The sequence below is a fragment of the Poeciliopsis prolifica genome, unplaced genomic scaffold (assembly GCF_027474105.1).
Source record: "Poeciliopsis prolifica strain line A6 unplaced genomic scaffold, Auburn_PproV2 SCAFFOLD110, whole genome shotgun sequence".
NCBI classification, from domain to species: Eukaryota; Metazoa; Chordata; class Actinopteri; order Cyprinodontiformes; family Poeciliidae; genus Poeciliopsis; species Poeciliopsis prolifica.
In genome coordinates, this window is record NW_026562485.1 from 664,251 (window position 1) to 736,339 (window position 72,089).

Here is a 72,089-nt window from a genome sequence, read left to right on the forward strand (position 1 = left end):
GGGTATTTACATGCAGCAAAACAAAGAGCTGGGAGACGATGCTGTGGACAGGCGGCTCATCGTTTTCTATCCGGACCTTGGTTGGTTCTGATCTGAACCGGATCGTTGAACCCAGTCTGAACAGCATTGATTTGCAATCTGGTTTTTGGGGGCGGGGCTTATTGCAACAAGAAATCCCAGGGTCCAATAGGAAGTGAGAAGAAAGGGTTGAGATTATATATCTGTTCATAAGTGATATCTATACAACACAAACATACATTCTGTCCACAGATACAGACCCGAACATGAAGATCAACCAGAACCTCTAGGTTCTACTCAGCACTGCTTGGTCTAGTTGTGGGTTTCTCATTTAGATTCTGTTTTCATCATTTACACACTGATTCACAGCAGTGAACATTTATCCCAACCCGCCCAGTAATGTTGCAGGCAGGCTGGAGTGTTGCATTGTGGGTAGGTTGCAGGCGACCCACTGCTGGTTCACTCCGGCACTTCCTGTGAAAGAAACACCAACATCAGATGATGACGTCCGGTGAACATCCAGCCTTCACCCAGAAGCCTGGACTCACCTGCTTCCTGTTGCCTCACATCTGATTGGAGAAGGAGGTGGGCGCCCTGCTGGCCGTAGCCTTGACCGTACTCAGCTCCTGGTGGCAGAAACAGAGATCCAGCTCAACATCACACATGCGTCTAGTGGACATCGCGATGGAACCAGGACGATCGATGGCCGATGAGGATATGGAAGCTTTGAGTTGCAGATGAAGATGAACCATCAGACTTTTCATCAACTCATTACCAAACCAACAGGATGGTGGAGCACCAGCAGGTCCAACTGTGGTCCTTTGCATCCTGAAGGCCAGCGTGGCGCCAGGTTTCCTGGTGGGATGCTGCAGCTGCATGACATCATTTCCCTTGGTGCCATGAACCTGCAGCCATGACTCTCACACTTAGCTGTACTTCACAGCTTAGGCAGAGTCATTGCAGATAGCCGCCAGACACACCCATGCAAAGGTCAGTCTGGTGTTGCACCTTGAAGTGTTTTCTATACAATAAGGATGAGATTTGGCTAAATCAGTCACAAAGACGCACAGCAGGTAGTCTGCCAGTCTGGGTGTGTGGTGGCTGCCCTGGTGGAGACGAAACGGGCGAGCTGAACTTACTGCCATCTTTTGGATTGTGCAAAATGAAGGAATTTATTATGAGAAATGTAGGCAATCGGTACCATTGACCCTACATTCCCTGAGGAACAGTCCTGGTCCAGGTTCTAGGGAACGTTACACTGGGTGAGAATGGACAACCAGTTATTTTAGAAACTTCTCTACCTTCATCCTATTGGTCTCATAATAATCTGATGAAAAGTCTGATGGAGGTTAATCTTCATCTGCAAACAGGAACGAGCGCTATAACCGGTGAACAGTAGAAACCATAGAAATTTGTCCTGCGATAAAGATCTGTAGTCCACAGGCTAACCGCGCTAATGCTTGTTGATAGCCGGCGTGGTCGGGAGCGAGGGAAGAGCTCATTAAAAGGCAGGAGGAAAACATAAACTATCAGGTTATCCTCCAGTGGCCTCAGCGCGCGGCAGACAGCATGGGGGAAAGCTCGCTGGGTCCAATGGACCCCTTTCCTCGCCCTCCTGCTGTGTTAGCACGACGCTCAGGGGGACTTCAGCAGATGTCACGGTTAGGTCAGCGTCATGGTCTTTCCTCAAACTCAGAAAGAAAACCTCATGAAAGCTCACATGGGTCAGTGTGACCCCGTCGGACCGTGACCCGTCGACCGTGACCTCGGACCGTGATCCCGTCGGCCCATGACCCCGTCGGACCGTGACCCCGTCGGACCGTGACCCCGTCGGACCATGCACATGTAACAAGTTCATTATATTACTTGTTAAGCTTTGAATTTCACCAAAGAGTTACTATTTATTGGTTATTTCTTTGTATTAGTGTTTATTTGAAGCAAGCAGTTTTTCCTATTGCACTTGAACGCCCCTCAGGCAGCGTAGCCGTAGCCTGATGCATGAGGAGGTTAAATGCTGCGCTGTTGGTCCACATGTTGAACTTTGCCCTGGTTAATTCACATCCGTAATGTATGCTGGTGACTGAAAGGAAGTTATATTTGCTTGAGCCAAAGTCAGATTTTAAATGTTCAGCTTGTTAACATGAGTTGACTTTTTCTCTGTTTGACTCATTTTTCTTTATTTTGGACGTCATTTCTTGGGGTTTGGACCAGGCTGTGCAGATCTGCTTCCATCTGACACTGATGGAAACAACGCAGAGCGAAGCCCGGGTTGGTCACACAGAGTCAAAGCTGTGGGGTTTAAAAGACCCGATCGGACCGGGAGAAGAACCTGTTTATGTCTTACTGGGAATCCAATCGATTCCTGTCTGTGGGGCAGAGATGCTGCTCATGGTTTCCCTGGACAGCGTCTCTCTGGTGAATCTATCTGCAGTTCGACTCCCTGGTTCTGGTTCTGGCTCGGAACCAGAACCAGGTATTGATGGTTACCTGCTGTGGCTCACCTGGTTGTATCCTTGCTGGTTGAACTCGGCTGGTAGCCTCCCTGGTTGCTGGCGTACGGGTCCTGTTCGTACGCCCCCGGGCGTAGGCGTCGGGCGCAGGTTTGCCCTCAGGAGGCGGAGCTCGCATGAACGGGGCGATGATGCCCGTCTCCTTGAAGACGAACCAGAGGTTTCCGGCCCACAGGACCAGATTGATGAAACCAAACGCCTGCAGAGGAACACTGCAGGTTACCTCCATCTGCTGGGAGAACAAGCAAAGGGAGGGGACGACCGCTCTGCTCTGATTGGTCGGCTCCAGTGGCCTGACCAGGCATCGACTCCTTTCATTGGACTGGACCACATAATCAATACAGTCTGAAATGACAACTTTTCTAAAGGAGACCACCATGCAACCATTGTCATCTTCATCTCATTGCTGGAAGCTCATTTTCACTTAATGTTCCTGAATGCATCATTCAGTGCAGATTATTCCAGAACATGCAGGTCGTTCACAGGTGACCCTGACCCTGACGCTGACCCTGACCTGACCCTGACCTGACTGACCCTGACGCTGACCCTGACCCTGACCCTGACCCTGACCCTGACGCTGACGCTGACCCTGACCCTGACCCTGACGCTGACGCTGACCCTGACCCTGACCCTGACGCTGACGCTGACCCTGATCCTGACACTGACGCTGACCCATTTTGGACCAAACCCAAAATGATTTGCATGAGGATCTGATTAATCAGGTTTCCAATGAGCCTGAAATAATCACCAGTCAGAAAACTAAACGTACGACACGAAGCCGTGAGGTCGAAGTGTCCCGCTCTGACAGGAGGAAGTCGGTCAGCGCGGCGCCGCCATGCGGCCACAACGAGCAGCAACATGGAGGCTAAAAGCAGGTCAGAGGTCAGGGAGGATGTTATCCTGGCAGATGGCCTCGGGTCACATTATTTATTATCTATATTCTGAAAAGTAAAAACGTGATCAGTGACCCGAGGAAACAGTGAACTCCAGGAAGTGGACTCTTCACTGCATCATCTGGTTGCTTTGCACCTCAATGTCCTCATAAAACTAGAAAGATGGATTATTGATCAGTTTGTGTTTATCAATCTTCTAAATGTCTATTTCAGTAAAACCTTTCATCAGTTTTCCTCTGGGAAGCGGACTCTCGGTCCGGAGCGGACTCTCGGCCCCGGAGCGGACTCTCGGACCGGAGCGGACTCTCGGTCCGGAGCGGACTCTCGGCCCGGAGCGGACTCTCGGCCCGGAGCGGACTCTCGGTCCGGAGCGGACTCTCGGTCCGGAGCGGACTCTCGGCCCGGAGCGGACTCTTACCACGGAGGTGTTGAGTCCAGACATGACCCGGGTCGTGGACTTCTCGGCAGGAGTTCTCCGTCTTCTCACAGGCGTCGATCAGAGTGATGACCTCATCCGGATCAGTCGCCGTCTTCACGTCGGACAGACCTTTGGCCCACGCCGCCGAACTCACCAGCCACATGAAGGCAAACACCGCCGTCACGCCCAGGTCCTGGAACGCGGCCACAATCAGAACTTGGTGTCCCACGAGGCGCCTGGCGTCACGAGACGTACTTACGATCAGCGGGCCTTTGTTGTTCTCCTTGTACTTGTCATAGAAGAAGACGTAGATGCTGAGAGCCGCGGTGGAGTAGAGGAAGGCGAAGACGCCGATGGTGACGAAGAACTCGGCGGAGGAAGAGTAGTCTCCAACCAGGAAGATCCGGTCCGTGGCCCGGTCCTTACAGGACGGGGCGTCGAAGTACACCTGGTGGAGTCTGACAGAAGAAGAGCGCGTGAGCGACGGCTCGTTCTACCCGGCCCGTTCGGTTCTGCGGTTCCGGCGGGGAAGGAATGTCCGGACCTGAACGGATACTCGAACTCCACCTCTATGGCCAGGTTGCTCTCCGTCCGGTTCCTGCACTCCACCGCCATCTTGAACATCCCGGAGTAACTGCCACAGGTGGAGAAGGCGAAGATGGCGAAGAACTGGGGGCAGAGGAGGAGACACAGAACCGGATCAGAACCGGACCGGATCAGTACTGGTCAGAACCGGGTCAGGACCAGTGTGGGTTCTGGAGACTCACCCACTGCAGGACCTTGATGAAGCCCAGAGGAACCTTCAGGATCCGGAACTGACCCTGGGCCACGAGCTGCAGGAGCAAACGGACACACGGGTCAGAACCAGAACCACCCAACCCACCGGGTCAGCGCCATTCCAGCCAACAGGACGTGGGCGGAGCTAAAGTCAGCTGACCTCAGACAGCTGAACCCGGCCAGAGGAGCAGAACTGGACCGGAGCTTCAGGCCAGCAGGTCCAGCTCTGGTTCTGACCAGTTTGGGTCGGAACATGTGACCAAATCAGAACTTGACTGACCCGGCATGAACAGAACCAGAACGGGTTACAGACCAACTTTGTCTAGCATCACCAGAACTCCTTGGATAAGAACCGGACCGGACCACCTGCATCAGAACCTTCTCACATGCAGGCCTGATGGGTTGAACAGAACCATCAGGTCCAATTCATGCAGAACCCTGCAGACTTGGACGGGACTGAATCAGAACCGAACAGTAGAGTCCAGTTTCCTCTGAGCCGGTTCTGATGGGAACATATGGAGGTCCAAACACAACCGGGTCGACCACTGCATGGATCCAGTTTTTCCTTTTTATCACTTTTTATGATTCTTGTTCGGTTCGGCTGAGTCCAAACACACCCGATCCGGTTCTGACCCGGTTCGTTACGTCAGAACCAGACTCGGTTCTGGAGGAAGCTGAGCTCAACCCAGTCTCCATCCCAGCTGGTGAGGAACCGAACCGAACCGACACCAGCATCAGCAGCATCCTCTTCCTCCCAGCTGCCATTTCACAGCCGCACGCGCAGAAAAATTCCCCTTCCGAGGATTTTGCTGCCGAGATCCAACAGAACCAGAACCAGGCCCACACAGAACCACTCAAACTCTGGGCCGGACCCCGCCGATCAGAACCGCATCGCCTAGACACAAACAGAACCGAAGCCGAACCGACAAACCGAACCTAAATTACAGCGGGATGCTGAGAGTCGGTACCTGATTTACGACGTCCATCCTGCAGCCTGGAGAGGAAGAGGAGGAGGAGGAAGAGGAGGGGGCGGGATTTACCATCATCATCATCATCATCATTGTTATTATCACACAGGAAGTAAACAACAACAACAACAACAAGCAGGAACAGAGCAGAAATACAAATTCAGATTTTAATTTTAATTCGGATTATAAGAGTTTCAAAGGGGGAGGGGCTCATCCCCTCCGCCCCCCATAGTAGGAGGTGATGACGACGTAAATGATGACAATGATGGGGACGCATCATGTGACCCGGAAAGTGACGTAAACAAAAGCAAAGGCTACAGTAAAGAAGGGAGTAATTTATTATTATTATTATTATTGTATAATAAATCCACCTCCTGCTGTGATTCTCACTGATTTACTGTCTGATCTGAAGCAGAACTCAATACTTTAGTTTAAAACATCAAGAATTATAATATTAAATGTCCCAAATACTACATATAAGTATTCAAATAAATGTTTCATAAGTCTCAAAAATGCAATCATAATATTTTGATACATTTTCCCTGTAAGCAATAAACAGCATTGATCTGGTTCCTGTACAGAAACAACAGTTTCATTTCCGCCAAGTTATTCTGACAGTAATAAATGTTTTAAACTGAAAACATTTATTACTGGGTACTCGTTTGGTTCTGGTTCTGGTTCTGGTCTGCATCAGAACCAGAACCAAACGAGGAGAAGCAGCTTTCAGCTTCTATGCACCACAGATCTGGAACAAACGTCCAGAAACTGTTAAAACAGCCGAAACCCTGAGATCCTTAAAGTCCAGACTGAAAGCAGCTGGTTGGTTTTATTGGAAACATAATCAATAATCAATTTATTGATGACCTGATGGATTGTTGATTCTATGACTTTGTGATTGTGATGTAAAGCTCTGGAGACGCCTTGCTGCTGAAATGTGCTATACAGATAACACTGATTGATTGATTGATTGATTGGTTGATTGATTGGTTGATTGATTGATTGATGATGATTTGATTGATTGATGATTGATTGATTGGTTGGGTGGTTGGTTGGTTGATTGATTGATTGGGTGGTTGGTTGGTTGATGATTGATTGATTGATTGACTGATTGATTGATTGATTGATTGGGTGGTTGATTGATTGATTGATTGATTGATTGATTGATTGATTGATTGATATATAATGATGGAAAATATTTCATAACTTTATTTCTGTTTATTTTGGTGATCATGATTTTTCCATCAGCTGTTGACCAGAACCACCCGAAATCGAACTGAATGTAGGAACTAAACCGCCACAGGGGGCGCTGTCCTCTCAGCTGCGCCTCCTGCCGGGTCTGAGCCTGTGGGACAGGAAGTAATCTTACCGCGAGTTCCGGTCCCCAGGCCGGGCTCTGCTGTTCGGAACCGGACCCAGCCGTCAGCAGCTGCAGGTAAGAACCACGGACAGGTCCTGGCCCAGCTCCGCGTTTCCATGGTTACCGTCCCTACTGATAAGAGAAAAAGCGGGTCATGTGATTGACCGATCAGGTGATTGACCAATCAGGTGGTTGACCGATCAGGTGATTGACCAATCAGGTGGTTGACCAATCAGGTGATTGACCAATCAGGTGGTTGACCAATCAGGTGGTTGACCAATCAGGTGATTGACCAATCAGGTGGTTGACCAATCAGGTGGTTGACCAATCAGGTGGTTAACCAATCAGGTGTTAACCAATCAGGTGGTTGACCAATCAGGTGGTTGACCAATCAGGTGGTTAACCAATCAGGTGGTTGACCAATCAGGTGGTCACTCTCCGCTCTGACTCGTTTCTCCCAGCAAGCATCGCGGTTGGTCTCACGCAGCTCTTCTTCCGTTTCCATGGCGCACTATGACGTAACATGGCCCTAATGCAGATGAAAGGCACGTGACGTCATAGGCTCGTGACGTCACGTTACGTCTCAGCCATTTGTCCTGTCAGATTCCGGACCTGGAAGGAACGTCCTGGTGTTGAAGAGACTTGCTAAAAATGTCCATCTTTGGTTCCAAGCCAGAATTTAACCTCCAGAAAAACACAGTCCTGCTCAGCAAAAGCAGCGAGTTCGTGGTGGAAGAGCTGGTGGCGCGCGGCGGATACGGCTGTGTGGTGAAGTGCAGGAAGGCGCAGACGGAGGACAGGGTGGCCATCAAGCTGGTGAAGAGGTCGCAGTACGAATCCGGCGAGAATGAGATGAAAATTTTTAAGACACTCAGACAATTTAAGGGCGGCAACACAAACATAGTGAAATTTCTGGAACATTTGAGCACAACAACCATTACTGCCTTGTTTTTGAGATGTTGGACATTAATCTATACGAATACATCAGATGTAGGTATTTTTTTCCTTTGGACGTCAACGAAATCCGAGTTTTGGCGCAGCAGCTGCTTGTAGCTCTGAAAGTCCTGAAAGAGTTACGTGTAACACACAGAGATATAAAATGTGACAACATCATGCTGGTGGATCGTGTGTCGCAGCCGCTGCGGGTGAAGCTGATAGACTTTGGTCTCTCTGCCAGAACCTACAGCCTGAGCAGTTGCATGTTCAAGCAGCCGCTTTCTTACAGATCCCCGGACGTCATCCTGGACTTTCCTTTAGACGAAGCTATAGACATGTGGGGTCTGGGGTGTGTTTTAGCGTTTTTGTACCTCGGCCGCCACCTGTTCCCCTCGCGGGCCGAGTACGAAACCTTAAGTGTGATGATCAAGCTTCTAGGTAAGCCTCACGATACTCTGCTGACCTTCGGACTCAGCACAGGCCGGTTCTTTAAGTGCGTCACAGGGCAATTTACGTACACTTGGTTACTGAAAACAACAGAGGAATATTACAATGACTCGCGTGAATTGGTCGTGCTTCGTCCTGGAGTTCATTCGGACCTGAGCTGTTTGGATGACCTGCAGAAAAAGCGACCAGAGCCCAAGGATCCTTTGGAGAAGAAGGATTTACTGTCTTTCATTGACCTCCTCAAAAAGATGCTGGACATGAATCCTTCAAGACGGATCGCCCCCCTGAAGGCGTTGAATCATGACTTTATCACAATGGCTCACCTGCCTGCTGGCTCCAGCAGCCGTTATGTGATCGCGTCCCAGATGAAGATGGTAAAGGTGGAAGAGGAAGAGTCTGAAGTGGAGAACTCCACCTCTGCAGGACCCAGTCTGCCACAGGAGAACGTAGACTCAACTCCTCATGTAGACGCCAATAAGGACTCGGCCAAGAAAGCGGCCGAGCAGAAACAAGCAGCACCGGGCCTGGGGCCTACCGTGATCAAAGGTCTGGTGAAACCGGGCTGGAGAGCGGCAGGCATGAACCCAAACGACCATAAAACAGGACCGTCGGCGAGTTCAAGCAGGCACACCACGGTTCCTCCAGCCACCGTCAGGAAGAACAGAAACAAGAGTAACAATTGCAAACCTGGGAAACCAGGTCCTGAGCGCTTCCATCATTTCTCTTGTACCAAATCCTCATCTTCTGCAGAGATCTCAGCCAGTCAAACTGGAGACGACCCAACTGCTGCTGAAGTCGATTCAGAGGCAATGCTCCAAAAGATCTTTGAGGGTTTCAGACTTAAAAAAGAAGCCACCTCAAAGTCTCCTCTTCCGACTGATTCCTGTGATCCCCAAACAGAAAGCTCCTCCGATCCGAGCAAGAAGCCCAACAACGCTGCAAAAACGGCCCGCAGTAAAGATGAAAGTAACAAAAATACTGGTCAAATTTCAAACTCTGGACGATTCAACACAATGTCTTCATGCTCAGAAGGTTTGGGCCATGAAACACAAGAAGAACCGACTGGTTGTGCCAACAGTGACGGCAAAATCAGAAATACCAGAATTACATCACAGGTTGTCAAAGTGAATCCCATCGTCACGGAGAAACTGCAGCTGACCCGGTCCGACAGCACCAGGCAGCCGGACCGCTCTGCCAGAACGACGCTCACAACCCCCACTGCTTCCGTCCAGGACCGGTCCGGCTGCGGACCCGTCCGAACCCAGGACCGGTCCAGCCAAACCAACAACTGCACTCAGTTCATTGAGGTCAAAACGAGGAATACGTGTCTCAGGAGGATGAAGAACTTTGCCACGCGGGTCTTCAGATGTTTAGAGTAACTGACTCTTCTAAGGTTTGGAGTCTGGGTTTCCAGAGCCGGTTTCTGGAGCGGGGGTCGGGGAACCAGCTGAAGGTCCGCCCTGCCGGTGGAGGTGTCCTCCGGGAGCGCCGGTCTTCCGACCGATCTCAGCAGATTCTGAGATTCCCCTGATTTCATTAGAAATCCTGCTGGAATAACCTTCCAACGATCCAAGCAGCTGGTTTGGGATTTGCTGACTTTGGGTTTTATTCCTTAGAGTCAAATTTCAGACATGTTGGGGCCGGAGTCCTGCAGCTGCTGGTCCAACACAGCAGAATGCAAACACCGGACTGGCTGGTTGCAGGCGAGGAGCATCTAGATTCTAGAAGCTGCAGGTCTGGAGTTTGACTCCTGCTCTATTCCTTCTTCATCCTTCAGTTAACCAGAATATAATCTTCTTGAGCTCAAAGATCTGCGGCAGCAGCATAGTTCGCTACCGGTAGACACACTGTCTCATCATCATTAAAACATGAAACCGAGATCCTATAATCAGACGACAGACATTGACACACTGACTGCGGTTCTCTTTTAAAAAAAACATGGCAGCAATGAGTGAGACGTTTCAACCCGGGGATGAATCTCAGCAGCATGAAGCCAGCGGGACGCAGAACGCATGTCCAATATCTCATAACCCAACTCTGAACATTATCTCACGTTTTCTTCAACAGATAAAAGGACTTCATTCGAATAAAATGAAGACCTGTCTTTGATTGTGACGTTTATGTCCAGATGTTTGCAATGTCCAGGTGTCTGTAATGTCCAGGTGTCTGTAATGTCCAGATGTTTGCATTGTCTAGGTGTCTGTAATGTCCAGGTGTCTGTAATGTCCAGATGTTTGCAATGTCCCGCTCCTCCAAAGGAGCTAAAGCTGTTAACTCGTTACTTCAGCAGAGAAACGTCTCCTGCTTGTCCAACACACTCCGACTGCAACCAATGCAACTCAAACCAAAGTCAAGTAAAAACACTTCATAAGTGCTGGATTTAAATCAAACCAGAAGCTGCCTTTAGCTTCACGATACGACCTGACCTGACCTTCAGTCAGTTCTTGGATTTTATTGGTCCTGTAGTCTGGATTATAATCTGCTGTTTCTGTTGTCTGCTGATTATTAAATCTGTCCAGGAAACATCAGAAAATCCTCTAATTATGAGAGCCGCCATGTCCCGCCCACAACCCATAGTCCCGCCCACAACCCATAGTCCCGCCCACAACCCATAGTCCCGCCCACAACCCATAGTCCCGCCCACAACCCATAGTCCCGCCCACAGCCGCCGCGTTAATTTTCAGTTAATGAAAGCCTAAAGAGAAAGTGGACTTTTTAATATTTACTAAACTTGAACATTTTCCATTATGAGTTTGAACTGCTGCTCCTTTGAAGTATTTAAAATTTGTACTTTGTTTTTTCCAGGTGGTTTATACTTTTACTTTAAGTTTACGTAATTTCTATAGAACATTTTAACATCAAACAATGATACTTTTACTAAAACTATACAGATATCATTTATGAAAAAGGCAACAAACATATTACATTTGGTTAAATCCCATCAACAAAATAATCAAATACACTAATTCTTTCACAGAAATTCTTTTAATAAATTTATTCTTTTCCTTTTTCCATAATTTAACTCCTGATGTTTAGTCATTTTTAAAGTTTTTCTGATGCCATGGAATGTAAATTCAGCTTCCCTCTTAATTTTTTTTCAATTTTGATGAATTTCAATTTTAATGTTCATCTTTTCTGGATTTTCTGGGTCTCTGATATGATTATTACATTAAATGGACCTTCAAACTGCCTAAATATCATTTTTTTGTTTAAAAGTTTACATTTGAACTTCTACAATGATGTTGTGCTGTAAAATCTCCTGAAGTGGAAATGCTGACGTCTGCTCCATGTTGGTCTGTCTGATGACATCATTGTAAAATGTTAAGTGAAAGTGGATGATGGAGTCGCCGCTCCGGCCGAAGCCTCTGATCTCCATCATTTGCTCAGGTTCTGCTGTTTGGACTGTTGCTGCGTTTCTGCCCTCAGCCAGCAGGGGGCCTGTGACCTTCTGCCTGTGACCTGCTGCCTGTGACCTGCTGCCTGTGACCTTCTGCCTGTGACCTTCTGCCTGTGACCTGCTGCCTGTGACCTGCTGCCTGTGACCTTCTGCCTGTGACCTTCTGCCTGTGACCTGCTGCCTGTGACCTTCTGCCTGTGACCTTCTGCCTGTGACCTGCTGCCTGTGACCTGCTGCCTGTGACCTTCTGCCTGTGACCTTCTGCCTGTGACCTGCTGGTTGTGACCTTCTGCCTGTGACCTTCTGCCTGTGACCTGCTGGTTGTGACCTTCTGCCTGTGACCTTCTGCCTGTGACCTTCTGCCTGTGACCTGCTGCCTGTGACCTTCTGCCTGTGACCTTCTGCCTGTGACCTGCTGCCTGTGACCTTCTGCCTGTGACCTTCTGCCTGTGACCTGCTGCCTGTGACCTGCTGCCTGTGACCTTCTGCCTGTGACCTTCTGCCTGTGACCTGCTGGTTGTGACCTTCTGCCTGTGACCTTCTGCCTGTGACCTGCTGGTTGTGACCTTCTGCCTGTGACCTTCTGCCTGTGACCTTCTGCCTGTGACCTGCTGCCTGTGACCTTCTGCCTGTGACCTTCTGCCTGTGACCTGCTGCCTGTGACCTTCTGCCTGTGACCTGCTGCCTGTGACCTTCTGCCTGTGACCTGCTGCCTGTGACCTTCTGCCTGTGACCTTCTGCCTGTGACCTGCTGCCTGTGACCTTCTGCCTGTGACCTTCTGCCTGTGACCTGCTGCCTGTGACCTTCTGCCTGTGACCTTCTGCCTGTGACCTGCTGGTTGTGACCTGCTGCCTGTGACCTTCTGCCTGTGACCTTCTGCCTGTGACCTGCTGCCTGTGACCTTCTGCCTGTGACCTTCTGCCTGTGACCTTCTGCCTGTGACCTTCTGCCTGTGACCTGCTGCCTGTGACCTTCTGCCTGTGACCTGCTGCCTGTGACCTTCTGCCTGTGACCTTCTGCCTGTGACCTTCTGCCTGTGACCTTCTGCCTGTGACCTGCTGCCTGTGACCTTCTGCCTGTGACCTTCTGCCTGTGACCTGCTGGTTGTGACCTTCTGCCTGTGACCTGCTGCCTGCAGCTGCGTTCAGCTCTCAGGTCTGGGTTTGGACCCTGGTTTCCTGCTGCCGGACCTGGATGGTTCTGCCCGTTTGGTGTCATTACATTCTTCCACATATCTGTTAGAAACGACACGGAGTCGTAGCGTGACCCGGATCTTTATTGGCAGGAAACAGATTCAGGCAGAGCAGAACGTCTGAGCAGGAATAAAAGCCCTTAAAGAGTTCTGGGAAAGTCCAACGGGTCGGAAGAGACGGCAGGAACAACAGCGTACAAAACACCACGAGTAGAAAACCGAGCCGGACCCGCGCTGAGACCGAATGATCTCAGTTCATCATCTTCATCAGCTCACAGATGCTCTGTCCTCATCGCCTGATGATGTCATAGCTCTGGATGGCGCCCGATGGAGGAAAACGACTTTCAAACGAATCACCAAATAAAATCCAGATTTGGTCGGATAAATTGGAAAATGTTTTGTCTTTTTATGAGCTGTCAAGTCAGCTCAGATTCAGGTCAAAATCACTTTCATATTTTTTACTTCCTGTAAAACAAACAGTGACTCAGATTTCTTACCCAACTTGAATAAAAGAATAAATCAGGACAGAAATAAATCCACCTGCTCATTTTTTCACATTAAAAAATGTGAAAAAGGTTTTTAGTGTCAATCTGCCCTCCTGCCTCAGGCCCAGAAAGCCGATCCGACCAGAACCAGAACACATTACAGCTGAATAGATCCAGAGATTATCGGTGCAAACTCAAGTTAAATTCTGGTTTATTTACATCTAGAAACGTCTCCATGGTAACGGGCCAGACGAGGTCGGGACCTCTGACCCCGTCCCGGTTTGGATGGTGGCGTCTCTCCTGTCACTGTTGATAACTTTAGTGTCAGCAGTGATTAGAGCCGGTCCTGTTTGGACCGTCATATCCATCAGAACCTCCATCAGAACCGAGTCACAGGAAGCTGAACCGACCAGGTAATGGTTCTGACCCATTTACTTTTTTCCACAATCACATTTTAACTTCCTGCAGGTTTCTGTCCTGCAGCGCGAACCGCTCCTATTGGCCAGCCGTCCTGGGCCCCCTTCTCCTCTGGTTGGTGGATCCTCAGAATGAGGTCACGCAGGCCATCTCGTCAGCCAGCTCCTCCTCCTCGCGGCTCGTCCTGATTGGCTCCTCGTCGCTGTAGAGCGCCGCCGGGTCGTCGCCGATGGTGTTCAGGAAGTCGTGGCTCCCGGAGCTCAGCAGGTCGCTGGCCGCCGACTCCATCTCGTCCACCGTCATGTGACACGCGTCTGCGATCTCTCGCTTGGCGAACGCGACGAACTTGGGGTCTCGGGCGTAAAGGCCGAGTCCCTCCGAGATCAGAACCTGGAGACAGAACAGAGCGGAACCAATCGCCTCCACGGAAACGCTCAGGAACAGGAAGTGAACAGTGACCAGTGGCGCTCGCTCACCGCCTCCACAAGACTGTCGGCCGATCCCCGTTTCTCAGCGAACGGAGCGCCGAGCTGCGAGGGAACCCTGAGGGTGGTGTAGGCCCGGTACGGGGGCGGAGCTACAAGACAGTCACATGACCTGATCAGAGTCACGTGACCCGATCAGCTGATGATCAATGTGAGGAAGACCCATGTCCGTTTCTTCGTCTCACCTGAGCTCCAGTTGATCCACTGAACCAGGATGGTCCATCTGCTGCTCCTGTCACAGGAAGCAGCATTAGGCAGACCCTTCACATTAAAAGCCATCGACTAGGCTTTTATTTTGAAGCTCTGCCTCCTCACCTCTTGCTGCCCCTCCATTCTTGCCCTCGTCCCCCCAGGGCGGGCTGCCCTCCTCCTCCACCAGGATGAGCGGCGTAGAGGAGCCGCCCGCGGCGGGGACACGGCTTGGCCCAGGACGCCGAGGACACGGCGGCGGAGCGGGCGGAGGAACGGCGGGAGTCATAGCCGCTGACAGCCTGGCGAGGAGAGGGGCGGTTACCTGGGGAACAGGTGGGTGTGTGTCTGGGGCAGCTGTCTGGGGTCACCTGAGGTCGTGCACGTCGCGGTGGTGATGTGGGGTGGTACGTCCCGGGAATCGGCAGGTCGTCGCTGCTGCCCTGGCGCCTCAGACACTGGATGTTGAAGGACGGTTTCCGGCCTGGGAAGCAAAACAAACGCGCAGCGCTCGGCCGGCTGTGATGTCACACCCATCATGTCAGCTGGGAGTCATTCTATCACCTGTGGGTGTGGCAGGAAGTAGGCGTCTGCGAGTCGTCCTCCTGCCCTCGCTGTAACCATCGCCATAGCTACCATTGCTGTAGGGGGCGTGGCCATCGTGGCGGTCTCTGTACAGCGACGAGTCGTCTGGATAATGTCTGAGAACACAATCAGAGGATAAATAATCCAGCCCATCAGCTGCCAGCGTTGCCCTGCAGGGTGGAGGCGGGACATGGACCGGTCCTGGTCAAGCTCCGCCCACACACCTGATGACAGCAGTTGCGCTCCTCCACTAATCTGCTAATGCGCTAGAAGCAGAGCTAATTCTTTGCTTGTTATGTTTTGCTAATGTTGAACACCTTTAGCATGTTTAGCTTACTCTAAAATAATTTTCCAAAGTGCTAATTTAGTTAGCTGTAAACCTTTAGTTGAATAAAGCTGTCAACATGGCTGAAGTTAGCATGTTAGCATTGCACATGCATATGCTGCTGCTAAATGCCACGTTGTCATAAATATTATGTTTATATTTCTGTGCTGACTCCATCATTCTGTTCTCTGATGGCAAATTATCAGTGAAACTGTGGAGCCTTACTGCCCCCTACTGGACATTATTCATGTATTTAGTCTGGAAGTCAATAGACTCGTCCGGCTGGACGATGGTGTGATAGACTGTCCTTCACACAGACCTGTCCCTTGAACAATATTTGTCTGCACTTCCTGCCTGTTGCTAAGCGACTGGAATCACTTCCTGCACGTTGCTTACCTGTCTCGGGAGGTGATGCTCTCGTTGTCCTCCTCTCGGCTGCAGTAACCCTGCTCTCCGTAGTCATCCAGGTCTCCGTTCCTCCAGGATCTGTCCCTGGAGTCTCTGTCCTGGAGTCTCTGTCCCTGGAGTCTCTGTCCCTGGAGTCTCTCCTGCAGACGAACAGATGGAAAACAGATTTCAGATCCTGAAAAGCTAAATGTTTTAAGTTTTACTTTTACGAGATATAAAGAGGAGCAGCGACAGCAAAGGAGGCATCTGATGATATCATCATCAGCTGAGACCATATTATTGTGGAAGATGGTCTATGCTGCCTGAGCGCTAAGCAGTTAGCATGTTAGCATAGCACCGTCCAGTAGGACGCCTCTTTGGGGCAAAAGAAATGACACACCGTCCATATTTGTAGTATGACGGTCTCGTGTGGGCGGAGTCTGTCAGGCTGTTCTTCACGGAACCCGGCGAAGATGACTCACTGATGACCTCACGCTGTCTCCACGAAGAAGATGCTTGTCATGTTCGTTTCCATTTGCCATCTTGCTGAGCGACCCGACTCGGTGGATGAGTCCGCCGTTTGAGACGCCGCCATCGCCTGCAAGAGAAGCCCCGCCCACTGTCAGCGGCATCACAGTTTGAGAAGTTCTGGTTGAAACATGCTCGGGTTGCTCTACTGCCCCCTGCTGTTCATGCTCAGATTGAAGCTGATGGTAAGTATTTGATCATTTCCCTTTTTCAGGTTAAAGGTCATTGAGGGTCTGATTTTAAGAATCTGATATTCTATAAGTGAGGATGATGATGGAAGGAGCAAAGGAAGGTTCAGATGCATTTTACCAGTAGGTGTCAGTATGGAGCCTCGACGAGTCTCTGGTCCAAATCCGTTTTCGGCCTGCAGACATAGAACAGAAAGTCTGAGGAGGCTGGATAGAGGCCCGGGCGGGGCCCTGGACCCGCCCCGGGCGGGCCCTGGACCCGCCCGGGCGGGGCCCTGGACCCCCGGGGCGGGGCCCTGGACCCGCCCGGGCGGGGCCCTGGACCCGCCCGGGGCGGGGCCCTGGACCCGCCCCGGGCGGGGCCCTGGACCCGCCCGGGGCGGGGCCCTGGACCCGCCCCGGGCGGGGCCCTGGACCCGCCCCGGGCGGGGCCCTGGACCCGCCCCGGGCGGGGCCCTGGACCCGCCCCGGGCGGGGCCCTGGACCCGCCCCGGGCGGGGCCCTGGACCCGCCCCGGGCGGGGCCCTGGACCCGCCCCGGGCGGGGCCCTGGACCCGCCCCGGGCGGGGCCCTGGACCCGCCCCGGGCGGGGCCCTGGACCCGCCCCGGGCGGGGCCCTGGACCCGCCCCGGGCGGGGCCCTGGACCCGCCCCGGGGGGGGCCCTGGACCCGCCCCGGGCGGGGCCCTGGACCCGCCCCGGGCGGGGCCCTGGACCCGCCCCGGGCGGGGCCCTGGACCCGCCCCGGGCGGGGCCCTGGACCCGCCCCGGGCGGGGCCTGGACCCGCCCCGGGCGGGGCCCTGGACCCGCCCGGGCGGGGCCCTGGACCCGCCCGGGCCTACGGGGGTTGGCACCTTGTAGGCAGCGTTGTTCTCCAGATCTTCGCCGTCCATCAGCGCCTCCTCCTCGTCCTGCAGGTCTTCGTTGAGAGCCAGACGCATCTCTGGACCCAGATCCTGCAGCGTCTTCAGACCCGCCTTACACAGCTGCAGCAAACACAGAGAAATTACTTTCTGCCTCAGGAGGTGAAACTGGGAACCGAAGAACGTAATGATGATTCACACAAAATGTTTCAGCTTTTTTCCACAGATGCTGTTATGGCCCCATGCATCAAACACTCAGTTTTCACACTAAAACTTGGACTAGGACAAATTTAGAAAAGTGCGGCGCACAAACGAGTCCAGATGTATAAAGCCTGCGGTCCCGGCGCCTTTCCTTTCTAAATCCTAATTTACAGGAAGCAGAGCAGCTGCTGCTCCGCCCGTCGCCTCCATAAATACATATTAATGTAAATTAGTATAAATACCAGGAAGTCTGCCGCCACGTGAAGCCATGGCAACGTCTTGTCGCAGTACACGTCTTTAGCATAATAACGATTCTATATTTGATTTCCAAGTTGCTCTCGGGGCGCATAAGGTCACAGAAATCCAAATAATAAATTGTAAAGACGAAACTCCACATAAATGATGAGACCTGCAGCCAGACGGAGCAGCAGAACCTGCAGCCGCTTTAAACCTGAACACAGGAAGCAGAGCAGAAGCTACAGGGTAGAGATGTTTCTGTCCACAAGGCGGGCCAGCCGGACCGGAACCGGGACCGGGACCGGACCGGGACCGGAGCCAGGACCGGAACCGGGACCGGGACCAGAACCGGGACCAGACCGGGACCGGGACCGGAACCAGAACCGGGACCGGAACCAGAACCGGGACCAGAACCGGAACCGGGACCGGAACCAGAACCGGGACCAGAACTGGGACCGGGACCGAGACCAGAACCAGAACCGGGACCAGAACCGGGACCGGGACCGAGACCAGAACCGGAACCGGGACCGGAACCAGAACCGGGACCAGAACCGGGACCGGGACCAGAACCAGGACCAGAACCTGCTTCAAGTTCTGCTCAGAGTCCCAGGATGATCAGTCTGGATCAATCTAAACGCCAATAAACCAGCAGATCAATATGATCTCTGATCAATGGCTCCATGTTCTCCATCAGAGCCACAGGAGCAGCTATATCTGAGATTATTGATCACCTGCAGTAATCAAACCTATTGATCACCTGCAGTAATCAAACCTATTGATCACCTGCAGTAATCAAACCTATCGATCACCTGCAGTAATCAAACCTATTGATCACCTCCAGTAATCAAACCTATCGATCAGCTGCAGTAATCAAACCTATTGATCACCTCCAGTAATCAAACCTATCGATCAGCTGCACTAATCAAACCTATCGATCACCTGCAGTAATCAAACCTATTGATCACCTCCAGTAATCAAACCTATTGATCAGCCCTGGTTTCTCTTGAATAAATCAGTCATTGATTCATTCAGACGAATCGTTTTGTCTTTATGAGACAAACTGAATAAATGTATTATTTTACATGTTGTGATGTTTTCACATCTTTATTTTCTTTTCTTTATTTTGTGCTGGCTTATTGTCTGAGGATAAATCGGTTCAGTTTCATCATCTAAACAAAAATATGAAAATCATAAAATCATTGGTTTGATGCTTCCTGCTCTAAATAACTGAATCATATTTCAGTGGATTTTGATGAGTTTTTGTCTCTCTACTTTATTCTTGTCCACAGAAAAGGTTTGTGTTTCTGCCACATATTTTCACACCAGGGAAAAAATGTTCATGTATTTATGTAAACTTTGACGCAAAGTTCATTTTTATACATGCCGACTTATGCGTAAAATATGGCGCCGCACATTTAGTGTGTATTAGACACGAGGCCCTGGACATTTCTCTGCAGAAAGTTTGACCACTAGGTGGCAGCAAAACGTTTAAAAAGCTTTTGAAAAGCTCAGAGTTTGTGAGACAACATGGCTTAACCTGGACAGCAGACGGATTGGTAGAGTCAGACTCTCCTGTCACGTTTCCTTTCTCCTTCCTCTTCCTGAACTTCCTGAAATAATCCTGAATGAGGAAAGTTGCATAAAACTTCCCGACGGTGACTTCCTCCTCTGCAGATGGAGAGAGACAGGTTGAGTCTGCAGACCGGCGGACGGAGACCCGGCTTGTCCCTGCAGGCTGGTCGCTTTACCTTCGTGTGGCGGGATGACCTCATCTAGCAGCTTCGGCTTCATCCGCTTCCAGATTTTCTTGATGATGCCCTCAGCTCCTCGTTCTCCTGCTCAGGGTTACCTGTCGCAGCACCCAGGGGGCGGAGCCAAAGACAGGTTAGAAGTTCATACCTGAACCATCTGAGTGTTGGTGGGATGATGTTAAACAGATTAAAGACAAGAGCAGCTGAAAAGTCACTTTATATGCGGATGATACTGCGATTTATGTTCCATGTCTGGCTAATTCAGCAGAGCTAACATGTCTTTATCTTTTAATACATCATGAAAAGAAATCTGAACTGAGTCATCCTCCAGCTGAAGGTCGTCACGTACCTTCGGTCTTGATCTTGAGCGCGGTGCGAACCAGAGCGAACAGCGTGGCGTTGAAGGTCACCATGCCGTCGGCGTTCAGAGGCATGTTCATGGCCACCAGGCGCTGCGGTGCACAGGGAAAGGACGACTCAGGTTCTGTTCAGGGGGTAACGGACAGAACCAGAACACTCCTGCAGGAACTCTGACTGCTTTACGCCTGAAGGACAAACCAACCCTCACACTCCGCCACTAACTGCTGACTAGCTGGAGCTGTGGAGTTTGGTTTCAGAGAAACATTGGAACTTCTGCCAAGCATCAGTAGGAACCCAGAACCAGAACCAGAACCAGCCCTGAACAGACCCGGCAGAGAACAGTCGAGACAGACAGACCGGGGTTGTGTTAAGGCGGAACGGGGTTGTGTTAAGGCGGAACGGGGTTGTGTTAAGGCGGACCGGGTCGTGTTAAGGCGGAACGGGGTTGTGTTAAGGCGGAACGGGGTTGTGTTAAGGCGGAACGGGGTTGTGTTAAGGCGGACCAGGGTTGTGTTAAGGCGGAACGGGGTTGTGTTAAGGCGGAACGGGGTTGTGTTAAGGCGGACCGGGGTCGTGTTAAGGCGGAACGGGGTTGTGTTAAGGCGGAACGGGGTTGTGTTAAGGCGGACCGGGGTTGTGTTAAGGCGGACCGGGGTTGGGTTAAGGCGGACCGGGGTTGTGTTAAGGCGGACCGGGGTTGTGTTAAGGCGGACCGGGGTTGGGTTAAGGCGGACCAGGGTTGTGTTAAGGCGGACCGGGGTTGTGTTAAGGCGGACCGGGGTTGTGTTAAGGCGGACCGGGGTTGTGTTAAGGCGGACCGGGGTCGGGTTAAGGCGGACCGGGGTTGTGTTAAGGTGGACCGGGGTTGTATTAAGGTGGACCGGGGTTGGGTTAAGGCGGACCGGGGTTGTGTTAAGGTGGACCGGGGTTGTGTTAAGGCGGACCGGGGTTGTGTTAAGGCGGACCGGACCAGGGTTGTGTTAAGGCGGACCGGGGTTGTGTTAAGGCGGACCGGGGTCGGGTTAAGGGGGACCGGGGTTGTGTTAAGGTGGACCAGGGTTGTGTTAAGGCGGACCGGGGTTGTGTTAAGGCGGACCGGGGTTGTGTTAAGGCGGACCGGGGTTGGGTTAAGGCGGACCGGGGTTGTGTTAAGGCGGACGGGTTGTGTTAAGGCGGACCGGGGTTGTGTTAAGGCGGACCGGGGTCGGGTTAAGGGGGACCGGGGTTGTGTTAAGGTGGACCAGGGTTGTGTTAAGGCGGACCGGGGTTGTGTTAAGGCGGACCGGGGTTGTGTTAAGGCGGACCGGGGTTGTGTTAAGGCGGACCGGGGTCGGGTTAAGGCGGACCGGGGTTGTGTTAAGGTGGACCGGGGTTGTATTAAGGTGGACCGGGGTTGGGTTAAGGCGGACCGGGGTTGTGTTAAGGTGGACCGGGGTTGTGTTAAGGCGGACCGGGGTTGTGTTAAGGCGGACCGGACCAGGGTTGTGTTAAGGCGGACCGGGGTTGTGTTAAGGCGGACCGGGGTCGGGTTAAGGGGGACCGGGGTTGTGTTAAGGTGGACCAGGGTTGTGTTAAGGCGGACCGGGGTTGTGTTAAGGCGGACCGGGGTTGTGTTAAGGCGGACCGGGGTTGGGTTAAGGCGGACCGGGGTTGTGTTAAGGCGGACCGGGGTTGTGTTAAGGCGGACCGGGGTTGTGTTAAGGCGGACCGGGGTTGTGTTAAGGCGGACCGGGGTCGGGTTAAGGCGGACCGGGGTTGTGTTAAGGTGGACCGGGGTTGTATTAAGGTGGACCGGGGTTGGGTTAAGGCGGACCGGGGTTGTGTTAAGGTGGACCGGGGTTGTGTTAAGGCGGACCGGGGTTGTGTTAAGGCGGACCGGACCAGGGTTGTGTTAAGGCGGACCGGGGTTGTGTTAAGGCGGACCGGGGTTGTGTTAAGGCGGACCGGGGTCGGGTTAAGGGGGACCGGGGTTGTGTTAAGGTGGACCAGGGTTGTGTTAAGGCGGACCGGGGTTGTGTTAAGGTGGACCGGGGTTGTATTAAGGTGGACCGGGGTTGGGTTAAGGCGGACCGGGGTTGTGTTAAGGCGGACCGGACCAGGGTTGTGTTAAGGCGGACCGGGGTTGTGTTAAGGCGGACCGGGGTTGTGTTAAGGCGGACCGGGGTTGTGTTAAGGCGGACCGGGGTTGGGTTAAGGCGGACCGGGGTTGTGTTAAGGCGGACCGGGGTTGTGTTAAGGCGGACCGGGGTTGGGTTAAGGCGGACCGGGGTTGGGTTAAGGCGGACCGGGGATGGGTTAAGGTGGACCGGGGTTGGGTTAAGGCGGACCGGGGTTGTGTTAAGGCGGACCGGGGTTGTGTTAAGGCGGACCGGGGTTGTGTTAAGGCGGACCGGGGTTGTGTTAAGGCGGACCGGGGTTGTGTTAAGGCGGACCGGGGTTGGGTTAAGGCGGACCGGGGTTGTGTTAAGGCGGACCGGGGTTGGGTTAAGGCGGACCGGGGATGGGTTAAGGTGGACCGGGGTTGGGTTAAGGCGGACCGGGGTTGTGTTAAGGCGGACCGGGGTTGTGTTAAGGCGGACCGGGGTTGTGTTAAGGCGGACCGGGGTTGTGTTAAGGCGGACCGGGGTCGTGTTAAGGCGGACCGGGGTTGTGTTAAGGCGGACCGGGGTCGTGTTAAGGCGGACCGGGGTTGTGTTAAGGCGGACCGGGGTTGTGTTAAGGCGGACCGGGGTTGTGTTAAGGTGGACCGGGGTCGGGTCAGTCCTGCTCACCTTGCAGGCCACTCTGTGCGGACAGAGCTTGCCGAACCCCAGAGGAGGCTGGATCCTCCGGAGCAGCGCCACCACATCCAGATGTTTGATCCGACCTCTGAGGAAACAAAACGTTCCACAGATCGGTGACTCCAGTTTCTGCTCCAAATGGCAGCAGCAGAACTCAGGAACATCTCAGATCTACGTAATCGGAAGAAGCTGATCATAAACTGAGCTCACAGAAGAACTGAACCACTGACAGGAAGCAGACCCTCTTCAGAACCTACTTGGCCTCTGGATCGTACTCCGACCAGATCCTTTTGAATTCATCCAGGTGATGTGGCCCCAGGATGGACCAATCCCGCGTCAGATAGTCGAAGTTGTCCATGATGACGGCAACAAACAGGTTGATGATCTAAGTGAGAGAAAGAGAAATGTGCTCAGGTTCTGGTCCAAACAGAGAAATGTTCTGGGAACGTTATGGGAACATTCTAGGAATGTTCAGATTCCCACCAGGAAAGCACACAGCATGAAGAAGCTGATGAAGTAAACAATGGCGAAGTTGCTTCCGCAGCTGAACTCCTCTCCTGGTTCGTAGTCCGACTCCGGATCGCAGCGTTTCCCTGGAAGGCTGGCCAGCATGATCCTGCCATGCTTCACCTGTGGCACACCTGTTCACACACACTCAGGTAAACCAGCAGAGACCGGGCGCTGAGCATCAGAAGGAGAGGAGAAGCCTCTGACCTGAAGAGGAGCAGCACGGCCTGAGGAAACGTCTGGAAGTTGTTGTTTCTGTTGATCTGAGTGTAGTCCTGCATCGCGATCTTCCCAAACGTCTGCCAGACGCAGCAGAGGGAACAGTTAACCCGGAGTCAGTCAGAACCAATGTTCCCTCTAATTTTTCATGTGTCTGGGCGTACACACAAGCTTCCTGGGCCACTGAGGACCACTGTGAGCATCATCAGTGTACACGGCGTGGCCACGCACAAGTATCATAAATCTGGGAGCATAGAAAGTTGCATGGCTTATTAAAAAAATTAAATTACATCAGCAATTTTCATTCGTTTGCTTTTAAGTGATTTGCTCAATTAAAATAAAAAGAAAAGAAAACATTGCTGTTCATGAGATGCATGCTATAAGTAAGAGTCCTGCTTCAGCCATGGTGAGAAATGAGACATTACACCTTTCAGACATAAATGTTTGTTCATATTAAAACATTCACATTTTGCACAATGAAATTTTCTGTAGCTTGTGATACGGTATAAATCTTGTAAAATATTTAATTACAGTTTTTTTCACGTCTGCCCTTCTCACTTCTCCAGTGGTTGTTCACTAACACTATTCTCACCTGCACGGCCATATGACCAAGGTACGTAACCCACGTAGCGAAAGTGAACCGTATCGTATCATTGGCTGGATTCCTGTCACTCACTGAGTTCGATCACAAAGTAGTACGGAAAAAAAAAATTTTATTGGTCCATAGTCAAAACTGATGTCTGAGCTCAATGTCTACTTTACGTTGGACTTTATTTTATGCGCTACATAGATTTTCTTGTGCGCTGAGAATATGTGAGCAGTGCGCGATTGCGCAGGCGCAGCTTAGAGGGAACATTGGTCAGAACCTAGTCCTACTGCGCTCAGGTTCTGGGGCAGAACCTCGGCTCTGGTGTCTGGACTCCAAACAGTGCCCCCTGCAGGCTTACCTGTGTGAACTCACCTGCATGCCGATGACAGCGTAGATGAAGAAGATCATGGCAATGAGCAGAGCGACATACGGCAGAGCCTGCAGGGAGAGGAAGGGGAGAGTCGAAGTCTGACCCGGCGCCCCAAAGCCAGGCAGCGGGGCTTGAACCCGACAACCCGACTGATGGCTCACCAGCAACCTGAAGGTTTGTTTGTTTATGATTTTTGATCCCAGTGATTTTCTGGAGTCTTTCCACCTTCTGATTCACTTAATCCACAATTTTCAGGCATTTAAGACATTTTGCCAACTTTCTTTGTTTACTACCTGCTCTCTGGTTAACCCCGCCCCGCTAACCCCGCCTCGCTAACCCTTCCTCGCTAACCCCGCCCCGCTAACCCCGCCCCGCTAACCCCGCCTCGCTAACCCGCCCGCTAACCCCGCCTCGCTAACCCCGCCCCGCTAACCCCGCCCTCGCTAACCCCTCCTCGCTAACCCCGCCCCGCTAACCCCGCCCCGCTAACCCCGCCCCGCTAACCCCGCCTCGCTAACCTTCCTCGCTAACCCCGCCCCGCTAACCCCGCCTCGCTAACCCCGCCCCGCTAACCCCGCCCCGCTAACCCCGCCCCGCTAACCCTTCCTCGCTAACCCCGCCCCGCTAACCGCCTCGCTAACCCCGCCCGCTAACCCCGCCCCGCTAACCCCGCCTCGCTAACCCCGCCCCGCTAACCCCGCCCCGCTAACCCCGCCTCGCTAACCTGCAGCGATTTGATGAATGTCCACAGCAACGTGCGAATGCCCTCCCCTTTATTCAGGAGCTTGACCAGTCGCATCACTCGGAACAGGCGGAAGAAGGTGATGGAGACCCTGGAGCTGTCCTCGCCGCTCTGAAAACAGAAACATTCATTAAGCCCTGCATGAAAGTCGATTTTTATACTTGAGACGTGATTTTTTCACTGTGATCTGCTGCTCACGCTGAACTCCGTCACCACAATGTCCACCACACGCCGACCACGATTAGAGCGTCGAAGGAGTTCCAGGCGTCCACAAAGTAGTGCTGCAAGGACAAGGAAGACATGAGACGCTGTGCAGGATGCGGGCCGATCGATTTCCGTCCTCATTCGGTTCTGCACCCGGAGCGCAGGGCCAGCAGCTTCAGCAGCATCTCTATGGTGAAGAGTCCGGTGAAGACCATGTTGAGGATGTCCATGACATAGCTGAAGGTCTTGGACTGCTCGTAGTGCTGCAGCACAGAAAACACTCAGCTCGCTTTGGCCCGACTGGATCGGCTTTGACGAACAGGACCAGTACCGACCTGCACAGCCAGAGTGACGGTGTTGAGCAGAATCAGGACGAACATGACGTACTCGAACCCCGTGGAGTTGATGATGGACCAGAACTTGTACTGAACTGGGTTCTTTGGGATGTAGAGTTTCAGAGGCTGAGCCTTCAAGGCGTACTCCACGCACTGACGCTGAGACAGAGGCAGGAGACATGGGACAGACCTGAGGCAGAGCGTCCTGCAGCCCAACGATTGGACCGAGGACAGAAACTGATCCAACAGTTATTATTCCAGACATTTCACGGAAGCTGACAGAACTGAACTGTTTGGGTCTGAATCGGACCAGACAATGTTCTGAGTGGACTTTACAAGACCAACAGATCCAGACCCAAATCAAGCCCATCATATAGAACTGGGTCCAACATGGTGGACAGTCCTGGCGTTTCAGACTGCAGCAACAATCAGGACACTCATTCTGTCGTTTTAGTCCTGAAGCAGAAACAGAACTTTTGCTACGTGTGGATCCACACAGAGAGACAGACGTCCACTGAACGCCCGGTTTGGGAGTCTTCGCTCATCCAGCAGGTCAAATGATGCTTAACGATGATCTTTTGCTAAAATGTGATTCTTTTCTGCGTTTAGAAACCATCAAAGAAACATGGAGGAACATCTGAGGCCTGACTGAGGAAGAGGAGGGTCCTGCTCTGGGTGGACCTGCACCCCGCTGAGACAGAACAGGGACAAAGACAAGCCGGTTCTGTTGGACCCTTGGAGTTCTAAAGGAGCCTGATGTCCTCCTTTAGTCAGAGTGATTGTGTTTCTGGAGGTTTGTATGGACAATGTCTCATGAAGACATTGTGTCCTCAAACTGATTTGGACTTTTGCCAAGGTTCTGGTCCAATAGGTCTGGGTTACCTGGTTCTTGTCCAGCTCACAGTTCTTGTACTCCTGCTCCCTTGCTCTCTGAAGGTGATGATGACAAAACCCACAAAGATGTTCATCATGAAGAAGGCGATGATGATGATGTAAACGATGAAGAAGATGGAGATCTCCACCCTGTAGTTGTAGATCGGACCCGAGTTCTCTCCGTTGGCGTCGATGGCTTTGTAGAGGAGTCTGGAGAACCGAGACACAAAACGTTCAGAGCCAGCTGAGGGAGAAAGAAAAGATGAAGGTGATACGACGCGGGCCAGCCCTCGAAGGTGGACACGGTGAAGAGCGCCATCATCCCCATCAGGACGTTGTCGAAGTTGAAGTCACTGTTCAGCCAAATGCGCTCCCTGACCATGGGGTGGCTCACGTCTCCGTCCTTGTAGACAACAAAGGTTCCTCTGCAGACACACACCTGGTTCAGCCTGAGCGGAACCAGAGCCGGACCAGAACTGGACCAGAACTGCCTCTCTGACTCACTTGCACTGTTCCGGAGTGCTCTTGGCCTCGTCGGTGCAGCGGTAGAACTTCCCCTGCAAGCAGAAGCAGAGTGAGCCGGTGCCAGAGCCGGTGCCAGAGCCGGTGCCAGAGCCGGGCCTGAGTCGGGTCAGGGCCGGGTCTGGGCCGGGTGAACGGCGGAGAGGAACCTTGAAGAGCTGGACGCCGATGCAGGCGAACATGAACTGCAGCAGCGTGGTGACGATCATGATGTTCCCGATGGTCCGGATCGCCACAAACACACACTGGACCACATGCTGCAACACACACCAGAGAGACTTAACACCTGGATGACCAGAACCAGGCCAGAACCTCTGAGACCCGACCCAGCCCCAACCCTCACATCCTCACCATCAGGGGTCAGTTACCTTCAGTCCTTTGGCCCTGTTGATGGCTCTGAGAGGTCGCAGCACCCGGAGGACTCGAAGGATCTTCACCACAGAGATGGCGCTGGAGCTGCAGACACACAGAGGAACCAGAAAACTTCTGATGGGACCAGACAGGAGAAGGTCCTGGAGCCCTGGGGGCTCTTACTGTCTGAATTTATTTACACTTCTAGAAAAACCACATGCTTCTGCTTGAAACGGATTCTGAAGAAACTCGATTTTCTAAAGCTAACTGGGGCATAACTCTGACCACTAGGAGGCAGCAAAGTTCAGCCAATGTGATTCCTGCCACCCAGGGAGAATTAAATAGGCAGGACTGGAGTATCAACATGTGTTGGTGGTCAGCATGGCCCCCGTTCACAGCAGGAGGCCATGGAGGCACGAAAGCATCTAGAAAACTGTTTCTGGAGGTCAAGCTAGAGTCTGGCTGCATGGGCCCTTGGTAAATAAATACTGACTGCAAGAAGAAGGAGACGAGCGAGACGCGACGACCAGGAGGTCCAGGAGGTTGAACCAGTTCCTGCAGAAGGATCCCTGGTGGAGGAACGCGCCGTGGACCGTCATCTGAGAGGAACAGACAGGAAGTCACAAGGGAAGCTCAGGTCCGAGACTTCCTGCCGACAGATTGCTACCTTCAGCAGAATCTCCACGGTGAAGATGGAGGTGAAGGCGTAGTCAGCGTAACCCAGAATCTAGAGACACACAGGAAGTTCAGACTCAGACAGGAAGTACAATCATTTCCAGGAACACATTCCTGTCCAAAGCTGCTGCAGGTGAGCAGCAGGTTTGGACCAGCAGTCAAGCTGTACCTCAGGCGTCTGTCCTGGGATTCTCATGAAATAATTATTTCTTCACTCAGCTGGTCTCGGTGCTAACTTCATGTTCTTCCACTACTGATTAAACCCGACAGATTTCTGTGTGAACGGTTTAGGGTTAGGAAAAATGGCCGCCTTCGAGATGGACTTTAGTAAAGATGGCTGCCGCCTGGATGGATTGTAAAGTTGCTGAGAGCGTCGCCTCGGTCACAGACGGTCAGCACAAAGAAAGAAAACTGACTGCAGCGTCCGACCCGGTTCTGACGGTTCTGTTTGGAGTTGGACCAGGACTGACTCAGACTGCCTTTCATTACTATCATTTTCAAACCATGTTTGGATTCACCGTCTGGATTCTTCTCTTATGACGTAAAAGTCTCATAAAGTGCAACATTCAGACTGCAGACGGTTTGAAAAACCATCACATTTATTTCCACCTATGGAGGAAGAACAGATCAGATTGATTGGAGTGAAATTTGGACCGAGGGAAACGGTCACAATCATAAAACAGAACCTCAAGAAATCTGAGTTCAGAGACGAGTGTGTGTGTGTGTGTGAGTGTGTGTGTGAGTGTGTGTGTGTGTGTGTGTGTGTGAGTGTGTGTGTGAGTGTGTGTGTGTGTGTGTGGGTGTGTGTGGGGTGTGTGTGTGAGTGTGTGTGTGTGTGTGGTGTTTGTGTGTGTGAGTGTGTGTGTGAGTGTGTGTGTGGTGTGGGTGTGTGTGTGAGTGTGTGTGTGAGTGTGTGTGGGGTGTGTGTGTGAGTGTGTGTGTGGTGTATGTGTGAGTGTTTGTGTGTGTGTATGTGTGAGTGTGTGTGGGTGTGAGGTGTGTGGAGTGTGTGTGTATGTGTGAGTGTGTGTGAGTGTGTGTGTGTATGTGTGAGTGTGTGTGAGTGTGTGTGTGTATGTGTGAGTGGTGTGTGAGTGTTTGTGTGTGTGTATGTGTGAGTGTGTGTGGGTGTGAGTGTGTGTGTGAGTGTGTGTGTGTATGTGTGAGTGTGTGTGTGTGTGTGTGTGTATGTGTGAGTGTGTGTGTGAGTGTGTGTGTGTATGTGTGAGTGTGTGTGAGTGTGTGTGTGTGTGTGTGTGTGTGTGTGTATGTGTGAGTGTGTGTGAGTGTGTGTGTGTATGTGAGTGTGTGTGAGTGTGTGTGTGAGTGTGTATGTGAGTGTGTGTGAGTGTGTGTGTGTATGTGTGAGTGTGTGTGTGTGAGTGTGTGTGGTGTATGTGTGAGTGTGTGTGAGTGTGTGTGTGTATGTGTGAGTGTGTGTGTGTGAGTGTGTGTGTGTGTGTGTGAGTGTGTGTGAGTGTGTGTGTGTGTGTGTGTGTGTGTGTGAGTGTGTGTGTGTGAGTGTGTTGTAATTTTTCTCTCTTTTCTCTTATTTCTGCCTCGTTGACCCGGTTACTCACTGACCCAGACCTACCCAGACACCTTCTGAAGCCCCGCCCCTCCCAATGCCAACCCAGAGGCGTACTGATGACATCACCTGTGACATCACAGAGCTGGGTGTTAGTGAGGGAGACTCACTTGTTTCCTGAAGGAGTGCGCTCTGATTGGATCCTCAGCAGCCAATGAGCAGCTGCTGAGGATGATGAAGACGAGGATGAGGTGGTGAAGATGTGGTGATGGATGAGCGTGTGGCAGGCGACACGGATCCTGCAAACAGAAAGACAGACCAAAGAGTCAGGTCTTCACATGGAACCAGAACCAGCTGGATTCTGGATGGATCAGATCCAGAGTCAACAAACCTTTACTAACTATTATTTACTGCAACTTTATCTTTCAGAAACTCAAATACTTGAGTTAAAAACAGATGAAAATCCATCCAATTTTCAGCATTTCTTAGGCTTTGAGAATAGAAGTTATTTGACACAATGAAGGTTGCTCAGGCACGAGCAGAGGGGGTCTATGGGGCTTGAGCCCGCCCTTTTACTCTTTATGCCCTTTTAAGTTTTTTTTTTTTCAAACATTTTTCTATTTTTATTTTTTTTTTAGTCTGTATATCTGGAGGCCTGCTTACCCCTCAGCAATAATATTTAGCTCAATATAATAATTTATCAAAATAAATGATTTGGCCTTCAGTCTAATAAAGACTCTGAGTTTCTGCCTCCATGTTGTTCAGATCCATGATGATGAGGATCTGAGCCTCTAACTGTCACATTATGGGCAAGAATATTTTTATACTCTGTAATAAAAACGTTGGTCTGATTGTTCTGCAATAGCGGTAAAAAACCCGCCTCGACCCGAAACACAGAAAAGCTCAGCTGCAGAGAAACTTGACTTTAACTTCATCATTCTGCTAAAAGCTGGTTCTACCGGCAGACTGGGTCGGAACCACTGACAGATACAAATAATGTCTGATTATATTAGACATCCTGATATGAGGCATGAGTCGTATACGTCTCGATACCACCTATACCCCTCGATGTCACCCGGTACCCTGATAGCACCCTATACCCCGATACCACCCATACCCCTCGATACCACCTGTACCCTCGATTCCACCATATACCCCTTCGATGTCACCCTATACCCTCGATACCACCCTGTACCCTCGATCCACCCTATACCCCTCGATGTAACCCTATACCTCGTACCACCTATACCCTCGATACCACCCTGTACCCCTCGATACCACCCGGTACCACCACCCTCAATACCACCCTATACCTCAAACCACCGGGACCCCTCAATACCACCCGGTACCCTCGATACCACCCGGTACCTAGATACCACCCATACCACCCTATACCCCTCGATACCACCGGGACCCTCAATACCACCCGGTACCCCTCAATACCACCCGGTATCCCTCAATACCACCGGTACCCCTCGATACCACCCGGTACCCCTCGATACCACCGGTACCCTCGATACCACCCGGTGCCCTCGATACCACCGGTACCCCTCGATACCACCCGGTATCACCCTATACCCCTCAATACCACCCTATACCCCTCAATACCACCCGGTACCCCTCAATACCACCCGGTATCCCTCAATACCACCCTATACCCCTCGATACCACCCGGTACCCCTTGATACCACCCGGTACCACCCTATACCCCTCGATACCACCCGGTACCCCTTGATACCACCCGGTACTACCTGGTACCACCCACTTGCCACCCGGTACTTAGGGCTTAATTAGTAAAATGGCAGCAAATGTTTTTATTCATAACTCTGGTCTGTTTAACAGCTTCATTCTCAGATCAGATTGGCCTCCATCTGTCAGCAGAAACAGAAACTTTATTCCTGCTGGGGAAAATATAGACATTTGCTTTGCATTGTCCCTGCATGATGGCAATAATATTGTAGGATCCAATTAGATTCTTGATTAATGTGGGTTGTTGCTGTACGGTGTTTTTGTTCAATGTCCCTTCACAGGCCTCTGCACGGCCCTGAGCTTGCTGAAATGTTTTTTAGTGTGTGTAAAGGGCAGTGAATGCTGAGCTGCTCACTCACGGGTTTGTTTTGCTGAGGCAGAAGAAGGCGCTGCCCTCTGGGATGGGAAGAACTTTCTCTTTAGGAGGAGCAAGGTCGGCCATCTTCAGCTGGACGCCTCCGTCTTAGGAGAAGAGAGGGGAAACATCTGTTTGGACGCAGAGCTCATCCTACTGACCTGCAGCTACAAGATGATAATAGGCCTGATCCCTAGGGGTTCTGGTCTGCTGTTAGAACTGGGCTGGACTGATGGTTCAACCATCTGACCCTGAACCTCCAGAACTCCTGATCTTGGAACCACTCACTAGTTCCCAGAATCCCTTTCTGGAGCGTTCTGAAATATTTGTCCATTTGAACAAACCAATTGTATTTCCAGAACCTGCAGGACCAGAGGATTCTGGTTCTGGTTCATTTAACAGATCCTCACTGTCTTCATGAGAACAGTTTTGGGATTTAATTTGGAAAAATCGACTTGACTAAAGACTGAAGCAGAGATTCTGCTCTGGAGAGTCAGACGTTGTCCTAACATGCTGCAGAGAGGAGTTCTGGTTCCTGGTCGGTTCAATGGGTCCAGATCATTTGGTGAGAACGGACCGTCTTCTCCTTCAGGAAGCTCCTCTTCCTCCTCATACTGTATCTTCATCGATGTCGACCTGAAGAGACAAACAAAGGTTAGAATAAAACTGAGGACACGTCAGAGACGTGTGACCTTGGTGATCTGCTGACCTTCACTTCTCCTTCGGCCTCCTCCTCTCCCTCACCCTCAGACTTCTTTCTGCAGAAGAGAAAACAGGAGAGCATCAGGCAGGATAAAAGCCAGGTTTTCCATCTGCTTCTCCATCTCTCACTTTTTCTCTTGTCGTCCCCGTCGCCTCCGGCCAGATTGTCCACGGCGATGGCCAGGAAGACGTTCAGCAGGATGTCTGATGGTCGGTAAGGAGAAGATGTTTGGGGAGTTCTGATGGAGAGTCAGATGAGCAGAGCTCTCCGATAATAAACCGTTTGATCGACCATGTGTTGGTTAGTTGCCATGGATACAGTTGCCACAGATGAAGAGGATGACAAAATAAACGCAGACGATCATCCCTGGGAACACCGGGCCGCCGTACCATGATGCCGTCGTACATGACCACATTCCAGTCCTCACCTGTCAGGATCTGACACACAGTCATCATCAGGGACACGCCCCTTCAGCTGGTGACATCACCTGCTGTTGCCGTGATACCTGGAAACAGGTGAGCAGCGCCTGCGGGAAGGCATCAAAAGTGCTCCGCTTGGTCTGCGTCTCATCGAAGTTAAACTTTCCTCCGAACAGCTGCATGCCGAGCAGAGCGAAAATGATGAGAAAGAGGAAGAGGAGCAGCAGCAGGGAGGCAATGGACTTCATGGAGTTCAGCAGGGAGGCCACCAGGTTGGACAGAGCCGTCCAATGGCTGGGGAGACACAGGGACACCATCAGAGACCAGGAGTTTGGGTCCCACCTGGAGGCCAAGCTATGACCTCTTGACCTCTCACCGTGTGACCTTGAAGATGCGCAGCAGGCGGACGCAGCAGCGCAGCACGGCGATCCCCAATGGAGGCATGATCTCCAGCTCCACCAGAATGGTCTCGATGATCCCACCACACACCACAAAGCAGTCAAAGCGGTTGAAGAAGGCCACGAAGTAATGCGCCAGACCCAAGCTGTACATCTTCAGCAGCATCTCCACCGTGAACAGAGACAGCAGGACCTTGTTGGCAATGTCTGCAAAAACGGAAAAATTACCTCACCAAGGCCGCCCAGCGTTCGTCAGAGAGACCGCCGCGCAGCAGCGCTGAACGGCTGCTTACCCTGGACTTGAGTCAGCCAGTCAGGCTGGTTGTAGTGTTCGGAGGCACTGAGTGAGGTGTTCAGAAAGACCAGCAGGAGAACCAGCCAATAGAATGTCACCGATTTGACAGCAGTGCGACAGTTCCTGCGACAGACTCGGTTCCAGCGACGCAACGTCCGGCTGAGACAGAAAGAACCCTTCAGCAACTGGAATGTCTGAAAATATGACTTTCTCCTACAGAAACTCACCAGCAGCTGATCTTCATCACAGAAGCACTGGACACAACAAACTGAGGTCAATCTACTGCCTGAAGGTGGCGCTGGATGATGAGGTCCTCAGCGCTTGAAGGCCACATGACATCATCATCATCATGGAATGATGATGATGTCATGTCTTTATAAGCTTCTGGTAAGTGGTGGTTACTGCTAACTAACTGGCTCGCTCTGCTAACTCTAATTCACTAATTATGAACATCAGTTCCACAAATGCTAAAGCGTTCCACTGATATGGCCTTTTGCAGAAGCTAATGTTAATAAAGTCTTGATTAAATTGAAAATGGGTTAGAGTTAGGAAATGGAAGAAGGTTACCAGCAGGCCTGGCAGCAGTTGGTGTGTTCTTCATCGATGTTCTCGGTGTTCTCTGAAGCCGTCTCACTCGCTGGAAGACTCGCTAACAGACAGAGACAGACAGGAAGACAGACAGAGACAGAAAGCATTAAGGTTTTGACATTAGCATTATTGTCCTCCATCAGTGTGTCTGTCCACCATTTACTGTGGCTCATTGTCTTGTCAGTGTCCTGTTCTGTGTTTCTACGTCTTCGTCGGGTCCTTGTCAATGTTGTCTCAGTCCATTCGTGTTCCCTGTTTGCTGCCGGTGTTGAGCCCTGGTTTCCACTCAGCAGTGCTGCCTGGGTTTTGGACATTTTGGATTATATTGTGCCGTACTTCACCATTAAAGCTCATCTTCTCAGTTCAACATGGTTCTACCGCGTCTGCCTCACCACCACTCTCCTTCAACTCATGAAAGTCAGAGACATTTTGGACCATTTTATCTGAGACTGACTCACCATGAGTGTCGTTAGAATGACTGAACCAGCCAAACTTCCTCTTCTTGTCGGACAGATCCCCCAGGGACGGCCCTGAGACACACAGGAAGACACGGCGTCATTACAGACCACCCTGCAGAGGCGGGAACAGTTTTAATTGTCAGATTGACTCCTCCAGGTTCTGCTCCTCCTGATCCTTGGCAGGATGTGATGGCGTGGTCATGGAGATGATGGGGAACCTCTGGAGTATGGAGCAGTAGGTGGACAGATGCATCACAGCCCCATCAGCAGTAATGAAGATGTTGGAGTCTGGTGGTGAAGAAAGTATTGAGCCTGGAAGCAAAGCTTTCCATTCATGATCCAGAAGGAATGACAAGCAGCTGAAATAAGTTTCTTGACTCCAGGCCTCGAGAACCAGAATCCTGCAACTTTTAGATACATCTTTGCTTCAACACACAAGTCAAATAATGACATTGTTAGGGGGGCTCTGGAGAACTGGACCAAACAGTAAGGAGGCGATTCAGCCATTTGGGTCAGGTGTGTTGGACCAGACAGATCTAACGGGTACAGAACACCAGGCCTGAAGGTCTGCACTTGAAGATTCCTGATCCACAGGGAAGCTGGGCTCTGCCTTACTGGTCAGGGTAACAGGTCCATCCATCCTGGACCTGTTACCCTCATGGAAGAGAATGATCCAACCAGAACCTTCTCGCCAACCATTAATGAGAGCTACATGTTTCTGAAGGTTCCAGAGACAAGATGTGTAGAAGTCTAGATGTTTTAGTTGTGAGCATGTTGCTCATCAGAACCACAATAACAACCTGTGTGCTGAAGGTTGAGGGCATCAACAAGCCCTCAGAGTCTGATCCTGTCACAAAGCAGCAGGTTTGGGTGTGGACCTTGAAGGAGACTTTCAGTGTTTGAGTTTCTTGACTGTCCAGTCTGACCCATTCTCCTCTCTGGAAAGATCATTGATAATCTACTGAGGTCAAAGTGGACCTGAGGATGGCGGTAAAGTTGTGTGGACATCATATTGACACCAGACTCCAGAAGGTACATCTGACCTTTTCAGCTGTGTTCTTGATGTTCTGATTGATCTGGATCTTTTCGTGACCCGGTTGATGCTCAGCTCAGTCATGTGACCGATGGTAAGCCATGTCACATGACCTGATTCTGCAGCTTTCTCCTTTGATCCAGAGAAAATCCTTAATCTGATCCAGTATGGAGTGCTGTGCTGAGTCTGGATTATTTCTGTCTCTGAACATCAAACTGCTGAACTGATGGATGAAAACACAGACTCACACAGTCTGACGTGGGTTTTCCGTCCTCGTCCAGTTCGTCCCATGTCCTCCGCCTGAGTGATCCAGTCCATGTATCCACACAGATCCTCCTCCATCTGCTTCTCCCCTTCTGGAAGTCTCCCCTTTGGCCTTCTCCCTTTCCTTACTGAACTCTCTGAAACATTCAAATGGCATTCATTTAGAGGTGAGTTCTGGTCCACGCCTACCATCAGAACCTTCTGAGAGCTCAACTGACCCACTGAGGACTCCCAAAACCAGATTCAGAACAAAGAAGGATCCAAAAATAACCAGACTGACAAAATATACCCAGGGCAGCTCAAAGCCAATGGCGTCGTTCATCTGCAAAGAGAGACCAGGAGAAGGATGAGGAGACGTGGACACAACTCTGAGTATGGGAGGACAACTGGAGGTGCGTCCTCACCCAGTACAAACACATCGGTCCCTCCATGGTGATGCACTGAAACACCGTCAACATGGCAAAGAAAAAGTTATCAAAGTTGGTGATTCCACCATTGGGACCGTCCCATCGGCCCCGACACTCAGAGCCGTTCACAGTGCATTGGCGGCCATGTCCGGCGAACGCACATGGCACCGGTTCGTCCTCCACGTAGTTATCTGGAGACGAGGATAATCGGTAGAAGTAAACTCACCGAGGAGACAAGATGATGAGGCGACACCGAAAACAGAGGTGACAGCCTGGGCGAGACAACACTATGAAGAAACATTTTCTTTGACAGTAAATTGGTAAATATCAGTGTTTGATGATTGAATGGTTGTTCACTGAAAATAAACTGCAGATAAGGTCTTTCATAAGAGCGAAGACTCAGCCAAAAGTCAGCAGTGTTAATGGTGATGGGATGTGTGGAGGATGTTTTGGGGTTTTGTGGTTCAGTGGTTCCTTCAGCCCCCTGAAGCTTCCTGAATCAGGGGGCTTGTAGAATCAACATGGGAGTCTCGATCTGTAGGGTCTGCTGACCGTGCAGCTGACGCTACAGCTCAGGTTGGGTAGGTTTGAGAGCTGAGCAGGCAGTGAGCAGGCACTTCATCCGGGATGAAGGGATCTTAAAATAAACCTGTTTGGTGTTTTATTTCTTTGTTTTGGGCTCAACTGGACAAACCGAATCTGCTAAAGGCCTCAAAGAGAGATGAACCAGAAAGGAGCCACTCTTCATCCTTTCAGCAGCTGAACATTTAGGAAAGATCACCCAAACCGAGTAAAAGTATCTTCATGATTCTCTTTGGACCTCGTGGGGCGAGTGATTACAGGTGTGACCAGTCCATTTGTGTGCAGCACCTGTCCCGATGTAATAGCAGGTCCTGTGCATACGTCCGATGAAGAGTTCCAAGCCAATGATGGCGTATGATGATGACGAAGAGAACCAATAGAGCGATGTGCAGCAGAGGAACCATTGCCTTCATGATGGAGTTCAGGACAATCTGCAGACCTGAAGAACACACAGAACTGAAGACATGTTGGACACACATTGTCCAGTCAGGTCACTGTCCAGGAAACTCACTGGGGACTCCAGAGACCAGCCTGAGGGGTCGCAGCACCCTGAAGGCTCTCAGAGCTTTGACATCCAGACCTCCCGGCTTCCCTGGCATGTGGTGAGTGGTTGCCTGCTCACCGCTTGACTTATGAGTCATTGTCTCCAGGACGACGCTGAATAACCTGCACAGAAAAAGAAAAGTGAAACATCAGTTATCAGTTGTACTTCTGAAGGTGTGGCTTCTAGGAAGGAAGAGTCAGCATCCCCAGAAGTTTCCTTCTGAAATTTCTGTTCATGTTTGCATCCAGTTAATACCTTGGTTTCTGGTGAATGTCCGATCCCAGAGGACTGAGGGAAGTGAAACTACCCACCCATGTGACTGCTGACTTGGTAGAAACCAGCCCCTTTCTCTACAAGTTGCTCTGTCCAGAAGGTCTGGATGAATATTGAGAAATGTTTTCTGGAGGTCTAAACTCTGTTAAAGTTCAAAAAGATTGAGTGATTTCATTCAGTCGCTAATATCTGGCCATGACACATGTCATGCTAACCCTGTGGGGAATAAGCAATAAAATGCTTCAATCATTCCTCTTTCATTGCCAGATGAGATGAGAGTCGAGTGTAATTGTGTAGAAAGGTGATGGAAAGGCTTGGAGGTCACAGGTCCAGACGGGAAACCCAGACGTTCTCTCTCCAGCTCACCCTGCAGGATCCTGTTTTCCTGAATTACAAGGATAACCAGTCCCCCACGGAGTTTTGGATTCTCACCCATTGGGAAGAACCAGGAAAACCTCTAGCTGGAGGTGTCCAGATGAAGCTGGAACCCTGTAGAGCAGCAGCAGCTCTACTCTAAACCCACAGAGGAGACTCCTTTCAGCTGCTTGTGTTCCGGTTCTGGTTTCAGTCCTGGTAGCACCATAGAAAAGGCCTGAACCATCGATGAAGCAGAAAATGTTTTTAGCTCGCCACCATAGATCAGGGGTCCACTGAGACCTTCTCCTCATCCAGGCGCAGGAGTTTATGTCCAGTCAGTCTCCTGCAGAGAAGCATGAAGCAAAGTCCAGAGGGTCCATTGCTGTCTCTGATGCAGTGAAATGGAGCAAAGCATCCCCAGGCAGAGTTACCATGACACAGGCTTTATCATCACCAGCATCATCACTGATCTGAAGACGTCCAGTCATGTCTCTTGTGCTGCAGTGAGGACAGAGAATGAAGCTCCAGGTCTGCTGGCTGAGAGCCAAACGATCCATCACTTCACTGTCTCAAGACTGAAACATCTCAGCTCAGTCAGGATGGATGGATGATGGATGATGGATGGATGGATGATGGATGGATGATGGATGGATGATGGATGGATGGATGATGGATGGATGATGGATGGATGGATGGATGGATGGATGGATGATGGATGGATGGATGATGGATGGATGATGGATGGATGATGGATGGATGGATGATGGATGATGATGGATGGATGATGGATGGATGGATGATGGATGGATGATGGATGGATGGATGATGATGGATGGATGATGATGGATGGATGATGGATGGATGGATGATGGATGGATGGATGGATGATGGATGGATGGATGATGGATGGATGATGGATGGATGATGATGGATGGATGATGGATGATGATGGATGGATGATGGATGGATGGATGATGGATGGATGGATGATGGATGGATGATGGATGGATGGATGATGGATGGATGATGGATGGATGATGGATGGATGGATGATGGATGGATGATGGATGGATGGATGGATGATGGATGATGGATGGATGATGGATGGATGATGGATGATGAATTGATGGATGGATGAATGGATGATGGATGATGGATGGATGAATGGATGATGAATGGATGATGGATGGATGATGGATGATGAATTGATGGATGGATGAATGGATGATGGATGATGGATGGATGAATGGATGGATGGATGAATGGATGGATGGATGGATGATGGATGGATGGATGATGATGGATGGATGGATGGATGAATGGATGGATGGATGAATGGATGGATGGATGGATGGATGGATAGATGGATGATGATGGATGGATGGATGGATGGATGGATGGATGGATGGATGGATGGATGATGGATGGATGGATGGATGGATGGATGGATGGATGGATGGATGGATGGATGGATGGATGGATGGATGATGGATGGATGGATGATGGATGGATGATGGATGATGGATGGGATGATGAATGGATGATGGATGGATGGATGAATGGATGGATGGATGGACGATGGATGGATGATGTTTGCGTTAAATAGACATTTCGTTCTTCCCGGTCGTCGACGAAAAAGTTTGGCCCAATGATTATTAATTCACTAAACAAGAATCTCTTAGCTCTGCTAATGCTAAACTGCTATACCTAAAACAATTAGCAGAAGCTAACAGTAAGCATTCAGTTGATACCAGTTGATGACTGTAGTGAGACTCGTGAACAGCAAAGTTTCCTGTTTATGATTCTGCTGCATTTTATTACTTGATGATCAAAGTGGAAAACATGATTTGATATAAAGTTAATCCAAGTCATGAAAATGAGTTCTCCAGCAGTCCTTAAAGGGGTCGCAGTGACCTCATAAGCACTCTTACGAGATTTTCATTTTTTGTGGTTCTGGGAACTGACGGTCTGACAGGACAGCCCATCTTGTCTAAGTGTGACATCTGGCTCAGTCTTCCTGAGCATCAAGCTGCGGCGACGGCAGAGCTAAAAGGCTTCGAAACGACATTTCCATTATGCTGAAATCAAAATGGCTGATGGGAAATCTGAAAGCAGTCAGTCTGAGGGGTTAGCATGCTAATGTCTATGCTGGCATCCACACTTGAAAGATTTTTGCAGTTACATGCTGCAGCATGAGGGTGGTTGTTCTATGAGGTTCTGGAGAACTTCTGAGACCAGAACCAGAACCATTGCAGTTAGACTGACAAGCTAAACTCAGCTGTGTGCTCTGAGCTTTGCTCTGGCGCCAGAGGCCTGGGAACCAACGCTTTGGGAGGATCTGGCCCAGTGGCTGGAGAGACAAAAGTCTGGGTCTCCAGGCTGCTGATGGATGGATTTTATTCATAAAATCATTGAAAACTATGAATCACTTCACTTCAGATATATAAACTACTTAAATAAAGTGGGTCAGAACCTGGGACTCACACACAGAAGGATTGAAAGGCCTACAGAGACCTCCTCCAGGTCTTCTGTGTTCCTACCCAACAATGACGATGACAAAGTCCAGCAGGTTCCAGCCGTTGCGGATGTAGGAGCTGGGGTGCATCACCAGACCGTAGGCCAGGATCTTCAGGAAGGTCTCTATGGTGAAGATTATGAGGAAGACGTACTCCACTTGTTCCTGAAACACAGAACAAGGTCTGTCAGAACCGGACAGCAGAACACGTAATCGGTTCTGGTGGCTGGAGAACATGGACTGGACGATCTCAATAAAATGTTTAAGTCCGTTGGGTGGAAGACCAATGAACAACATCTCCTGAGTTCAGCTGAGAGCGAGGAGCAGCCATCACCCCAACAGGAAGTGACTGCACGAACAACGGGCTCGGTCTGTAGACGGCGGAGGACGCAGAGAGTCTTCAGAGCCAATCACAGATCTGTCAATCATCCACTGCGCCAGTTTATCTTGCACCACTGCCTCCACAGCCCCAGGCTCTTATTCTGGAGGTCAGGCCTTCTCTCACCAGGTCATGGTTGGTGGAGTTGGAGTCATCTTCAGGAAACGGTTTGGAAACTCCCAGAGCCACGCAGTTAGCAAAGATGGCTAACAGGATGAAGATATCGAACGGTCTGAGAAACGAGTTCAGGAAGTTCTGAAACCAACAGACTGCCTGGTCCTGCATCTGACCTGTAGCTTCCTGTTCAGACAGGAGCCTTTAATGGCACCAGAACCGGTTTCTGTGTCCCACTGCTGGAGGACTTCCTGGTTTCTGTCCAATCAGAGAGCAGAGACACGCCCAGTCTCGTTCCCTCCGGGTAGATTTCAGCTCAGCATGGTTCTGGAGACACTGGACCTGGAGGTTCTGATGACCTTGTCAGATCTCCCACAGAAAACAAAAGCAGTGTTTCCATCTGTGTTTTTTTACTGATATTTTGAAGCATTGCATTAAAACTGGAAACGACAAAACTCAAAGTTTTTGCACTGGCTTGAAGTGGTTCTCTGAAGAAGAGTTCATTCATGGGAGATGGAATAAATTCTGACTTTGCAAACTTTCTACTGTTTATTCCAGCTGTGTGTACGTCAACAGCTGACCCAATCAGCTGACCCAATCAGCCTACCCAATCATGCCATCCCAGTTAATTCACTGATAATTTACATTTTCTCTTTTGGCGATATTTTCAAAGTTTGCTCAGAATTTGCTCAGAATAAAAACGCCTTTTCCATTTGCATGTGATGACACGTTAGCATCAGAGGGTTCTGATGCTAACGGAACCAGAATGATGTCAGGTCCAAACTGGGATCATAAAACATGATTTGATATAAAGTCATGATTGGCTGAAGGATACTTCCACTCGACGATGTGAAGTGCGGCACGTCGGATCGGGTTGTTGAGCTTCAGACAGAACAACGCCCTGGGGGCCCGTTGGACCTGGTTGCTGCCCTGCACCTGAGGAGGAAGGTGACATCATCACTTACATCATCTGTTTCTATGGCAATGTATCTGGTTCACAGTGAAGAGCCAGCACATCCTCCCAATGACTAAGTTTTTCAGAACATCTGAAGAACCGGGTCGGTTCTGAAGAACCGGGTCGGTTCTAGAAGAACCCATTATCAGAGGTCTGATAATGTTGACATGTTTCATATGTTCATAAAAATACAGCTGACTTCAGTGACCACCAGATCTTTGGTTCTCATTTCATCCCATCATCATCATCAGGTCAGAAGAACCAGAACCGCAGGATGGGGTTCTGGTCAGGAAACGGGCTGGAATAACGCTGAAAGTTTTGATCGTTTCTCCAAATGAAGAAAGTTTATCGTTTAATATCTGAACTTCTGCATGCCATGTTTTCACTTGATATCAGCATGTTGTCAATCAGTGGTTCCCAAAGTGTGGCGCGCCCCCTAGGGGCGTGCAGTGCCATTACAGGGGGTGCAGTTGCGAAACAGTTTCACTGTAAAGATGGTTTGGAGTTTGTTTTGTTGCAACCTGAAGTGTGAAAGAACTTCAGTGGAGTTTGAAAACAAAATGTTTGTTTAGGTTTATGTTCTATTTTCTTTTTGGGGGATTTTATTGTAACCCACAGGGACCAGAAAACGTTTGGAACTGCTGTTCTCACCTGTTTCTTGCCGTGTTCTCACCTGTTTCTTGCCGTGTTCTCACCTGTTTCTTGCCGTGTTCTCACCTGTTTCTTGCCGTGTTCTCACCTGTTTCTTGCCGTGTTCTCACCTGTTTCTTGCCGTGTTGTCCTCTTCTTCTCTGCGTTGCAGTGGAGCTGGTGGTGGAGTGAAGCGTGTCGGTTCTCGTCATCCTCACTCCACCTTCATCTCCTCCGTCCAGCTCCTCATCCCACTCTGCATCCTTTTCCTCTTCCTCGTCTCTTCCTCCTCCACTTCCTCCCCCTCCGTCCGCCTCCCCCTCCTCGTCTCCCCCTCCCTCCTCTCCGTCCATCGCCGTGGCGAAGCCGCTGCTACCTGCAGACACACAGTGGAACCAGCAGCTGATGAACCAGAACACTGCAGCGTTTTCTCTGGATATCGATGAACCCCGTTTGGGTTTCCGGCATCAACATGACGTCTAGACGTCTGAATGCTTCCCACTTTGGGTTCAGACTGGGACTTTTTCTCCATCTAGACTCTGAGGTGTTTCAGCAGCAGAAACCGGACTCAAAACCAGAATCTTAGCTGGTTCTTGGTCCGGTTTGGTCCTGTGGTTCTGGAAGCCGATGGAGCCTGCTGGTTCTGACCCGACAGCAGAACAAAAAAGATCTTCTGTCCTCTTTGTCCTCCTGCAAGGTCAGACAGGAGGGAGCAGGAGGAGGAAGAGGAAGTGTGTGTGTGTGTGTGTGTGTGTGTGTGTGTGTGTGTGTGTGTGTGTGTGTGTGTGTGTGTGTGTGTGTGTGTGTGTGTGTGTGTGTGAGGGGGGAACAGCTGTGACCTAGATCTGTGTGTCCACGGTGGATCTAGGACGTGATTTCTGTGTTAAATCCTGAGGACACACACTTTCAGTCTGCCTTTCTATCCTATGGGGACCGTCACGGCGCCCCCCGGAGGCTGTGTGAAGCATCGCTCTGGAAGAGCTTTATCCCTATCAGGATTTCCACAATGCTTTGCTGCCGTCCAGCTGTTGTTCTGAGGCAGGTGGAGAAACATGGACATGATGCGTTCACTGCCAGCCTGGAAAACAGGACCAGATTTCCATGAAATAAACTCTGTCCTGTCAGACCGGATCAGAACCAGAACCGGATCCAATCTGGATCCCTGAAGGTCTGAGTTCTGAGGAACTCAAGCTGAAGGTTTGGTACAACCTTCTGTTGGCCAGAGGAACATTCGGTCCGGTGATGTTCTTCCTGCTGCCTCAGAATTTGCTGCATTGCTTTCATCTGATTAACGACCCAAAAACATTACTGGGCTAGTACCAGAACCAGAACCCTGCAGCAGGGCCACTGAGCATAGCTGAATACCCAGAAACTGAAGCTGCTTCCACAGCCTGATGAAAGATTCTGATCTTTCCAAAAGCTCCTCCAGAACCTCTGGAGTCCTCCGGGTTTCAGGCCCGGTTTGATTAACTCAGAACAATGGAAGGATTAGCTGCTGATCCGGTTCCTTCCACGGCAACAGATGAGGAGTGCAGAGCATCCAGAGAGCGGGTCCAAACGGGACCAAACGGGACCAAACGGGACCAAACGGGACCAAACGGGTCCAAACGGGTCCAAACGGGACCAAACGGGACCAAGCGGGACCAAACGGGTCCAAACGGGTCCAAACGGGACCAAACGGGTCCAAACGGGACCAAACTGGACCAAACGGGACCAAGCGGGACCAAACGGGTCCAAACGGGTCCAAACGGGACCAAACTGGACCAAACGGGTCCAAACGGGACCAAACGGGTCCAAACGGGACCAAGCGGGACCAAACGGGTCCAAACGGGACCAAACGGGACCAAACGGGTCCAAACGGGACCAAACGGGACCAAACGGGTCCAAACGGGTCCAAACGGGACCAAACGGGTCCAAACGGGTCCAAACGGGACCAAACGGGTCCAAACGGGTCCAAGCGGGACCAAACTGGACCAAACGGGTCCAAACGGGTCCAAACGGGACCAAACTGGACCAAATGGGACCAAGCGGGACCAAACGGGTCCAAACGGGTCCAAACGGGACCAAACTGGACCAAACGGGACCAAACGGGTCCAAACGGTCCAAACGGGTCCAAACGGGACCAAACGGGACCAAACGGGTCCAAACGGGTCCAAACGGGACCAAACGGGACCAAACGGGTCCAAACGGGACCAAACGGGTCCAAACGGGTCCAAACGGGACCAAACGGGTCCAAACGGGTCCAAACGGGTCCAAACGGGACCAAACGGGTCCAAACGGGTCCAAACGGGACCAAACGGGACCAAACGGGTCCAAACGGGTCCAAACGGGACCAAACTGGACCAAACGGACCAAACGGGTCCAAACGGGTCCAAGCGGGACCAAGCGGGACCAAACGGGTCCAAACGGGACCAAGCGGGACCAAACGGGTCCAAACGGGACCAAGCGGGACCAAACGGGTCCAAACGGGTCCAAACGGGACCAAACGGGTCCAAACGGGTCCAAACGGGACCAAGCGGGACCAAACGGGTCCAAACGGGACCAAACGGGTCCAAACGGGACCAAACGGGACCAAACGGGACCAAGCGGGACCAAACGGGACCAAACGCGTCCAAACGGGACCAAACGGGTCCAAACGGGTCAGAACTGGTCCAAACGGGACCAAACGGGTCCAAACGGGACCAAACGGGACCAAGCGGGACCAAACGGGACCAAACGGGTCCAAACGGGACCAAGCGGGACCAAACGGGTCCAAACGGGACCAAACGGGTCCAAACGGGACCAAACTGGTCCAAACGGGTCCAAACTGGTCCAATCGGGACCAAACGTCCAAACGCGTCCAAACGGGACCAAACGCGTCCAAACGCGTCCAAACGGGTCCAAACGGGACCAAACGGGACCAAACGGGACCAAACGGGACCAAGCGGGACCAAACGGGTCCAAACGGGACCAAACTGGTCCAAACTGGTCCAAACGGGACCAAGCGGGACCAAACGGGTCCAAACGGGACCAAACGGGACCAAACGGGACCAAGCGGGACCAAACGGGTCCAAACGGGACCAAGCGGACCAAACGGGTCCAAACGGGACCAAACTGGTCCAAACTGGTCCAAACGGGACCAAGCGGGACCAAACGGGACCAAGCGGGACCAAACGGGTCCAAACGGGACCAAACGGGTCCAAACGGGACCAATCGGGTCCAAACGGGACCAATCGGGACCAAAGGGTCCGAAGGGTCCAAATGGGACCAATTGGGACCAAACGGGTCCACTGTGGTGGTACCAGACCCTGTTCTGAGGTTCAGATACTAACGGGTCTGGTTCCACTGGAGGTTCTGACCCAGGAACAACCACAACCAACTGGTCCAGGAAACCTGAGAGGAATCCGAGCTCAACACCAAAAGCCTTCAGAACCAGAACCAAGTTCTGAACCGGTTCCCCGTAGCCCGAATGAGAAGATCAGGGACGGTCCTGCAGGTGGAGAACCAGAACCACCTGCAGGTCCAGAAGAACCTGAGCATCTGGCTCCCTGATGGACCCACCATCGGTTCTGAAGGAAGAGCTGAAGGCAACCGGACCGAGTTCAGGTCTGGTCCAGATTGAAGATGCTGAGCAGTCAGAACCCGTCCCTCCAGAACTTACCTCTGCCGTTCTCCTCGTACATCTCGCTGCTCTTCGTCACTGGTGGACCATCGTCATCCTCTGTGGCTCCTGGACCCGGCGGTCCTGTGACGTCCCGGCAGGAGGATTGGGTCGGGCCGCAGCAGCGTCTGTAATCCGGCTCCGCTCCGCTCCGATCGGCTCCCGAACGGAGATTAGAGGCAAAGGCTGAGAGAGGGAGGGGGGAGGGGCAGTTAAAGAGACAGCGCCAATAAAACTTTAACCTTTAACCTTCTGAGGAGGAAGATCTAGTGATGATGATGAAGGTCTCTGGGATCGTCATCATCATCAGAAGAAGATGGACGCCTTCCTTCCAGAACCGGAGGAACCCAGGAAGCATGATACTTCCTCCACCATGCCTGGCCTCTGACAGACACGGCGGGGATTTGAACCGGCAGCCCACTGGTAATGCTGCCTGTTGGCATGGAAACGGGGTCAGAATCCGGGTCGAACCAAACCTGCTGGTTCTGGTTCTGGAGCAAAATGACCCTGAAGACGAGCAGAACTTTTAATCAGAACCGATCAATAAGACGGACAAGATGCAGGCTGTGTGTGTGTGTCAGTGTGTGTCAGTGTGTGTTAGTGTGTGTGTGTGTTTGTCAGTGTGTCAGTGTGTATCAGTGTGTGTCAGTGTGTGTCAGTGTGTATCAGTGTGTGTCAGTGTGTGTTAGTGTGTGTGTGTGTTTGTCAGTGTGTGTCAGTGTGTGTCAGTGTGTATCAGTGTGTGTCAGTGTGTGTCAGTGTGTGTCAGTGTGTGTTAGTGTGTGTGTGTGTTTGTCAGTGTGTGTCAGTGTGTATCAGTGTGTGTCAGTGTGTGTCAGTGTGTGTCAGTGTGTATCAGTGTGTGTGTGTTTGTCAGTGTGTGTCAGTGTGTATCAGTGTGTGTCAGTGTGTGTCAGTGTGTGTTAGTGTGTGTGTCAGTGTGTGTCAGTGTGTATCAGTGTGTGTCAGTGTGTGTCAGTGTGTATCAGTGTGTTCAGTGTGTGTCAGTGTGTATCAGTGTGTGTTAGTGTGTGTCAGTGTGTGTCAGTGTGTATCAGTGTGTGTCAGTGTGTGTCAGTGTGTATCAGTGTGTATCAGTGTGTGTCAGTGTGTGTCAGTGTGTATCAGTGTGTGTCAATGTGTGTCAGTGTGTATCAGTGTGTGTTAGTGTGTGTGTCAGTGTGTGTCAGTGTGTGTCAGTGTGTGTCAGTGTGTGTGTGTGTTTGTCAGTGTGTGTCAGTGTGTATCAGTGTGTGTCAGTGTGTGTCAGTGTGTGTTAGTGTGTGTGTGTGTTTGTCAGTGTGTGTCAGTGTGTATCAGTGTGTGTCAGTGTGTGTCAGTGTGTATCAGTGTGTGTTAGTGTGTGTCAGTGTGTGTCAGTGTGTGTCAGTGTGTGTCAGTGTGTATCAGTGTGTGTCAGTGTGTCAGTGTGTGTTAGTGTGTGTGTGTGTTTGTCAGTGTGTGTCAGTGTGTATCAGTGTGTGTCAGTGTGTGTCAGTGTGTGTTAGTGTGTGTGTCAGTGTGTGTCGGTGTGTATCAGTGTGTGTTAGTGTGTGTATCAGTGTGTGTCAGTGTGTGTTAGTGTGTGTGTGAGTGTGTCAGTGTGTATCAGTGTGTGTCAGTGTGTGTTAGTGTGTGTGTGAGTGTGTCAGTGTGTATCAGTGTGTGTGTGTTAGTGTGTATCAGTGTGTATCAGTGTGTGTCAGTGTGTGTTAGTGTGTGTGTCAGTGTGTGTCAGTGTGTATCAGTGTGTGTCAGTGTGTATCAGTGTGTGTCAGTGTGTATCAGTGTGTGTCAGTGTGTGTTAGTGTGTATTAGTGTGTGTCAGTGTGTATCAGTGTGTGTGTGTGTTTGTCAGTGTGTATCAGTGTGCGTCAGTGTGTATCAGTGTGTGTCAGTGTGTATCAGTGTGTGTGTGTTAGTGTGTGTTAGTGTGTGTGTCAGTGTGTGTCAGTGTGTGTGTGTTTGTCAGTGTGTATCAGTGTGTGTGTGTTAGTGTGTGTTAGTGTGTGTGTCAGTGTGTGTCAGTGTGTGTGTGTGTTTGTCAGTGTGTATCAGTGTGTGTGTGTCAGTGTGTGTCAGTGTGTATCAGTGTGTGTTAGTGTGTCAGTGTGTGTCAGTGTGTATCAGTGTGTGTCAGTGTGTGTCAGTGTGTGTTAGTGTGTCAGTGTGTGTCAGTGTGTATCAGTGTGTTAGTGTGTCAGTGTGTGTCAGTGTGTCAGTGTGTGTCAGTGTGTGTGTGTTTGTCAGTGTGTATCAGTGTGTGTGTCAGTGTGTGTCAGTGTGTATCAGTGTGTGTTAGTGTGTCAGTGTGTGTCAGTGTGTATCAGTGTGTGTCAGTGTGTGTCAGTGTGTGTTAGTGTGTGTGTCAGTGTGTGTGTGTGTGTGTCAGTGTGTGTCAGTGTGTGTGTGTGTTTGTCAGTGTGTATCAGTGTGTGTGTGTTTGTGTGTCAGTGTGTGTTAGTGTGTGTGTGTGTTTGTCAGTGTGTATCAGTGTGTGTGTGTTAGTGTGTGTCAGTGTGTGTCAGTGTGTATCAGTGTGTGTCAGTGTGTGTCAGTGTGTATCAGTGTGTGTCAGTGTGTGTCAGTGTGTGTTAGTGTGTGTGTCAGTGTGTGTCAGTGTGTATCGGTGTGTGTTAGTGTGTGTCAGTGTGTGTTAGTGTGTGTCAGTGTGTGTCAGTGTGTATCAGTGTGTGTGTGTAGTGTGTGTCAGTGTGTGTAGTGTGTGTCAGTGTGTATCAGTGTGTGTGTGTGTTAGTGTGTATCAGTGTGTATCAGTGTGTCAGTGTGTGTTAGTGTGTGTCAGTGTGTGTCAGTGTGTATCAGTGTGTGTGTTAGTGTGTATCAGTGTGTGTTAGTGTGTGTCAGTGTGTATCAGTGTGTATCAGTGTGTATCAGTGTGTGTGTGTTAGTGTGTATCAGTGTGTGTCAGTGTGTATCAGTGTGTGTGTGTTCGTGTGTATCAGTGTGTGTTAGTGTGTGTCATTGTGTATCAGTGTGTATCAGTGTGTATCAGTGTGTGTGTTAGTGTGTATCAGTGTGTGTCAGTGTGTATCAGTGTGTGTGTGTTTGTCAGTGTGTGTCAGTGTGTATCAGTGTGTGTGTGTTAGTGTGTGTATCAGTGTGTGTCAGTGTGTATCAGTGTGTATCAGTGAGTGTCAGTGTATCAGTGTGTATCAGTGTGTATCGTGTGTGTGTGTTCAGTGTGTGTTAGTGTGTGTCATGTGTATCAGTGTGTGTGTGTTAGTGTGTATCAGTGTGTGTGTATTAGTGTGTGTCAGTGTGTGTCAGTGTGTATCAGTGTGTGTTAGTGTGTGTGTCAGTGTGTGTTAGTGTGTCGGTGTGTGTCAGTGTGTATTAGTGTGTGTCAGTGTGTGTATCAGTGTGTGTCAGTGTGTCAGTGTGTGTTAGTGTGTATCAGTGTGTGTCAGTGTGTGTCAGTGTGTGTCAGTGTGTATCAGTGTGTATCAGTGTGTGTGTGTTTGTCAGTGTGTGTTAGTGTGTGTCAGTGTGTATCAGTGTGTGTGTGTTAGTGTGTATCAGTGTGTTCAGTGTGTATCAGTGTGTGTTAGTGTGTGTCAGTGTGTGTCAGTGTGTATCAGTGTGTGTCAGTGTGTGTTAGTGTGTGTCAGTGTGTATCAGTGTGTGTCAGTGTGTGTGTCAGTGTGTATCAGTGTGTGTCAGTGTGTATCAGTGTGTGTCAGTGTGTGTCAGTGTGTGTGTCAGTGTGTGTCAGTGTGTGTGTCAGTGTGTATCAGTGTGTATCAGTGTGTGTGTCAGTGTGTGTCAGTGTGTGTAAGTGTGTGTATCAGTGTGTGTCAGTGTGTGTCAGTGTGTGTCAGTGTGTATTAGTGTGTGTCAGTGTGTGTCAGTGTGTGTTTCAGTGTGTATCAGTGTGTGTATCAGTGTGTGTCAGTGTGTGTGTCAGTGTGTATCAGTGTGTATCAGTGAGTGTCAGTGTGTGTGTGTTAGTGTGTATCAGTGTGTGTCAGTGTGTATCAGTGTGTGTGTGTGTTTGTCAGTGTGTGTCAGTGTGTATCAGTGTGTGTGTTACTGTGTATGTGTGTGTTAGTGTGTGTATCAGTGTGTGTCAGTGTGTGTCAGTGTGTATCAGTGTGTATCAGTGTGTATCAGTGTGTGTGTGTTACTGTGTATGTGTGTGTATCAGTGTGTCAGTGTGTGTCAGTGTGTGTCAGTGTGTATCAGTGTGTGTCAGTGTGTGTTAGTGTGTGTCAGTGTGTATCAGTGTGTATCAGTGTGTGTGTGTGTTTGTCAGTGTGTGTCAGTGTGTATCAGTGTGTGTGTGTGTTTGTCAGTGTGTATCAGTGTGTGTGTGTTAGTGTGTAGTGTGTGTTAGTGTGTGTCAGTGTGTGTCAGTGTGTGTGTCAGTGTGTATCAGTGTGTGTCAGTGTGTCAGTGTGTGTCAGTGTGTGTGTCAGTGTGTGTCAGTGTGTATCGGTGTGTGTTAGTGTGTCAGTGTGTGTTAGTGTGTGTGTCATGTGTGTCAGTGTGTATCAGTGTGTGTGTGTGTGTGTGTCAGTGTGTATCAGTGTGTGTGTGTGTTAGTGTATCAGTGTGTATCAGTGTGTGTCAGTGTGTGTGTGTGTGTCAGTGTGTGTTAGTGTGTGTGTCAGTGTGTGTCAGTGTGTGTGTGTGTTTCAGTGTGTATCAGTGTGTGTGTGTTAGTGTGTGTGTCAGTGTGTGTTAGTGTGTGTGTGTTTGTCAGTGTGTATCAGTGTGTGTGTGTTAGTGTGTGTCAGTGTGTGTCAGTGTGTATCAGTGTGTGTCAGTGTGTCAGTGTGTGTTAGTGTGTGTGTCAGTGTGTGTCAGTGTGTATCGTGTGTGTTAGTGTGTGTGTCAGTGTGTGTTAGTGTGTGTGTCAGTGTGTGTCAGTGTGTATCAGTGTGTGTGTGTTAGTGTGTGTCAGTGTGTATCAGTGTGTGTGTGTGTTAGTGTGTATCAGTGTGTATCAGTGTGTCAGTGTGTGTGTTAGTGTGTATCAGTGTGTGTTAGTGTGTGTGTGTGTTAGTGTGTATCAGTGTGTATCAGTGTGTGTCAGTGTGTGTGTGTTAGTGTGTATCAGTGTGTATCAGTGTGTATCAGTGTGTGTGTGTTAGTGTGTATCAGTGTGTGTTAGTGTGTGTCAGTGTGTATCAGTGTGTATCAGTGTGTATCAGTGTGTGTGTGTTAGTGTGTATCAGTGTGTGTGTGTTAGTGTGTATCAGTGTGTGTAGTGTGTGTCAGTGTGTATCAGTGTGTATCAGTGTGTATCAGTGTGTGTGTGTTAGTGTGTATCAGTGTGTGTCAGTGTGTATCAGTGTGTGTGTGTTTGTCAGTGTGTGTCAGTGTGTATCAGTGTGTGTGTGTTAGTGTGTGTATCAGTGTGTGTCAGTGTGTATCAGTGTGTATCGGTGTGTGTGTGTTGTCAGTGTGTTAGTGTGTGTCAGTGTGTATCAGTGTGTGTGTGTTAGTGTGTATCAGTGTGTGTGTTAGTGTGTGTCAGTGTGTATTAGTGTGTGTCAGTGTGTGTCAGTGTGTATCAGTGTGTGTTAGTGTGTGTCAGTGTGTGTTAGTGTGTCAGTGTGTGTCAGTGTGTATTAGTGTGTGTCAGTGTGTATCAGTGTGTGTCAGTGTGTCAGTGTGTGTTAGTGTGTATCAGTGTGTGTCAGTGTGTGTCAGTGTGTCAGTGTGTGTTAGTGTGTATCAGTGTGTGTCTGTGTGTCAGTGTGTATCAGTGTGTATCAGTGTGTATCAGTGTGTGTGTGTGTGTCAGTGTGTTAGTGTGTGTCAGTGTGTATCACTGTGTGTGTGTAGTGTGTATCAGTGTGTGTTAGTGTGTGTCAGTGTGTGTCAGTGTGTATAGTGTGTGTCAGTGTGTGTCAGTGTGTATCAGTGTGTGTCAGTGTGTGTTAGTGTGTGTCAGTGTGTGTCAGTGTGTATCAGTGTGTGTCAGTGTGTCAGTGTGTGTTAGTGTGTGTCAGTGTGTGTCAGTGTGTATCAGTGTGTATCAGTGTGTGTCAGTGTGTGTGTCAGTGTGTATCAGTGTGTGTCAGTGTGTATCAGTGTGTGTCAGTGTGTGTATCAGTGTGTGTGTCAGTGTGTGTCAGTGTGTATCAGTGTGTGTGTGTGTGTTTGTCAGTGTGTGTCAGTGTGTATCAGTGTGTGTGTGTTACTGTGTATGAGTGTGTGTTAGTGTGTGTATCAGTGTGTGTCAGTGTGTGTCAGTGTGTATCAGTGTGTATCAGTGTGTATCAGTGTGTGTGTGTTACTGTGTATGAGTGTGTGTTAGTGTGTGTATCAGTGTGTGTCAGTGTGTCAGTGAGTGTCAGTGTGTATCAGTGTGTGTCAGTGTGTGTTAGTGTGTGTCAGTGTGTATCAGTGTGTATCAGTGTTTGTCAGTGTGTATCAGTGTGTGTGTGTGTACTGTGTATGAGTGTGTGTTAGTGTGTGTATCAGTGTGTCAGTGTGTGTGTCAGTGTGTGTCAGTGAGTGTCAGTGTGTATCAGTGTGTGTCAGTGTGTGTTAATGTGTGTCAGTGTGTATCAGTGTGTGTGTGTTTGTCAGTGTGTGTCAGTGTGTATCAGTGTGTGTGTGTGTTTGTCAGTGTGTATCAGTGTGTGTGTGTTACTGTGTATGAGTGTGTGTTAGTGTGTGTATCAGTGTGTGTCAGTGTGTGTGTCAGTGTGTATCAGTGTGTGTGTCAGTGTGTGTCAGTGTGTATCAGTGAGTGTCAGTGTGTGTGTTAGTGTGTATCAGTGTGTGTCAGTGTGTGTTTCAGTGTGTATCAGTGTGTGTATCAGTGTGTGTCAGTGTGTGTCAGTGTGTATCAGTGTGTATCAGTGAGTGTCAGTGTGTGTGTGTTAGTGTGTATCAGTGTGTGTCAGTGTGTATCAGTGTGTGTGTGTGTTTGTCAGTGTGTCAGTGTGTATCAGTGTGTATCAGTGAGTGTCAGTGTGTGTGTGTTAGTGTGTATCAGTGTGTGTCAGTGTGTATCAGTGTGTGTGTGTTTGTCAGTGTGTGTCAGTGTGTGTCAGTGTGTATCAGTGTGTGTCAGTGTGTATCAGTGTGTGTGTGTGTTTGTCAGTGTGTGTATCAGTGTGTATCAGTGTGTATCAGTGAGTGTCAGTGTGTATCAGTGTGTGTCAGTGTGTGTTAGTGTGTGTCAGTGTGTATCAGTGTGTATCAGTGTGTGTGTGTGTTTGTCAGTGTGTGTCAGTGTGTATCAGTGTGTGTTTGTGTTTGTCAGTGTGTATCAGTGTGTGTGTGTTACTGTGTATGAGTGTGTGTTAGTGTGTGTATCAGTGTGTGTCAGTGTGTGTGTCAGTGTGTATCAGTGAGTGTCAGTGTGTATCAGTGTGTCAGTGTGTGTTAGTGTGTGTCAGTGTGTATCAGTGTTCAGTGTGTGTTAGTGTGTGTCAGTGTGTGTTAGTGTGTGTGTCAGTGTTAGGGTTAGTGTTAGTAATCACTACCCCTTACACTGATACACACTGACACACATTGATACACACTGATACACACTGACACACACTCACACCTCACACACTGACACAGTAATACACACTGACACACACTGATACACACTGACACACACTGATACACACTGACACACACTCACACACACTGATACACACTGACACACACTGATACACTCTGATACACACTGATACACACTGACACACACTCACAAACACTGACACACACTGACACACTCACACACACTGACACAGTAATACACACTGACACACACTGATACACACTGACACACACTGACACACACTGATACACACTGACACACACTCACAAACACTGATACACACTGACACACACTGATACACTCTGATACACTCTGATACACACTGATACACACTGACACACACTGATACACACTGATACACACTGATACACACTGACACACACTGATACACACTAATACACACTGATACACACTGATACACACTGATACACTCTGATACACACTGACACACACGGATACACACTGATACACACTGATACACACTGACACACACGGATACACACTGATACACACTAATACACACTGATACACACTGATACACAGTGAAACACTCCGATACACACTGATACACACTGATACACACTGATAACACTGATACACACTGACACACACGGATACACACTGATACACACTAATACACAATGATACACACCGATACACACTGATACACACTGATACACACTGATACACACTGACACACGGATACACACTGATACACACTAATACACACTAATACACACTGATACACACTGATACACACTGATACACACTGATACACACTGACACACACGGATACACACTGATACACACTAATACACACTAATACACTGATACACACTGATACACACTGATACACTCTGATACACACTGATACACACTAACACACACTGATACACACTGATACACACTGATACACACTGACACACACTGATACTCACTGACACACACTGATACACACTGACACACACTGATACACTGATACACACTAATACACACTGATACACACTGATACACACTGATACACACTGATACACACTGATACACACTGATACTCACTGACACACACTGGTACACACTGACACACACTGATACACACTGATACACACTAACACACACTGATACACACTGATACACACTGATACACACTAATACACACTGATACACACTAATACACACTGATACACACTAATACACACTGATACACACTAATACACACTGATACACACTAATACACACTGATACACACTACACACACTGATACACACTGATACACACTGATACACACTGACACACACTGATACACACTGATACACACTGACACACACTGATACACACTGATACACACTGACACACACTGATACACACTAACACACACTGATACACACTGATACACACTGATACTCACTGACACACACTGATACACACTGATTACACACTGATACACACTAACACACACTGACACACTGATACACACTGATACACACTGATACACACTAACACACACTGACACACTCACACACACTGATACACACTGACACACACTGATACACACTGATACACACTGACACACTCACACACACTGATACACACTGACACACACTCACACACACTGATACACACTAACACACACTGACACACTGATACACACTGATACACACTGACACACACTCACACACACTGATACACACTGATACACATTGATACACACTGACACACACTGATACACACTGACACACACTGATACACACTAACACACACTGACACACTGATACACACTGACACACACTAACACACACTGACACACTGATACACTGATACACACTGACACACACTAACACACACTGATACACACTGACACACTAAACACACTGATACACACTCACACACAATGACACACACTGATACACACCGACACACACACTGACACTAACACACACAGACACACACTAACACACACTGACACACACTAACACACACTAACAAACACTAACAAACACTGATACACACTGACACACACTGACACACACTGATACACTTACACACACTCACAAACACTGATACACACTGATACACACTGACACACACGGATACACACTGATACACACTGATACACACTGACACACACTGATACACACTGACACACACGGATACACACTGATACACACTAATACACTGATACACACTGACACACACTGACACACACTGATACACACTGACACACACTGATACACACTGACACACACGGATACACACTGATACACACTGATACACACTGACACACACGGACACTGATACACACTGATACACACTGACACACACTAACACACAGTGATACACACTGACACACACTAACACACACTGATACACACTCACACACAATGACACACACTGATACACACCGACACACACTGACACTAACACACAGACACACACTAACACACACTGACACACACTAACACACACTAACAAACACTAACAAACACTGATACACACTGACACACACTGACACACACTGATACACACTTACACACACTCACAAACACTGATACACACTGATACACACTGACACACACGGATACACACTGATACACACTGATACACACTGACACACACTGATACACACTGACACACACGGATACACACTGATACACACTAATACACACTGATACACACTGACACACACTGACACACACTGATACACACTGACACACACTGATACACACTGACACACACGGATACACACTGATACACACTGATACACACTGACACACACGGATACACACTGATACACACTGACACACACGGATACACAATGATACACACTAATACACACTGACACACACTGATACACACTGACACACACTGATACACACTGATACACACTGACACACACGGATACACACTGATACACACTAATACACACTGATACACACTGATACACACTGATACACACTGACACACACTAACACACACTGATACACACTGACACACTAATACACACTGATACACACTGATACACACTGATACACTGACACACTGATACACACTGACACACACTAACACACACTGACACACTGATACACACTAACACACACTGACACACTGATACACACTAATACACACTGATACACACTGACACACACTAACACACACTGATACACACTCACACACAATGACACACACTGATACACACCGACACACACACTGACACTAACACACACAGACACACACTAACACACACTGACACACACTAACACACACTAACAAACACTAACAAACACTGATACACACTGACACACACTGATACACACTGACACACACTCACAAACACTGATACACACTGATACACACTGACACACACGGATACACACTGATACACACTGATACACACTGACACACACTGATACACACTGACACACACGGATACACACTGATACACACTAATACACACTGATACACACTGACACACACTGACACACACTGATACACACTGACACACACTGATACACACTGACACACACGGATACACACTGATACACACTGATACACACTGACACACACGGATACACACTGATACACACTGATACACACTGACACACACTGATACACACTGACACACACGGATACACACTGATACACACTGACACACACTGATACACACTGACACACACGGATACACACTGATACACACTAATACACACTGATACACACTGACACACACTGACACACACTGATACACACTGACACACACTGATACACACTGACACACACGGATACACACTGATACACACTGATACACACTGACACACACGGATACACACTGATACACACTGACACACACGGATACACACTGATACACACTAATACACACTGACACACACTGATACACACTGACACACACTGATACACACTGATACACACTGACACACACGGATACACACTGATACACACTAATACACACTGATACACCCTGATACACACTGATACACACTGATACACACTGACACACACTAACACACACTGATACACACTGATACACACTGATACACACTGACACACACTAATACACACTGATACACACTGATACACACTGATACACACTGACACACACTGATACTCACTGACACACACTGATACACACTGACACACACTGATACACACTGATACACACTGACACACACTGATACACACTAACACACACTGATACACACTGATACACACTGATACACACTGATACACACTAACACACACTGATACACACTGATACACACTGACACACACTGATACACACTGATACACACTGACACACACTGATACACACTGATACACACTGATACACACTGATACACTCTGACACACACTGATACTCACTGACACACACTGATACACACTGATACACACTAACACACACTGATACACTCTGATACACACTGATACACACTGATACACTCTGACACACACTGATACTCACTGACACACACTGATACACACTGATACACACTGACACACACTGATACACACTAACACACACTGATACACACTGATACACACTGATACACACTAACACACACTGACACACACTGATACACACTGATACACACTGACACACACTGATACACACTAACACACACTGATACACACTGATACACACTCACACACAATGACACACTGATACACACCGACACACACACTGACACTAACACACACAGACACACACTAACACACACTGACACACACTAACACACACTAACAAACACTAACAAACACTGATACACACTGACACACACTGACACACTGATACACACTTACACACACTAACAAACACTGATACACACTGATACACACTGACACACACGGATACACACTGATACACACTGATACACACTGACACACACTGATACACACTGACACACACGGATACACACTGATACACACTAATACACACTGATACACACTGACACACACTGACACACACTGATACACACTGACACACACTGATACACACTGACACACACGGATACACACTGATACACACTGATACACACTGACACACACTGATACACTGATACACACTGATACACTGACACACACTAACACACACTGATACACACTGACACACTAACACACACTGATACACACTCACACACAATGACACACACTGATACACACCGACACACACACTGACACTAACACACACAGACACACACTAACACACACTGACACACACTAACACACACTAACAAACACTAACAAACACTGATACACACTGACACACACTGACACACACTGATACACACTGACACACACTCACAAACACTGATACACACTGATACACACTGACACACACTGATACACACTGATACACACTGATACACACTGACACACACTGATACACTGATACACACTGATACACACTGACACACACTGATACACACTGACACACACTGATACACACTGATACACACTAATACACACTGATACACACTGACACACACTGACACACACTGATACACACTTACACACACTCACAAACATTGATACACACTGATACACACTGACACACACGGATACACACTGATACACACTGATACACACTGACACACACTGATACACACTGACACACACGGATACACACTGATACACACTAATACACACTGATACACACTGACACACACTGACACACACTGATACACACTGACACACACTGATACACACTGACACACGGATACACACTGATACACACTGATACACACTGACACACACGGATACACTGATACACACTGATACACACTGACACACACTAACACACAGTGATACACACTGACACACACTAACACACACTGATACACACTCACACACAATGACACACACTGATACACACCGACACACACACTGACACTAACACACACAGACACACACTAACACACACTGACACACACTAACACACACTAACAAACACTAACAAACACTGATACACACTGACACACACTGACACACACTGATACACACTGACACACACTCACAAACACTGATACACACTGATACACACTGACACACACGGATACACACTGATACACACTGATACACACTGACACACACTGATACACACTGACACACACGGATACACACTGATACACACTAATACACACTGATACACACTGACACACACTGACACACACTGATACACACTGACACACACGGATACACACTGATACACACTGATACACACTGACACACACGGATACACACTTATACACACTGACACACACGGATACACACTGATACACACTAATACACACTGACACACACTGATACACTGACACACACTGATACACACTGATACACACTGACACACATGGATACACACTGACACACACTGATACACACTAACACACACTGACACACTGATACACACTGACACACACTAACACACACTGACACACTGATACACACTGATACACACTGACACACACTAACACACAGTGATACACACTGACACACACTAACACACACTGATACACACTCACACACAATGACACACACTGATACACACCGACACACACACTGACACTAACACACACAGACACACACTAACACACACTGACACACACTAACACACACTAACAAACACTAACAAACACTGATACACACTGACACACACTGACACACACTGATACACACTGACACACACTCACAAACACTGATACACACTGATACACACTGACACACACGGATACACACTGATACACACTGATACACACTGACACACACTGATACACACTGACACACACGGATACACACTGATACACACTAATACACACTGATACACACTGACACACACTGACACACACTGATACACACTGACACACACTGATACACACTGACACACACGGATACACACTGATACACACTGATACACACTGACACACACGGATACACTGATACACACTGATACACACTGACACACACTAACACACAGTGATACACACTGACACACACTAACACACACTGATACACACTCACACACAATGACACACACTGATACACACCGACACACACACTGACACTAACACACACAGACACACACTAACACACACTGACACACACTAACACACACTAACAAACACTAACAACACTGATACACACTGACACACACTGACACACACTGATACACACTTACACACACTCACAAACACTGATACACACTGATACACACTGACACACGGATACACACTGATACACACTGATACACACTGATACACACTGACACACACTGATACACACTGACACACACGGATACACACTGATACACACTAATACACACTGATACACACTGACACACACTGACACACACTGATACACACTGACACACACTGATACACACTGACACACACGGATACACACTGATACACACTGATACACACTGACACACACGGATACACTGATACACACTGATACACACTGACACACACTAACACACAGTGATACACACTGACACACACTCACACACAATGACACACTGATACACACCGACACACACACTGACACTAACACACACAGACACACACTAACACACACTGACACACACTAACACACACTAACAAACACTAACAAACACTGATACACACTGACACACACTGACACACACTGATACACACTTACACACACTCACAACACTGATACACACTGATACACACTGACACACACGGATACACACTGATACACACTGATACACACTGACACACACTGATACACACTGACACACACTGATACACACTGATACACACTAATACACACTGATACACACTGATACACACTGACACACACGGATACACACTGATACACACTAATACACACTGATACACACTGACACACACTGACACACACGGATACACACTGATACACACTGATACACACTGACACACACTGATACACACACTGACACACACGGATACACACTGATACACACTAATACACACTGATACACACTGACACACACTGACACACACTGATACACACTGACACACACTGATACACACTGACACACACGGATACACACTGATACACACTGATACACACTGACACACGGATACACACTTATACACACTGACACACACGGATACACACTGATACACACTAATACACACTGACACACTGATACACACTGACACACACTGATACACACTGATACACACTGACACACACGGATACACACTGATACACACTAATACACACTGATACACACTGATACACACTGATACACACTGATACACACTGACACACACTAACACACACTGATACACACTGATACACACTGACACACACTGATACACACTGATACACACTGATACACACTGATACACACTGACACACACTAACACACACTGATACACACTAACACACACTGATATACACTGATACACACTGACACACACTAACACACACTGATACACACTCACACACAATGACACACACTGATACACACCGACACACACACTGACACTAACACACACAGACACACACTAACACACACTGACACACAACACACACTAACAAACACTAACAAACACTGATACACACTGACACACACTGATACACACTGACACACACTCACAAACACTGATACACACTGATACACACTGACACACACGGATACACACTGATACACACTGATACACACTGATACACACTGACACACTAACACACACTGACACTGATACACACTAACACACACTGATATACACTGATACACACTGACACACACACACACTGATACACACTCACACACAATGACACACACTGATACACACCGACACACACACTGACACTAACACACACAGACACACACTAACACACACTGACACACACTAACACACACTAACAAACACTAACAAACACTGATACACACTGACACACACTGATACACACTGACACACACTCACACACACTGATACACACTGATACACACTGACACACACGGATACACACTGATACACACTGATACACACTGACACACACTGATACACACTGACACACACGGATACACACTGATACACACTAATACACACTGATACACACTGACACACACTGACACACACTGATACACACTGACACACACTGATACACACTGACACACACGGATACACACTGATACACACTGATACACACTGACACACACGGATACACACTGATACACACTGATACACACTGACACACACTGATACACACTGACACACACGGATACACTGATACACACTGACACACACTGATACACACTGACACACACGGATACACACTGATACACACTAATACACACTGATACACACTGACACACACTGACACACACTGATACACACTGACACACACTGATACACACTGACACACACGGATACACACTGATACACACTGATACACACTGACACACACGGATACACACTGATACACACTGACACACACGGATACACACTGATACACACTAATACACACTGACACACACTGATACACACTGACACACACTGATACACACTGATACACACTGACACACACGGATACACTGATACACACTAATACACACTGATACACACTGATACACACTGATACACACTGATACACACTGACACACACTAACACACACTGATACACACTGATACACACTGATACACACTGACACACTACTAATACACTGATACACACTGATACACACTGATACACACTGACACACACTGATACTCACTGACACACACTGATACACACTGACACACACTGATACACACTGATACACACTGACACACACTGATACACACTAACACACACTGATACACACTGATACACACTGATACACACTAACACACACTGATACACACTGATACACACTGACACACACTGATACACACTGATACACACTGACACACACTGATACACACTGATACACACTGATACACACTGATACACTCTGACACACACTGATACTCACTGACACACACTGATACACACTGATACACACTAACACACACTGATACACTCTGATACACACTGATACACACTGATACACTCTGACACACACTGATACTCACTGACACACACTGATACACACTGATACACACTGACACACACTGATACACACTAACACACACTGATACACACTGATACACACTGATACACACTAACACACACTGACACACACTGATACACACTGATACACACTGACACACACTGATACACACTAACACACACTGATACACACTGATACACACTGACACACACTGATACTCACTGACACACACTGATACACACTGACACACACTGATACACACTAACACACACTGATACACACTGATACACACTGATACTCACTGACACACACTGATACACACTGACACACACTGATACTCACTGACACACACTGATACACACTGACACACACTGATACTCACTGACACACACTGATACACACTGACACACACTGATACACACTGATACACACTAACACACACTGATACACACTGATACACACTGATACTCACTGACACACACTGATACACACTGACACACACTGATACTCACTGACACACACTGATACACACTGACACACACTGATACTCACTGACACACACTGATACACACTGATACACACTGATACACACTGATACACACTAACACACACTGATACACACTGATACACACTGACACACACTGATACACACTGATACACACTGACACACACTGATACACACTGATACACACTGATACACACTGATACACTCTGACACACACTGATACTCACTGACACACACTGATACACACTGATACACACTAACACACACTGATACACTCTGATACACACTGATACACACTGATACACTCTGACACACACTGATACTCACTGACACACACTGATACACACTGATACACACTGACACACACTGATACACACTAACACACACTGATACACACTGATACACACTGATACACACTAACACACTGACACACACTGATACACACTGATACACACTGACACACACTGATACACACTAACACACACTGATACACACTGATACACACTGACACACACTGATACTCACTGACACACACTGATACACACTGACACACACTGATACACACTAACACACACTGATACACACTGATACACACTGATACTCACTGACACACACTGATACACACTGACACACACTGATACTCATGACACACACTGATACACACTGACACACACTGATACTCACTGACACACACTGATACACACTGACACACTGATACTCACTGACACACACTGATACACACTGACACACACTGATACTCACTGACACACACTGATACACACTGACACACACTGATACACACTAACACACACTGACACACACTGATACACACTAACACACACTGACACACTGATACACACTGACACACACTGATACACACTGATCACACTGATTCACACTGACACACACTGATACACACTAACACACACTGACACACTCACACACACTGATACACACTAACACACACTGACACTGATACACACTGATACACACTGACACACACTCACACACACTATTACACACTAACACACACTGATACACAGAAAGCCACAGGTGGAGCTTGCGGCTTCCTGTGGGTGGAGCATGTGGCTTCCTGTGGGTGGAGCCTGTGACTTTCTGTGGGTGGAGCTTGCGGCTTCCTGTGGGCGGAGCATGTGACTTCCTTTGGGTGGAGCTTGCGGCTTCCTGTGGGCGGAGCATGTGACTTCCTGTGGGTGGAGCCTGCGGCTTCCTGTGGGTGGAGCCTGCGGCTTCCTGTGGGTGGAGCCTGCGGCTTCCTGTGGTTGGAGCCTGCGGCTTCCTGTGGGCGGAGCCTGTGGCTTCCTGTGGGTGGAGCCTGCGGCTTCCTGTGGGTGTAGCCTGCGGCTTCCTGTGGGCGGAGCCTGTGGCTTCCTGTGGGCGGAGCATGTGGCTTCCTGTGGGTGGAGCCTGTGGCTTTAAAAGTAGGGCTCTGTTCAGCAGTCTGCAGCTGGACTGTGATACACACTGAACTAATGAACTGCTGTGCTGATTTTAAGCTGCCATGGATCCCAGGTCTTCTGTATATATTTAGTGTAGCAGTTGCATCATGGATCACACAGGATCTGCGTCAGTTTATCCCTATAACACAACGTGGGACACAACCAATCAGACCCAGCAGCTCTGCAAACGGTTTGGAGGGAAAATTTCAAACAACTTTAAAGGGCAACAGTTTAATTCTAACCAAACCTAAAGTTTTTTTAAGACACATTAAGACAATTGACATAATTTATGCAGCACAAAGTCTGAGAACAATTATGAACATCATAAACATCACTAAGAGTAGAGGGGTAGCGTTAGCATGTCTTACCAGCTGCTGCAGCTTCTGCCTGGCTGCTGCAGCTTCTGCCTGGCTGCTGCAGCTTCTGCCTGGCTGCTGCAGCTTCTGCCTGGCTGCTGCAGCTTCTGCCTGGCTGCTGCAGCTTCTGCCTGGCTGCTGCAGCTTCTGCCTGGCTGCTGCAGCTTCTGCCTGGCTGCTGCAGCTTCTGCCTGGCTGCTGCAGCAGCTGCCTCAGAACCCCACTCTGTGCGACACCAATAACTGTCCTCCCAGAACAACATCAAGAACCAAAAACAACAGACATCTCAACAAAAAAAGTGTTTGAGAAGGTACATAATAATTATAATAAATGAATAAATGAAATCAACTCAGCTACATTTGCATGTGGCGTCTTTGTTCACTCAATAGATAATAAATTCACTGAAGTGATCTCGGCCTTGGGAAGTCATTATTTTTGTGGGTTGCCCAAGTCATAAGAGAACAAGTCACAGCGAGAGAGAGAAAAATGTTTTGACCAATTAAACCTACTGATTGACTGCAACAAAGTCGGTAGCCGACTCGCCTGGGTTTGTTCATCATCACCAATAGATGCACCTGTTTAATTTCTCCCATTAAACACCAAGTTAACAAAAAGCTCTCCCTCTTCAGATGTCAATAAGCTGCATTTCCCTCCCAATTCTTTTTCTTTTGCATAATGACCAGTTGTGTTTGTGAAGTAGAGGAATCGTAACGACTTTTTTTCTTCATGTTGGCCGCATTTTCTGTACTGACTATTTATTTTTCTCACTTTCAGCACTGACCTTACTGAAAGGGAAAACTTAAGGCTTACAAAAACTTTGTATTTTCTGTCCTGGAGGGTTTACTAAGAAGCTGGTTCAGTTGGAAAGCAGGTTAAGTTAACCTAAAACAGGTTAAGTTAACCTAAAGCAGGTTAAGTTAACCTTGTGGTTTAAGTAAAGCACCTAATTTTCTTAACTAAATGATGCTGCTGGTTTATCTATTAGCAGGTTTCATTTTGCCTGCACTGATTGTGTACATTATTTTAAGTGTATTTAACAAGTTTACCAAAATATAAAAATGTCATTCAAACTGCATTTGCCTTGTTTTACGTTTTACTTGTACTTTTCATTACATTACTTGAGTTCATCCATTGTTACAGTAACTTCCATACTTAAGTACAAGACATTTCAGATACTTAAAGACTTTAACTCAAGTAACATTTTAGTGACTTTTACCAAAGTCACATTTTGGAGAGGTATCCATACTTTCACTTGACTCCGAGATTTCAGTACTTTTTACAACACTGCCTCTTCCTCCCATCATGACGCCATGCAGCAGGTCGTAATCAGACCTCTGCTGCCCCCTGCTGGGGAAACACAGCAATAGAGTAAAACACAGACAAAATAAAGTTACTGTGAGCTTCAAACTCCCTGCAGAAAACTGGGAATCTGGAGGACCTTCTAGGCTTCCGTAGTTCTTAGCAGAGTCCAGAGCAGGAAGCTGCTGAAGCTGAAACGAAATGAAGAGAATAAAAACCTCTGTGCTTTTCCTCAGAGGTTCACACACAATGAGACTAAAAAACTAAATCATTACATCCAGCTGAGAGGGATCGATTCAAAATGGAGCAAAACTTCAGGACTATTTAGTAAACATTAAAACAAATGTTATTTAAAACGACATAACATTTCAGCTTTTATTGGATTTATTCATTTAAAGCAGCAGAACCAACATTTATGATTCAGACTCCAGTCCTTCATGAAAACTCTTACTATCTAAAATTATACAATGCAAAGACTTTAAACAATAAAGTAGTATTAGTCTGAAAATGGTCGGGTCAAAGATGTGACTTTATTCATTTCAAATATGTGTTTGAAATGCAACATTTTCTCTTATGACATCTGATCTCTGCCAGGACACGATATTTGCTCCTGACGGTTTGCCATACACTCGTTCCTCCAGCGGATCCGGTCTCCGGTGACGTCATCCTGGGGCCCCTCCTCCTCCTCCTCATCGCACGGAGCCCCGCCCCCACACGCACGTTCTGTCCGTAGTAAAGCTGCCGCTGCTGTACCTGCAGGCTGCGTACGCGCACGCGCATCGGGAAAAAAGCCATTTCCACGTAGAGCAGAAGGCGCGCATGCGTGTGTGTGGTCTTCCACCTTTCAACGCTTTTCCATTTTTTACCTGCAGTGGACAATTACGCACAGTCAGGCGTGCACGCGCCGGCGCATGCACGCCGCAGCAGCAGCGCGCGCGCGCGCGCAGCAGCAGAGGAAGAGGCAAGCGCATCCGGACCGCACGCGGCAGCATTATGAAGGTAACGAGCCGCTTTGTTTGTTTATTTACTGTTTGTTTATTCATCGCGAGGCGCAGGCGCGCGCCCGCTGCCGTTTTTCTGCAGGTTCTCGTGCACGAGGAAACGGCTCCGTCAGCAGATTTCCATCCGACACATGCATCCCGCAGCCCGGGCTGAGGGGCAGCGGAGGGTCGGTCACCTCCTCCACCAGCGGCGCCGTGCGCGTGCGTGGACGGGCAGCAGTGTGAGGAGCGCGCGCGTGTTTCCGTGGATCCGTCCGGCAGCCGGATCACCGCTTTGTCTGCGGTGATGAATGACAGGAAGAGGAGGTGGTGCGTTCAGGTGCTTCCCGATTCACAGGCAGCAGGTGAACTCACCTGAGCTCCGGTCACGTGACAAACACCTGCTCAGGTAACCTATGGCAACAGATCCAACAGGATCACCTGACCAGATCCCCGATAGATCAGCTGAGTCTGCACTTCCTCCTCTCATTGGTCAGCAAGACTTTGACCTGCTAGACTGGGACTGAACTGGGATTGAACTGGGATTGAACTGGGACTGAACTGGGATTGAACTGGGACTGAACTGGGATTGAACTGGGACTGAACTGGGACTGAACTGGGATTGAACTGGGACTGAACTGGGATTGAACTGGGATTGAACTGGGATTGAACTGGGATTGAACTGGGATTGAACTGGGACTGAACTGGGACTGAACTGGGACTGAACTGGGATTGAACTGGGACTGAACTGGGATTGAACTGGGATTGAACTGGGATTGAACTGGGATTGAACTGGGACTGAACTGGGACTGAACTGGGACTGAACTGGGACTGAACTGAGATTGAACTGGACTGAACTGGGATTGAACTGGGATTGAACTGGGACTGAACTGGACTGAACTGGGATTGAACTGGGATTGAACTGGGATTGAACTGGGATTGAACTGGGACTGAACTGGGATTGAACTGGGACTGAACTGGGATTGAACTGGGATTGAACTGGGATTGAACTGGGACTGAACAACAGGAGAACTTTCTGTTCTGTAAAACCAGATCAGATGATCAGATTGGAGATTGAAGGAACTTGAACTGGTTACCGGACCTGGTTCTGGTTCTGTTTGACTGGGCAGGTTTTTGCTTGTGTCGTTGCCATAGTTACCAGCATGTTGAACTAGCCCAGATCGGTTCTGATGGAGCAAAAACATTTCGGATCATCAGAATCGTCTGCTGCCTGATCAGAACCGGGTCAGTTTGGGTTCCAGAATGGAAACATCTGGCTGACAGAACCAGAGGTTCTGATCCGAACAGCCGTCAGCAGGATTACAGATCTCTGATCTAAAAAACTACAACTCCCAAGAGGAAGTGCTGAGAGTAGACCAGGTTCTACCGCTGGTCCGGTCTGGATTCTGTCTAGTTCTGGTACCAGGGAAGGTCGATGGTTTTGTGTTCTCCTCTGGAACGTTCCTGATGCCGGGTCGGTCTGGTTCTGAAAGCACCTCAGAAGAACCAGACCAGAACTGAGTTGGACAGAACCACAGAGACAAAAAGGTCCCAGCGTCGACCCGCTGAACCCACTGGACCCACTCTCACCAAACAACTCCTGCAGGCAGACAGGACGGTCCAAACGGGTCACGGGTCCAGAGGAGCAGATCCATAACTCCAGATCCTTCCAGGATCCGAATCCGGTTCTTCCGCTTTGACCATTTGACCCCTGATACCTGGCCCTGCCTCCTTGCCACTGGTGAATGAATGAATGAATGAGCCAATCAGAGCCAGGCGAGTTTGTGCTGGTCCCGCCTCAAACTCATAGTGACCTTTGACCTCTTTATCTTTGGACGAGAGACACAGAGGGAGAAAGTGGAACAGGAAGAGACGGAACGACACACACCGACACACACCGACACACACCAAGGGAAGACTTCTCCAGAGGTAGCAGCTCACACACACACACCACACACACACACACACACACACACACACACACACACACACACACACACACACACTGCTCCTCCTCTTCCTCCTGCGGTCGAATCGTTTTGCTAATTGAACGGCCACTTTATTAGGCACACCTGGTACCAGAACCACTTCATTCCTCGGCCATTCTGCTCTGACCTTTGACCTCTGGCAGCTCTCTGGAGCTTCTCCATTTCAGAGCTCATTGGAGACCTGAGGTTGTAAGTTCAAATCCCTGCAGGTCAGATATCAGAGAGAAATCTGATTGGCTCATACCCTTAATAGAGCAATAGAACCTTGGATCTGGTTCTGATCTGGTCTCAGTTCCAGCGCTTCAGACCACAGGAAGTGAGATGATTCCACTTCCTGTGGCTCCGTCTCTTGGAAACGTTGCTGAACGTGACCGCCACTGCTCGTTTCCTCACTGACTTTCTTCACATATGCTCATCCATATTTAATGTAGTGTGTGTGTGTGTGCGTGCGTGCGTGCATGTGAGTGTGTGTGTCAGGCTCATGCTGGTCGCCACCATCTGCTGCTCGCACATCGACTATCTGCTCCCAAACAGGAAGCTTGTCCACGCTGTCAGAATCCCAGAATAAAACGTCGCCGTTCCTTTAAGGAAGATGAAGCAAATCCTCCGTTTTGGTTTAGGGGGAGAAACCCCCCTCCATGAACTCACACACACACACACACACACACACACACACTCACACACACACACACACACACACACACACACACTCACACACACACACACACACACACACACACTCACACACACACACACACACACACGATGCAGCAAATTACTGTAAAACTCTTTCAGCTTTAGCATTAGCATGCTAACCCCTCAGGCTGAATGTTTCCGAAATTTCACATCAGCCACTTGATTTTCAGAATGACGGACATTTTTCAAGATGGCTGCCATTTTTGAGGTGGCCATCTTCATTTCATCTTCATGACTTAGATGGCCTACGACTTTAAGTGCAGCAGAATCAAAACTGATAGCTTTCTGACAGCCATTGTTAGCACTAGCTTCTGCTGCACTGTTTCATTGGCTGTTGTTAGCATTAGCTTCTGCTGCACTGTGTTTCATTGTTCATTGTTAGCATTAGCCTCTGCTACACTGTGTTTCATTGGCCGTTGTTAGCATTAGCCTCTGCTGCACTGTGTTTTATTTGCCGTTGTTAGCATTAGCCTCTGCTGCACTGTGTTTTATTTGCCGTTGTTAGCATTAGCCTCTGCTGCACTGTGTTTTATTTGCCGTTGTTAGCATTAGCCTCTGCTACACTGTGTTTCATTGTTCATTGTTAGCATTAGCTTCTGCTGCACTGTGTTTGTTTGGCCGTTGTTAGCATTAGCCTCTGCTGCACTGTGTTTCATTGGCCGTTGTTAGCATTAGCCTCTGCTACACTGTGTTTCATTGCCGTTGTTAGCATTAGCCTCTGCTGCACTGTGTTTTATTTGCCGTTGTTAGCATTAGCCTCTGCTGCACTGTGTTTTATTTGCCGTTGTTAGCATTAGCCTCTGCTACACTGTGTTTCATTGTTCATTGTTAGCATTATCTTCTGCTGCACTGTGTTTGTTTGGCCGTTGTTAGCATTAGCCTCTGCTGCACTGTGTTTCATTGGCCGTTGTTAGCATTAGCCTCTGCTACACTGTGTTTCATTGCCGTTGTT

General features: G+C 49.0%; 2 pseudogenes; both read right to left on the reverse strand.

Annotated features, from left to right (window-relative positions):
* Positions 1–581: 581 nt before the first annotated feature.
* On the reverse strand, positions 582–5,728 carry LOC129354459 (synaptophysin-like; annotated as a pseudogene).
* Positions 5,729–13,593: 7,865 nt separating this feature from the next.
* On the reverse strand, positions 13,594–46,439 carry LOC129354430 (voltage-dependent L-type calcium channel subunit alpha-1D-like; annotated as a pseudogene).
* Positions 46,440–72,089: the final 25,650 nt, after the last annotated feature.